The following is a 60948-nucleotide window of genomic DNA, read 5'->3' as shown; positions in this document are numbered from 1 at the left end:
GCTCGCAGTTCCGTATATTCAGACACTCCCGGACCAAAACATCAGTTTCCTCCTGGGAGAAGTTTGGCCGTCTGACGCTGCTGCTCTCTTCTGCCATGGCGAATTGAGTAAACTCTCATTACGCCTTCGCGCGGCACATTTAAGGGCGAGGAGAGGGGCTCATTTGATTGGTGTGATGTGAATGGGCTGTGTAAAACCCACTCCACGCCTTCTCTCCTCCCTCTTTCCGACTTGCGCAAGTAGGAGGGACGGAGGTGGGACAGAGTAGCTGCGCCAGCGCGCACGGTGTGCCAAACTTGCAAAATCCGCCTGGTCACACCCAGTTGGCGAAGCGCAGGTGCGCTGCGCCCCCGCCTCGCCTGGTCTGCGAAACTAGAGCCCTAAATGCATGTCGTCGTCAGCTAGTTATCTGTCTGCATAGCTGTGCTCAAGTCGAGCAGTGAGAGCAGAACATGCTTATTAAATGGACAGATTGGTATCTCTGAAGTTTAACTGACTTGGTGTTATACTGTGACCAATAAGTGTTTCCTTAAATTGTTTTGAGCAGTATAGAAAAATAGAACATATTTTACATCCCTGATGCTGTCATTCTGTGTCTATTGCCTATATGGCATAGGGAATAAAGGACTTGTTATGTATGAGTTATCACTGATGTTGATTTCAGGGTTTCCCACACATTAATGTATTTGTGGCCTGCCACGATTAAAACATCTACCTCCATATTTTGATCTTCCATTTTTGGAGCCGGACTGTTCATTAGCTGCGCTTTTGGAATAAATATACCATTCGGTTATAAACCCCCCCAGTCCTTCATCATGTCACACTTCTCTCTCCCGGTGGATGTGAGGCTTCAACAAGTTCAACTTCTGAATAATTTTTTTTAGCCCATAAAGACCTCTTCAAACCAGAATGTAAGAATGGAATAGTGGTTCGGAATTTCAATACACTGAAAATCCCCTTGTTTTCTCCATGGAACTTTATTCTTTGGTCAATTTGCCAGAACACCCCTGAAACACATGAAACAAACTTCCCGTACGATCAGTGAAAGTTTCTGTTTACATTTCTCTAGCATATCAAAGGTTGAGGGATTGCATTGCATAATAAGCCTTGTTTCCAAGGGGATGTCAAACATTGACGAGTCATCATTCAACAACATAAAAGCAGCCAGAGGGAACACATCAATCAGAGTCAAGTTTGATCAACTTGGAAGATGACATCCAGCATTTTGTGGTTTACGTTGCTGTTATGCAGCTTAATTTTGGCCCAGGATACTGGAAAAACAGAAACACCTTGTGAAATGCAGTTATGTTATCCTGTGAGTGATCTCCTCAAAGCGTTTGGTGCCATGAAAGAAAAACTTGATGCTTTGGAAATGAGGCTGAACAACAATGAGAACAGGTTGGAGACTTCACTGAATAATTCATTGTTTGCATTTTGTATATCATGATAGAATACCCATGATTCAATGATTTGAAGCATAACAGGTCCTCCAAACTAAACAACAAAAGATGAAGGTAGCATGATAGAGTGTGTCTCCTGACAGACAAGTCGTAATTCACATGGTTGCCAGAAATCTATCATCAGTATTACAGTATTACAGCTGATGCTCACATTTTTCATTGTTTTCATTGTTGTGATCAGAATGTTTTGTTTTACACTCAAAGAACCAAGGTGATATTCAGTGCAGCAACAGGAGGAGGAGATAAAGCCATTGGGCCCTTCAACAAAGAAACAACTTTAATCTACAGAACAGTGATAACGAACGTTGGAAATGCCTACAATCCATCTACAGGTAAGACTTTAGCGGGATTTATACTTCTGCGGCAAACCCTACGCCTTAGCCTACACTGTTGTGAGCATTTATACATGTGTGGTGGTGTGTCTGTGTCACCTCCAAAACACTAGTCGCCCGTGGAGCTTCTGTGAAGTGCCGTAAAGTTTAATTGGTTCAAAACACATGTTAAACATGGCTTAATGGAGTCAGTTTCAAACACATACAAAATTGGCTTCACTATAACTCGCAGCATTCACAGACAAACACTTGTCTTTATCTGGACACATTTTCCCCACAAATACAACATGCTAATGTTTTTAGCACAAGCCTATGGCATTTTACATTGTGTAGATTAGCCTTAGCGAACTTTTCCTCTGCCCATATGAAGCCAGTATGAATCACACACAAGACTTAAAATACTTTTTTTGTGGAGGCTTTATTGAGTGTGTTTACATGCACAGTTTAATTCCCTTTTCATTCGGAATGAAAGTTCATTCCTATTAAAAGTGATCTTGTAAACACCTAACTCGGAATGAAAAAGGCCAATGCAAATGAAAATCATTCCGATGTAAAGGGGCTGGAATATTTACGTTTCTAATTCCAAATGAAAGAATTTCTCACACTTGTATACACTCACTGCTCTTTAAGTTCATTCCGGTCTTTCTGCGCATGCTCGTTTCCTCGCCCTTCTGGCTCGATGACGTATATAGCACAACACAAAACATCTTCTGTCTCCCTTCTTTGACCTTCTACCTCTCTTCTCCTCCTCAACAACAGACGAAGCATTAGCAGAACAAGGTTGTTGTCGTACTGCTGCTTCAAGAATATAAGCAAAACATGCCTGAAAAAAGGCACTAAGAACGGCGTCGTCAAGCATCTTGTTATCCGGAATGAGGACTACAGTGTTTTCTTCCGGTAAACATAAACACGTAACATCCGCCTCGCCCCCTATCCAATCAGAAACCTTCCCTGCCCCAAAACTTGCACAGACCCGAATAAAGGCGATTAAACTGATCTCCTGTGTAAACCCTCTTTCGGAATGAATATTTCCCATGTAAACTACCTGGAGAGACTTTTATTCTGAATGATTTCATTCAGATTTATTTCATTCCGAATGAGAAGCCATCATGTAACCGCACCCATTGTCTTCACAATTTATTGTTTCTTATCTGTTGAATTAAATAACATAAAGGCTTTGTTTCCACTGAGGGAAATAGTTTCAGCTTACAAAAATAGACAGGAGGTCTGCGTCGCCGCCTGTAGTTACATTTCTGGAGAGGTGCACATCAAGCTACGGCGTTGATTCAATGAAGAAGTATAAATTCTGCCTTACAGTCAACTGCAGGTTTTCTTTTGCATCAGTGTTATTGAGACTTTTTACAGAAAGTGTTAATAAATATAATGAAATCAAGTGATTTAACCTCAGCTAGCTATAAAAAAGAAAAGAAAAGAAAAACTAACCAACATGCTCTTGTTTTGACAGGTGTCTTCGTTGCACCTGTAGCAGGTGTTTATTACTTTTCTATCTTCTTTCATGCCGGGGGAGAATATGAGGGAAAAATATTTTTGTACAAGAACAACGAACTCAAGGTAGGAACCCATGATCACCGGTCAGATGATGACACAGCTGATAATGGAGGAAATGCTGTGTTTCTGGAGCTGGTGCCAGGAGACCAGGTGTTTGTGGCCTTGCATGAAAACTCACATGTTTGGGGATCCGACATCCACACAACCTTCAATGGTTTTCTGGTCACTCAGATATGAGAGTTATCACACTGTATATCTGATGAAAGAGAAGGTTGTTGCTCATAAAATAAAGATTTTAAAAATGAGATTGGTCTTCTTCATTAGTTGCTTTATTTAGTTCTTTGAATTTGTTCAGAAAATAAATAAAAAGGTGAAATTGCTGCCCCCAACACAATGTTTGGTTGTTGGGTTTTGAATTAAATTTAGTTTATTAGATTTAGGCCAGTTTTACATTGCAACCAATGAAGGATTTGGGGTAAATGCCTGACCTTTTCAACCCTAACCCTAACCCCCCGCCCTACAAATTACGACTGGGAGGAACTTCGAAGGGATGTCCACAACTATCATAGACGCATCAAAATCCTAGATCACTTTCACACACAACCAGACCATCATCACCAACCTTTCACCAACCCATCCAGCTGGGAACCAACACTCTCCCAGGTCAAAACACAAACACAGAAATTAATCAATTTGGACAAACAAAGCCTGCGCATATATCATCCCCCGGCAGATACCTCAGATAACCTGTCGGGGGCCGTGCGCAGGGCCCTCAAACAACTCACCCACAACCCAAACGTCATAATAAAACCAGCGGATAAAGGCTCCAAAGTTGTAATACTTGACAGGCACCAGTACCTCCTAGAAGCTAACCAGCAACTCTTAGACAATATGTACTACACACCCATAGAACATACCATCCAACACAATACACAAACACAAATTAGAAATATTGTACACTCCCTCCACATCAAAAAATACATCTCAGCCAAACAAATAGATTATCTAATTGGACCCAATAACCCCCGCCCCAGACATATCTACCTTCTACCGAAAATCCACAAAGATCCCACCACCTGGACTGGTTCCCTTCGAAGTTCCTCCCGGTAGACCTATAGTTTCCTACTGCAATAGCACCACATACAACATATCACAGTACATAGATCATTGTCTCATCCCCCTCTCCACCAAACATCCCAGCTACATCAAGGACACATATCATTTCATTGACATCATCAGACCCATGGCTGTTCCAAAACAGACATACCTCTTCACTATCGACATTGACAGTCTTTACGCTAACATAAATACCGATTTAGGCATTCAAGTGATACAATCGATTTTCAAAAAATATCCAGATCCAAATAGACCGGACCATGAATTAATTCAACTACTCACTCTCTGTTTAAAAAATAATGATTTCACTTTCAATGACAATCACTACCTACAGATACACGGAACAGACCGTGGGTCAACAATTCGCACCCTCTTATGCAAACATATACATGAGCGAGTGGGAGCGAGAAGCCTTGGCCAAGTGCCCCCTAAAACCATCCCTTTTTCTCCGATACCTAGACGATATAATAGGTACCTGGCCCCATGACATGACAGCATTCAAAGATTTCATCCAGATCCTCAACAACCACCATCCATCCATTAAAATCAAATCCACCATAGACCCACACCAGGTCCATTTTCTAGACACAACAGTTTTTTGTTTTTTTTTTTTTCAGTCCACAGATCACACATCCAAACACATGCTAACAAAAGTTTATTTCAAGGCCACAGACACCCACGCGCTCCTCCATCAATCTAGCTATCACCCAAAACACACCTTTAAAGGCATCATAAAGTCTCAGATCATTAGATTCCACCGGATTTCATCCCTACAATCAGATTTTGAACACTCCACCCGCACCCTATTCAACTCCCTCTGCAAAAGAAAATATTCCAAACGGTTTCTGAGACATATCAAAAACAGCACCTTGGCCTCTCTCGCTCCCACCCGCTCATCACCCACACCCACACCCACGACACACCATCCACACACACTGCCACCAGTCAGCTTCCCCCCTCAGCACCCCCACTACCCAAAGATCCCTCGCTCCCCTACCTGAATCAGGGTCTGAATCCCAACCCCACCCACATCCCAGCTGAAGGGGGGAACAACTCACACAACAGCCCCCCACACACAACCACAGCAAAACTCCTCCCCCTAGTTTCCACATTTTCACACCGCATAACCGGACTACACCAAAAAATAAAATGCAACTTCACCAGCACCCAACCTGACCATCCCGTCATTCAAAACCACAAAATCATCTCCGCATTTAGAAAGAACCCCAACCTCCAAAACATCTTGGTAAAATCCAAATTCACCACACACAGCCAGCCCCCCCAAAACTCCTGAGACCCGACACTACAGCAATAGAAAATTCACCACCAACCCATACAGAAACCTATCCTTCCCACCACATGGCTCTTTCTCCCTCCACCATAGCAACATTGTCTACATAATTACATGTACACTCTGCAGTAGACATTACATTGGAGAAACACAACACACACTCCTCACCAGACTGAAACAGCACCTACGCAATATCACGCTCAACTCACTCACTACCCCACTGGTCACCCATTTTCAACACCACTCTCCAGATCTTCTCATTATATCAGGCCTAGAATCCAACAGCCACTGGACCACTGGGCAGAGGAGGAGAGCTGAGAAGATTTGGATCGAGACGCTGGGGACTCTAACACCTGGGGGGCTAAACGACATCCCCTAACCCCTTCTATCCCCTAGTTGGTGATGGAAGACCAGGAGCAGCTCCCAGCTACCCTCCCCCTTCCCTTCCACCTTCCCTTTTTCCTCCAACTTCCACCTAACCCTGTACCAGACCTCTACCCTAACCCTGAAACATAATTTACAAAATTCTACAGTTGAATTTTTGGACACGCGTGTCTTCTTCCGCAACTCCGGTGACCAAAACAAGGTACTAGCAACAAAAGTCTTCTTCAAAGACACTGATCGCCACGGGCTGCTCCATAAAACCAGCCACCATCCAAGGCACGTGTATAGAGGCCTGATAAAATCCCAGCTGATACGCTTCCACAGAATCTGCACCCTTCCGGAGCATGTGGAGGAGGCCACAAGCACCCTTTTCAGTGCACTGAGGCCTAGGGGTTACTCGAAGCGCTTCCTCAGAAGTGTCAAGGCAGAGGTCAGCCGGACCTTTAAAGAGAAATACAATCAAATCACCCCTCAGCGGGCCGGCCCTACCCTCGTCTCTCTCGTGGTGACTTTTACAGAGACCATTAAAGGCTTTCTGTCAACTTTCAAAACCCACTTTGAGGGGGCGAGGGAGGGCTGTGATTCGCCGGGGGAGTGTCGGCTGATCTCTGCCTACCAACGGAATAAAAACTTAAAAGACCTACTGGTACACTCCAATCTAAACGAACAATCACACACTGAGGAGGCGCTTCGAGGCTCGGCGGTTAGTTTTATTTCTCTCCCCCACATTTTTAACCCCTACGCAAGGACTGGAGTGAATCCGTGGCAGGCCTTGAAATCCACCACCAAAAATGCAGTATACGCCATCAGGTGCAAGGCCTGCCACAAACTGTATGTGGGGGAGACCAGGAATAGTATTAATGCGAGAATCAAACAACATTTTTACAAAATGAACAATGGGAGTGGCACCAGTGTCCTATACGCACATTTTAAACTCCATGGCCAACACAATGTGCAGAGCATGGGCCTGGAGAGCAATAGGGATCGGACCATGGGCCAGAGACGAGCAGCAGAGAGGAAATAGATTCATCTATTAAAGACAATAAACCCTACTGGTCTCAATGAAAAATATGTTTGATGAATCCATTTCCACTTGTTAATAGAGGATTTTTTTAGCATTTATTAGAAATGCTTACCTCCTGACTTTCCAGGGTCTCTTTTCCACAGGTTTTTAACAGGGCTCTGGCTGCGGAACACCAACTGATAAATGAATTTTATGTATTTGCTTTCTAAATTTTTATTTTTATTTTTTATCTTTTTTTAAATTTTACTGGGTTGATTTATTTATATTACTGAAATGCAGCTTCTCCCAATTGGTTTAACAATTTATTACTTTTGTGTGTGTGTGTGTATATATTGTATATATTTATTTTATGCATGCTCTTATTATATTTTACAATATATATTTTTATGTTTCACCTTTCTATGAATTTTAGTGTGTATTTTAAATTATTATGATCATTTTTTTATATAGCACTTATTGATTCATGTTGGAGGAAGCTGCATTTTTATTTACAATTTATTTTCTTAATTATTCTATTTATTTATTTTATTATTAACTCATTCATTTTATCTGTTGCATTATACCAGCTTTTTGCCCACAGCCGGAGTCCCCACTAACCTTTATTGTTTTAATAAACTTTCTTGAAAAATCTGGGGTGAGCTATTTTTATTTATAAACCAGAGCAAGTTTTAGATTGGGCGTTGGAATTTTACATGTTTTAAAATCACTTATTTATATTTTATGATTTTTATGAACTTTTGTTATTTCCCTTTCCTGATTTTTTAATTGGTTTTATTGTTCCATGTACTTTTATTGACTTGTCATTCAGCACTTTTGCATGTATTTATTTATTTTAAAAGCACTTATTAACCTTTCTTCTTTTATGTCGGTTTTCTTAATCCCACCCCAGCACTTATTTTCATTTATTTTATATAAATTTTATCTTGCTCCTTTTTATTAACAGCTACCCTAAGATGTAAATTTGGAGACCCTGGGAAGCTGGAGGACTTTGTTTAAAACCTACTTCCCACTGCCAAACTGCCCTGTGGCCCAATCTACTTTGCATTTTATAAAATTTTAACAGGGCTTTAAGGAACCTATTTGGTTTTAAACAAAAAATTATTTTAAGTATCTTATGGATATATATAGCCCCCGAGAGCCCGTGCCCCCTGGAGTGCTCTCTTTAGAGCACTGCGCTTTTACCCTAACCTAACCACCCCCCTTCCAGTGCCTAATCCTAAATTCTCTTTTTTTTCCCCCTTGCTTTTCCGTCCCCTTCTCTCCCCCTTCTTTCTCCCTTTCGTCCATCCCCCTTTTCTTCCCACTCCTAACTCTTAAGTTCTCCTCATTCCTTCTCCTCCCCACAGCTCCCCCGGATGACAGGCAGTTGCCTTTTCCACCATGCTATCCACACAGTACATAATATTCAGTCTTCCATCCTTACTTAGAGTTTGGGCAACCCAGTCGGTAGGCCAGTGCTATACAGGTCCACATTTGACCCCTGAACCTCAGCCCTAACCCAATCCTAACCCTTGTTCCAGTGTCAGCAACAACAAACCTGCAACCTTCATCCATCAGTTAGTAATTTCAGATGTTGTCCCATTGCAAATGAAGTATTTTCCCCTCACAACTGATGCTGCCAATTTTCAAATCTTAACCAATTTTAGAAACATGAGACCACAGACATAAGGACAATTGCAACGGATTTTTAACATTTCAATCGCCTGACACACACACTAGACAATTTGGCCAGACCGCGAGACCGCACACCTGCCATATGTAGTAACGACTTCACAGCAGCTACTTTGCTAGCATTAGCATTTGTTAGCATTCATTCACTCACCTGTTACACCCAATGCCACCGCAATATCTAATTTATCAGTGCTGGCCAAAGTTCTTGAAGCTCTTGTGAGTGAGCAAGTTAAGGTGTTTTTACATTCTAACACCATTTTTTCGAAATATCAATCAGGCTTCAGGAAAAGCATAGTACCATTACAGCTGCAATGAAGGTGGTAAATGACATTTCTGTTGCACTTGACGAGAAACAACATTATTATTATTATTATTTATTGATTTGTCGAAAGCATTTGACACAGTTGACCACGATATTTTAAAACTTAGACTCTTGCAATCAGGACTCTCGGAGCAAGCAGTTACTTGGTTCACCAACTATCTCAGTAATAGGACTCAGTGCATTAAATATGATGGCCTGTGTTCTGATATTGTTACTGTCCACAAGGGGGTGCCACAGGGTTCTGTATTAGGTCCCCTTTTATTCATTATTTATATCAATGATTTGGGTATAAATGTGACAAATGCTAATTTGCATTTCTATGCTGATGACACAATTATTTACTGCTGTGGATCAACTCTTGTTCAGGCCATTGAATCCCTGCAGAAAGCCTTTGTTGTTGTCCAGCACTCATTACTTCAGCTGAAACTTGTTCTCAATGCAGACGAGACTAAGCTTATGCTGTTCTCTAATTCTAGGAAGAGGCCGCAAATTATCCCCTCAGTCACCACTCTCGAGGGAAATGAAATAGAGGTGGTTCACGAGTATAAATACCTGGGTGTTTTGATTGATGCCTCCCTCACTTTCAAGCCGCATATAGAGAAATTAGTGAAGAAACTGAGGATAAAATTGGGTTTTTACTTTCGAAATAAGCTATGTTTTTCTTTTAATAGAAAAAAGCGACTTGTTGCTGCTACCTTTTTACCAGTGTTGGATTATGGAGATCTTTTATATATGAATGCGTCTGCTGAATGTCTTCATATGGTTGACGCTGTCTACCACGCTTCTCTGAGGTTCATTACTAATTATAAACCATTGACACACCACTGTGAGTTATACTCTCGGGTTGGATGGGCTGCTCTGGCCACCCGAAGGCTCAGTCATTGGTATACTTTTATATATAAGGCATTACTTGGTCTACTGCCTTCCTACATTTGTTCCTTAATTGCACAGAGAAGTGCTGGTCCTTACTGCTTTCGTTCTCAAGACTACTTGTTGCTTTCTGTTCCATATGCCCGTACTGAATTGGGTAAAAAGGCTTTTGTCTACTCTGCACCTTTAGCATGGAATATGTTACAAAATGACTGGAAACTAACAGGGTTAATTTCTTTGAGCGCCTTTAAATCCAAACTAAGAATACTTGAGGCCGACTCCACTACATGTACTTGTTTTTCATAATCTGCTTGTAAATTCAATACTATTTGTTTGTGTTTTATCTGTGTAATTTGTAACTGTGCTTCATACTTGCTGCTGCCTATCTTGGCCAGGTCTCCCTTGAAAAGAGGTTGTTAATCTCAATGGGATCTTCCTGGTTAAATAAAGGTTAATAATAATAATAAATTTTGACCCATGCCTTTTCCTTATCTGTCCTGTTGCGGTATGTTTCTCAACACATTATACAGGCACTCATGCTGTTGCCATAACTTGACGAGCACATCTTCTTTCTGGATACTCCATTGACAGAGATTTGTCAGGCTAAAAATTCATTCTATGAACTCTACTCCAGCATAGTGTTACAAAACCGATCAGTTTCTTTGTAGACCAAATTTATATGTTATTAAGGAAAAAAAATAGTAATATTAAACAATTTTGCTGTGTCACTGTTTTGGGAATGGACACAGTGAGGGAACAGTTGGATATAAAATATAATTATTTTATTCCTTGGCAACTATCATGTTTTCCGACATGATGTGCAAATTTTAGGCATTTATTTATCTGAAATGACTTGGAAAAGAGAGCATATAGTGGCTGAAAATGTCAAAGAATCACTGATGACGAATTTCGGTGGGAAATGAGTGGGGATTCTCAAAAACATTAATACTGAAACCTCCAACTTCCCTGTTAGAAGAGGGCATCACGGTTCAGGGGAAGTAAAAGAACTCAGTTAAACAGACCGTATTTAGTGTTCGGGGGGCAGTAAACAGTTATACAATGAACTGAGACAGTATTCTTACAAGAATGTTCTCAGAAAAGGTCCCCTTTTTCAGTTCTTCACATGAAGTGAAACCTTGTGACCTTGCATTAAACTTTAGCCGTAATGGAAAATGGTTTCTGGGTTTTTTTGGTTTATGCTGTACTCTGATATGTTTATGAAAGAAAACCAATGTATCTTCATATATTGGTTTGTGTAGTATCTTACAAAAATGCACATACAATGGTTCGTATGATATTTGTTGAATTAGTGCCCCATGAATGACCTCATGTACTGAACTTCTGGGGGAAAGTCCTATGATTTGAGACCCGGCCACCATCCCAACCTCTTCTTGTAATCTTGGATTACGTTGGTTACACACCAATTCCTGGCTCAAGATTACAAGGGTTTATTTACAAATTGCATTACATTACTTTTTGTAGGTATACATACAATCAGAAGTCCAAACAAACACGCTCAACCCTCAGAAGTATGAATGGGTGCTGAATCCTCAATGAAAAATGTAAAAAAAATGTGTACAAAAGGTACAGGGCAGCGCTCCAATTATAATGTTTATTGCCACACGAACGTTTTGGGTGAAATCCTTCCTCAGCGTGCACAAGCAACAAACGTGGTATACATACAAACAATGCATGAGAACAGCCTACAATACATACAATAGTTTGTATGATATCTAATGAATTAGCAGCCCAGGAATGAGGTTTGAACGTAAAGATTAATATATTCTCACTCCAATCTCATCACATATCACTGCTTGGTCATGGACTTTCCATGTCTACATTTAACGTGCAAGGTGTTGTGTTTGTTGCTGAAATTCTGGGATGCTGTTTCAACTTGAGCCTCTTGCATGTTTGTTTTCACAGGAAATGTAAAGTTTCTGCTTGGTACATGACAGTCATTAATTTCCATAGCCGCTTATCCTCTTGGGGGTCTCCCCGGGGGGCTGGAGCCTATCCCAGCTGACATTGGGTGAGAGGTAGGGTACACCCTAGACAGGTCGCCAGACTATCACAGGGCTGACAAATATTCCATTCACACTCACATTCACACCTACGGACAATTTAGACTCACCAGTTAACCTGCATGTCTTTGGACTGTGGGAGGAAGCTGGAGCACCTGGAGAAAACCCATGCTGACATGAGGAGAACATGCAAACTCCGCACATAAAAACTCCTGGGATCGAACCAGGAACCATCTTACTGTGAGGTGACAGTGCTTACTACTACACCACCGCCCATTACATGCATACATATTTTCAAAAATAAATGTACTAAGTGAGCGCAACACAGCAAATTGACTTTTTTTTTTTTTTTAACACACACAACATAAAAGCAAGCCTCCCAGGTGAAAGTCAGTGATTAGTCGACCCATCCACGTCCCTTTCCCCCCACCGTACTCGTACTTTTCACCCCCTTAATTTCCTTTTGTCCACCTGCGTTTCCCCCTTGATACTGTTGCCCTCCCGATTACGTGGGTCATACATGAATTAGTGACTAATAATTATATGGGGTATTGCCTGGTGGAAATACATACAACATGCTTTTATGTTTTCCTGTATCATTCCTCTGCAGCCAGTAAAGTAAAACAGTAAAGTGAAACAGTCTAGCAGTCCTTCCTTCTTGGAAAATATCAATCAATTATTTGTCAGGACTGCCAGTTTACATCGCCAAATGAGGAACTTATGTGTTTACCTTTAGAGAGTTCTTCCTCTTTTACAAAATGATAAAAGAAATCCAAATTTACTTTTTAAAAAACAAAACAAAAATACATTACAAAACACAAAAAAATATTACACAATGCACAAATACACACTTCAATACCGGCATTCCTTCTTATCATAGGGCATCTGATCAGACCTACAGCAGCAAACACATGGAGGCATGTGCTAAGTGGGATGTTCAAAGTGCAGACGTCATCATTAACCAAACCCTATAAAAAGCAGCCTGATGTGATGAGGAGACTGACCAGTCCTCTGAGCAGTCTTGAATCAACTTGCTATTTCTGGTTGGGTGAAAATACTGCTATTCCAACATGTGTGAGGAAGTGACAGAGCTGCCAGCACTGACAGAAAAACTGGCAGATCTGGAAACCAGGCTGAAGAACAGTGAAAACCAGATTACAGAGCTGAGGAACAAAGGTAGAGTGCACCTTTTTGATTGCTTTGAAGAGTTTATTGAAACATTTGTTAAGTGATGTGTGAATTGTGCTGGAATGTAGAAATACAAAATAATGTGACAGGAATATTTTTGCTTTCCAAAGGGAGAACACAGGTGATATTCAGTGCTGAGGCTGGACCAAGAGGAAATATTGGACCTTATAACACAGAGACAACTTTAATCTACCAAAGGGTGATTACAAATATTGGAAATGCCTACAGTGGAGCCACAGGTAAAGGCATCATAGGAGACCTTTGGTCAGGTTGTTTAATTTGGTTAGTGAGCCGTGTTTTATATTATAATGTCATAACATAAATGAATAAATAAATCATATCAATCCTTGTCTGTAATCCAACACTTAAACACTTAGAAATTGTATAATCAAACCGTTTCTCATTCTAAGGGCATCAAATATCCTGCATCTGAAAGTGACACACAGGGTACCCTTAACTGCAGTGGTTCCCAACTGGTCCAACCACGGGATCCAGAGGGTCCACACAGTTTAATACATTAAGCGTCGTACTTGTGTTTGGCCATATCGTCAAGCTAGTTTTCCTTCTCTGTCAAGTATCTGTCCATAGTCACTCAATCTACAGCAGGAAATGGCAATTCAGAATAAAAGCTCTTTGCAGGAAAATCACTGCACTTAAAAATAAAGTGTTATTTTACAAACTTGACACATTTGCTAGTCACATGCGGTCCATTCAGAATGGACCCGAGACCCACTTTTGGATCACGGGAACCGGCGCTTTAACATATCTATGTGACGCACATTTGAAACACTTTGTAAGATGTGGTTAATGTTGTGAAATGGAAACTACTTGGTTAGGTTTAGATAAAACATCAAGTGTTTTTTTATGTGATGTAACATAAATACGTGACATGAGTAAAATTTCTTTATTAACGGGATAAACCCCTTGAGATGCGACATCTCGTTTGCGAGGGGGTCCCACACAATGTCCCTGACATCAGTGCAGGACGACTATACCCAAATTATGCAATGCTACATTTATACAACACTGACTTGCAGTGTCACACAGTACACAAACTCCTGGGCAAGTCTTGTTTTGTTTGATCCATCGCCATCCTCTTCCTCCCGCTGTACATGGACTTTCTCACTCTTGATATTTAGCCTGTTTTCATGCAGTTTATACGTATACCTACAAAAAGTAATGCACCCAGTGATCATGAGCCAGTGAAACCCATGTCATCAGGAAGGATGCTTTCATATGACCAATGGACTGACGGAACTGAAGGAGGAAGTAGTATAGAGAGCGAAAGTCTACATATGACCAATGCACTGACGGAAGTGAAGAAGAAAGTAGTATAGGGAGCGAAAGTCCACATAAGGAGGCAGGTTGGAGTGGTGGATGTGTCAAACAAACACAGGACTTTCCCCCAGAAGATCAGTGTTTGCGTCTCATATGAAATTAAGTGAACTCTAAGCTATTTTAAGGTTCGTCATTGGCATGTTTCCAGTCCTAAACCTAACCTACAAAACTTTACTTGCCCAAACCTTAACTAGGAGCCCGGTCTCAGTCCAAAGTAGTCAAAATCCAGTGCTTGGGCAGTGACTTGCAGTGACTTGCGGTGACTTGCGGTGTCAGAAACCAATGAAAAAAAAGGCACTCCTTAACGTCGGCATGATACGCAGCCGGTTGCTGTTATAGTTTAATTGCACCCGGCAGCATCAGGGGTAAACGTAGCGTGAAATGTAGTGGGTGGGTCCAACAAACTGATTTTCACCTAGGAGAGCAGTATTTGCATCCCGTTTAATTTCTTTTTTCCTAACCCTAACCACGTGTTTTTGTTGCCTAAACCCAACCATGTGCATTTATTGTTGAAGAAGATGATATGATATTGTTGAAGAAAAAAAAAAACGTAATTTTGCGATGTTGTACCAACGTAGTGCGTTTATTGTGAAAGAGACTGTATGTAAACGTTAAATTTCCTGTGAAAACCGAAGTGTATTTTGAAAAAAGACAATGCATGTAACAGGCAGAACTTGACATGGTGTCCCAGAACGTCAACAACCAACGCACCCAGGGTACCTTGCACGTTGTATCTGGACGTGGAAAGTCCATGACCAAACATTGATATGTGACGGGGTCAGAGTGAGAATGTGTTGGTGTAAGATATCACATGAACCGTTATGAGAATATGTCTTCAGACAGCGTCACTTGCTCTCAGTGTCATGTGTTGCAGCAGAGAAGTTTACACTGGAGAAAGCTGAAAGCCCAGAGAGTGTCATAAAGACGCTAAAGGCCTTTGGTGCTGATATCACACACTGAGGGGCGTGACAAAGCATCTGTATTTGACGACCTGGTAATGAGAACTACAGTAGCAGTTTAACACCTAACAAGTGACCTGCTGGTAGATCATGACACAGTAGGCGGTCATGATGTGTAGCCAATTATTCAAATCCACAGAACCTTATTTTACATCTTAACTGAGACCCTAACGTTTCCAAAGACACTAAACATGTCAGGATGAAATTTGTGAAAATGTGTGTAAACTAATGGGTGGGACATCTAGATCACTTCCAGGTAAAAGAGAAAGAAAAGAAACCCATGAAATGAGTACGACACCCTCTTGTTTCCCCACAGGTATCTTCTCTGCACCAGTTGCAGGTGTTTATTACTTCACCATCTTCCATCACGCTGGAGGAAAGCCTGGGACAGAGCTGTATCTCTACAAGAACAGCCAGTGCATGGTCGTCACACAGGATCACCCAGCAGTCCATGAAACGGCTCATAATGGAGGAAACGCGGTGTTCCTGCAGCTGAATCAAGGGGACCAAGTGTATGTGCGCATGAGTGCAAACACGCATGTTTGGGGATCCAACTACCACACAACTTTCAGTGGTTTTTTGGTCAGTCAAATGTGAGAACAGACAACTACACAATTATTTACCACTCTGTTGGGATAAAGAATCAAAACTTGCATACATATATATGTAAAAAAGTGTGTTACAATTAGACTTTAAAATCAACCAAGGGCAGTTGCGCTGATTGTCATTAATCTTTAATAAATATGATGAAAAACAGGCAGGTAACTAAAATGAAAGAAGATCCAAACACCAATCAGGGTAATATGGTTACACAAGACAACAGGAGGGAAACAGAGTGGGGAACAACACCAAAAACACAGGGATCAACACAGACAAACTGTGACAAGGAACGAAGGGAAGCACACAGGTATATATAAACAGAAAACTAATCACGAGAACAAGACACAGCCTGAGTAGGTAGTCACGGGCAACAGAGGTAAATGGGGACTGGCCAACAACAAGGGTGTGGAAAGGTTTTAGATTTTATTGCATGCATGATGTTTGTTTAGCCTTTTGTTTGTCGTGATTTGGACAAATAGTTGACCTGATACAGTAGACACATAGAAATGGAAAATGGAATTATCAATGAATTTTATCTGAGAAATGTGTTTATGGAAACGAAATGTGTGAACTTTGTCTAAGTATTAAAAAGTAGTAAAAAACACAGCTGCTAGCTTTGGATCAAATCTTTGCACTGTCTATGTCCTGATGTAAGATTATTAACACTCAGATGTTGTGATAGAGGCCTCTTCAGGCCAGAAGGTGAGAATGAAATGGTGTTCTCAAGTATATTTACTGACTCTTCTTTTTACAAACAAACAGCTCAGCACAACACTGATCTGCAAGCCATCGAGGATAAAAATGACAAAACATTTAGATACAACTTCAACACATAGGTGCACCTCGTCACATATTGACATTTTGCTCATGGACTTTCCACGTCCACACACGATGTGCGAGGTACCCTGAGTGCATTGGTTGTGGACGTTCCGGGACACTGTGTCAACTCTTTTTACATGGAACAGGGTCAATTATATAGCAGTAATATGTGCGACAAATGTACATTTGTAATGTTGAGTGTTATAATTCCACAAAATTATTACCTGACACGCTTGGGCCTCCAAGTTTGATACAAGTTCTGTACCCCTGCGTTGACCCTTTGGGGATACCCCACCTATAAAAGGGTGTCTACCACCTTTCATCTTCCCTTTTGCTGTTGTGCTCTGTGGGAGAGGTAAGCAACATGGCTCTCATGGTAATTTCTATGTTTTAGTGTCATTCAGCTGTGTTTATAAGTTCATTTTATGCCAACATAAGCTTTGTGTGGCTTAGTAGTAGGAGCTGGAGTTTGTATAGTTGTGTTTGACGGAGGATTTTGTTTTTGCCGCTTGTTGTCAGGAGAGGAATAAACTGAGATCGCCTCAAAAGATATCCACGATCGGGGCCTCTTTATATTAACACAAGGCAGACATCACAAGAGTCCACCAGTTACATCCATCCATCGATTTTCGTAACTACTTATCCTCTTGAGGGTCGCGGGGGGGCTGGAGCCTATCCCAGCTGACGCTGGGCAAGAGGCAGGGTACACCCTGGACAGGTCACCAGACTATCACAGGGCTGACACATAGAGACAGACAACCATTCACACTCACATTCACACCTACAGACAATTTAGAGTCACCAATTAACCTGCATGTCTTTGGACTGTGGGAGGAAGCTGGAGTACCTGGAGAAAACCCAAGCTGCCACGGGGAGAACATGCAAACTCCGCACAGAGGGGCTCACTCCTGGGATTGAACCCTCTTGCTGTGAGGCGACAGTGCTAACCACTATACCATCGTGCCACCCTTACATACATACGGTCTTATACAAAAAAAAAAAAAAGCACCTTGTCGGTACAACACCACAAATTGACTTTTCTTTTTCCTTCAACAATAAACACACGCAACTGACCTATGGCTAAGTCCCGCCATTTTAGACATAGAGGTGAAACTTGGGGGTTCATTTTCAATCTTTTACTGGGAGAGATTTGCAAGCGGTGCAGGGTTTTATATTGTAACAATTGGGGACGATTACACACCAATATCCTTATATGGTTCCATATCAAATCCCATTCATCCTCATCAATATTTACATCAAGTCCATTTTGCCATGTTTTTGCAGCAGCTTGGGCATTTAACACATAACACACTTGAGTTGGACACTGAAGCAGTCACTGCTCTATCTGTGATATTATGGCAGTAATATGGATTTTTTTTTTTGTCACAAAATTTCTGATTTGTAGGTATCTAAAGTGGCAGCTGGGGAGTTTATATTTCATTTGGATGTGTTCAAGGATGATAACAAGGATGTCCCCTCAAATAAATCACATTTTCTTTATTCCCTGGGATGTCCAAGTGCTATATGTAGTGTCAGTCATGCCTGGTTTAAAGTCCAGGTTACCTTGAATTGGATTTAAAGGGGGATTTAAAGTTCGACCTCAAGTTTTCGTTAAATGGTGGTGTTAAATTTGAATACCTTCAAATTCAAATGTTTTCCTGAAACTAATGTAATTTTATTTCTTGGCTGATTTGCTACAGTGCTGCATGAAACACGTGAGTCTTTGCAAAGTTAGTGTGAGATCAATGAAAAGCTGAGGAACATCTGTGTTTGCACTTCTCCACAATATCAAAGGTTAACTGACTGCCAGTAAATATACGGTGGTTAATACAAATTTCTCATTGCATAATAAGTCTTGTTTCTAAAGAGGGAGTTAAAAATTAATAGATCAACTTTAAACAACATAGAAGCAGCCCAAGGGATCACAGCGGACGGAGTTTAGGTGACTGAGAGACAGTGAGTCAGCTTGGAGGATGAATTTTACTGTCTTATTGTTCGTGTCACTGTTCTGCGGCCTGATTTTGGCCACGGAGGACAGTGCTAATACTGAAACAGAAAAAACAATTGAATCATGCTTTCCTGACATGTGCAATCTCCTGAAAGAGTTCGGTGCCTTGAGAGAAAAACTTGGAGCTGTGGAAACCAGGCTGAAGGACAGTGAAACCCAGATTCAAGAACTTAAGAGCAAAGGTAAACTCTTGCTCTGACTGAATTAAAGATTTCAGTGTTGATTTTCCTTGAGTGATGGGATAAACAAAATGAAATGGTGTATGTGAATACAATCGGAAAATAATGTGATTATGATCATAATGTTTTGCTTTACACAGAGAAGACCGTGGTGGTATTCAGTGCAGCAACAGGAGGAGGAAATACAGCCATCGGACCCTTCAACAAAGACACAACTTTAGTCTTCAGTACAGTGATAACAAACATCGGCAATGGCTACAGTCAGTTTACTGGTATGTATTTACACATTTGAGACCAGTTTTTACAATCATCTGGGCCTCCTGTGATTAAATATGCAACCTTTTGCCTTTAAAAAACAATCATGAAGTATGGACCAAAGCAATTATGACTCCGATTCTGGTTCACACTACACAATATCAGCCTGATTATAGCCCGACGCAGCGTCGTACTTGGATCGTGAACGACAATGAGTTTCATACGTGATAATCCATTGTTTCATCTCGTGTAGTGTGTCACAGTAGATGACAACTGATCCCACGTCTGGGACTCCTCATGACGTTCCAACAGAAAGTCTAGCATGTTTGATTTTCTTTTTGTCATTGACGAATTCTCCCGTCACAGCCATCACTTTGACCAGTAGGAACACAGAGCGATCTGCTGCCGTGGACAACTGTACGGCAACAACTCCCCAGTTCTATTGATATTTCCTCTAGACATTATTTCGACAGAGTAAAAAGGGAAAAATGATGGCGTGAAACAGCAGAGGCACTTTATCAACCCACTGAGTTCTGCCATTAGCATCAAGCTAGCAAACAATGTTATTTCTTCATAATGGAGGAATAAAATAAAAAAATAGTGGCGGGGCTTTACTCCCAACTGGGGGTCATCCCTATATTCCCCGGGTCCTATGTTCCCCGATCAGGGAACATAGGACCCTTTAAAAACAAAAGGGTCCTATGTTTCCCGCTTTCCCCAAAAGGAAATATGTTCCCCACTTTGTATGGGACCGGTGCCGGGGAACATAGGACCCTTTTGGGGTCCCATACAAAGCGGGGAACATAGGACCCGGGGGACATAGAACCCGGGGAACGTACGCTCCCGAAGGGAGTACCAGCTTCATTTGAAACAGACTACATTATTAACCAGCCGTTATTTATTTATTATGTTATATAATATAAATTATATTTTAATTTGAATCCGTTCCTGTTTGCCTTGATAAATTAATGCATCGCACTGTCATTTCAAACTCAACACTTCCTGTAACTGTTTAAAATTAAAAGCTTATTATAATTTTGGTTAAGAGAATCCCTTCATTTTCTTGACAGGTTTTTATTGTGAAACATTTGCAGGAACTTGGAGGATTCAGTGACTTGCATAGTTTGCATGCAGTACTTAAAACATAGCTTCTGCCATCTGGTGGCTCTTTTTACATCACTACAATAACATTTCAGCTGAAAAAATGAGCAGTCATAGTGACTGAACTAGCTAAGTAACTTTTTAACAAACGCGTTTGAACGAATACAAATTTTAAAAAAGCTTCATGATTTTTGTAAATTTAACAAATTTTACTCTTTTATTAAAATGGCATAACATTTGGTGAAGAGCACATTATGACTTTTTTAGGACTTGTAACTCAATGTAGACTTGGAATTGAGTGCAGATATCAGTGGCAGAGGAAAACAATCTAACAGATTTAAGCCATCTTGATATTTAACAATTTTTGCTGTAGCCTTGTGTGTTTTTTAGTGTGATATAATCAAAACAATAAAAGCAAATTCAGTAAATTCCTGTGAATTCTGTTAGACCTTGTAATTTGTTCAAATTACCACAACTTTACTGCAAATTTGACTATTTAAAATAGGTGGAATCTCATGTCATTGTACAGCTTTGCTCGTCGTAGTGATGGCCAAATGAGGCTTCATGAACCACTGTCCTTATTTTCTGAAGCCACCAGATGACGCTGTCTGTTCAACAAAGGTTTGAAAGCACACTTCATTGCAAGTCTTTCAGCCTTTATCTTTAAACCAAGAGCGCCATCTGGTGGGGTCAGAAAATAAAGGTAGTGGTTCATGAGGCTTCATTTGGCCATTACTCATGACAGGGCTAACTGTTAGCATCACATGGCTAACGTTACCCAATGGTTATTAACTGGTTTAACGATGAGTCGAGCCTTTCGGATGTTGGTGTGAGATTAATCGCTCAGTGTTGGATGTTAATTGCTTCTGCGGGGCTTCTCTTCAAGCGGCAAATTATGAAGAGCAGGGATAAGATCTGGTTGTGCTGTGTTAGCTGTAGGAAACACTCATAATAAGAAGCTCCAAATCCAAGACAGCACAACGATTTTTGCAATTTTCACTTTCTCCCAAAATTTTGTTACAAAAACCCTCCCCAAAAAACATCTGAACATGGCAGCATGCACTGCACTTTTTAAGAAAAGCTGAAGTGAAATCAGGCATCTCAGGCTGCCATAATCCCAAAAACAGCCTGTAAATTGTGGAGGGACTGATTTTTAGCCATGCTAACAGCAACAACAGTGAGATGAATTACCGTTAGGATAGCAAACATATCATTATGAGGTTGATATTTCTGGTTCAGAGGAAAAAAATCATATATATCTATCATCTGACACATATTTTATTTTGTTCTTTTATTTGGTTTATGACTGAATAGCTGCAGAACTAATGACATTCATAAACAGCCTCAACTCTACTATGTGATTGATTGATTGATTGATTGATAATAGTTAGCATTAAACCAACATGGTGAATATACTGAAAATTATACCTGCTAAACATTAACATGCTAGCATTATTATTGTGAGCAATTCTTGTTTTGACATGAAATTATCTAAAATTCTTCGTTAGGAATTTTTATTTCTGACGTGTCGTATTAATGGTATGATAGAAAGAGCTTCAGGGCCTTAAGTATATGTATTAAATAACTTTAATTTCCATAGCACGTTGCAATAAATTGAGAGCACTTAAAATGTTACTGACCTCTTCAAAAAGAGTCCAAGGACTTTTACAAAGCTGTTAACTGTTGGAATAAAATGTTTCCACAGGGATCTTCGCTGCACCTGTTAAAGGCGTTTATTACTTCACCTTCTATCATCATGCTGGAGGATCACACATAGTGAGCCTAAACCTCATAAAGAACAACAGCCCTGTCGTGCAGACCTATGACCACCGCTCATCGGGCGATACTGCTGATAACGGAGGCAACGCAGTGTTCCTGCAGCTGCAGCAAGGGGACCAGGTGTACGTGCGTTTAGACGCAAACACGCATGTTTGGGGAAACGATCTCGTCACCACCTTCAGCGGTTTTTTGGTCAATCAGGATTGAGAAACTGTCAATAAAGATATGATTCACTTACCATTATGTGTCAAGTATGTTTATTAAAGAAGGGTTCTGAGATGCAGGACACGAGAATGCAGTGCACATTTTTCTTTAAGAAAAACAAAACAAATACAAAAGATCAATTTTCTATTCTTCGCAGTTGTCTGTTATGAATATTTTCTGTGTTTTCTTTCTATTAAAGGTTCAGTGTGTAGGATTTAGGGGGATATACTAGCACAAATGGAATGAAATATAATACGTATTTTCTCTTAAGTGTATATTCACCTGACAAGAAGAACTGTTGTGTTTGTTACTTTACAATGAACAGTTTATATCTACACAGGCAGCAAGTACTGGTTTATAGAAATGGCCATATCCACCATCAGGTTTCTACAGAAGCCAGAATGGACAAGGCAGACACTGACTCCAGATAGAGCAAGTCACATTTTTGCATCTGTCACCGCAGTCACATGCAGTCTGCATCAAATCAATGCCGTACTTACAATGTGGGCCTTGCGTCAACGTAGAGTCTACGCCGTAGCCTGACATGCACCACTCCAAAAATGTAACTACAAGTTGCGGTGACGCAGACCTCCTGTCTGTGTTTGTAAGCTGAAACCATTTCCCTCAGTGGAAACAAAGCTTTTATTTACTTTAATTTCACAGATAAGAAACAATAAATTGTGAAGACAATAAAGCCTCCACAAAAATAGCATTTTAAGTCGTGTGTGATTTATCCTGACTTCATATGGGTAGAGAAAATCTCAGCTTGTCACTAGGCTAATTTATACAATGTAAAATGCCATAGGCTTGTGCTAATAACGATGGCATGCTATATTTGTTTGGAAAACATGTTTAGTATAAGACAGTTGTTTTGTCAGTGAACCCTGTGAGCTGTAATGGAGCTGAATTTCGTAACATTACCTTTGTTAAATGTGGCTGTTGTCCCTGGCTTCATATGAGTAGAGGAAAAGTCCGCTAGCTGCTAGGCTAATTAATACAATGTAAAATGCCATGAGCTTGTCCTAAAAACATTAGCATGTTGTATTTGTGGGGAAAATGTGTCCAGATAAAGACAAGTGCTTTGTCTGTGAATGCTGCGAGTTATAGTGAAGCTGATTTGTGTACTTGTGTTTGAAATTGTCTCTATTAAGCCATGTTTAATGTGTGTTTAATGTGTATTTTGAATCAGCTAAACTTTACAGCACTTCACAGAAACCTCCGCTGCCGACTAGTGCTTTGGAGGTGTAACTGCAGAGTGACACAGACACACCACCTCACAAGTATAAATGCTCACAATGGGGTAGGCCATGTGAGTAGGCTCGTAGGCACAAGTATTAATGCTGCTTTCGAAGCAAATCTGCGTCCAGCAGCTTTGAAAATCACTGATTTGTTACACAAAACTGCTTTATTCATTTTTTTTCTGGTTTAAATCACCTGGACTTTTTGTTTTGGAGAGGAAGAGACAGGGAAATGAGGAAAATGAACACTGGGGGAATTCTAGCAATCTGCAATCCTCACAGCTAGATGCCACTAGATCCCCCCAAATCTTACACACTGGACCTTTTCAGCTAAAAAATGAGAATGCAAAATGGTGCAGAGGTTTGCTCCCCCTTATTAAACTAATTAAATGTTAAGTAAAATTAATTTGCATTCACATAATATAAAATTTAAAAACTTGTTAGCTGGATAAACAAAGATTTGAGATGTAATGTACAACCATGGTATAGAAATGGAACGAACCCAGGGCGGGGGAGCCCCTCTGTGCAGAGTTTGCATGTTCTCCCCATGTCAGCGTGGGTTTTTTCTGGGTACTCCAGCTTCCTCCCACAGTCCTAAGACATGCAAGTTAACTGGTGACTCTAAATTGTCCGTAGGTGTGAATGTGAGTGTGAATGGTTGTCTGTCTCTATGTGTCAGCCCTGTGATAGTCTGGTGACCCCATTTCTCTTTGGAGTCACTTCCCAGGTGGTAAACAGCACCATCTGCTGTGCCAAGCCAGTAAAGGGAAGCAGTGCAGGAAATCTACTTCACTTCTGTTTTTATGAAGGCAAGTTTATTTTTATTGCACATTTCATACACAAAGGTGATTTAAAGTCCTCTATTATTGATACTCTCTCATCCTTTGGAGTGTCACAAGGTTACTGGAGCTGATCCCAGCTGACATTGAGGGAGAGTGGTGGTATACCTGGACAGGACGCCAGGCTGATAGCACACAACCTTTTTTATGCTTGCTTATCCTGCATGACATGGATCATATCTGTAGCCTGTCTTCTGTTTATGTGCCTGCCAGTAATCTGATGGATTTATTACCACTAGACTTCAAAGTGACTTCAGCAAGAATTATGTTTCTCCTGTTGTAAATTCAAAGAAATGAATGACAATGAGTCCTCGCTGTTAAGTTTACTGCTTTATTTTATAATTGTGATGGTGAAAATTGACTTTAATCTGATATCACTACACTCATCTCATTGTCTGTTGAAATTTAACCAAAGCTTGAGGACATTTAAATAAATTTTAATGTGTAAACAAAGCCCATATAGACATAACGAATTAATACAATGATTGTTAAAATCTCGACAATCCAGACAAAAATGCAATGAAATCTGCATTTGAGTCACTGCACAATAAAACAGCAACCTTTGTAACGCCAAACTTGCTGACCTGATAAGTAGCCACGTGCAGAAATCAAACAAGCAATTATTGATTAGTTAGAATGAGAAGTGTATTAATGTAAATTAAATGTGTGTATTTTGTGCAATTGTTTAATAAATGCAGCTGCTTGCAATGATTATTTGGGTCATCTCTGCACTATTTATGTCCCAATGTAAAATAAGTAGCACATACAGAGGAAATGTTGAGTTAAAAGGCTCCTTTTTGAACCAGTAAGTGAAAATATAGTAGTGCTTTATAATTTGGATTCATTTGAATTCAAACGAGAAAGGGAGGGAAAACACACAGGGGCAGGAAGTGAAGTGATCTGAAATGAGGAGATGTTAGTTTCAAAGTAAAATATGAAACAACATGAATAAATTAAATAAAAACACAACTTAAGACACTCAAGCTGTGACAGTTTCTTGATTCATTTTCTATCATTTCATACCTGCGAATCAAAGTCACGCTTTCCTGGCATTATTCAACTTTATTCAATGGACTGCATTATTCTTTTTAAATCACTTCCACGTTGGCTTCAAAACACACATTAAACACACATTAAACATGACTTAATAGGGACAATTTCAAATACAAGTACACAAATCAGCTTCACTATAACTCACAGCATTCAGAGACAAACACTTGTCTTTATCTGAACACATTTTCCCCACAAATACAACATGCTAATGTTTTTAGCACAAGCCTATGGCATTTTACATTGTATAAATTAGCCTAGCAGCTAGCAGACTTTTCTTCTACTCATATGAAGCCAGGGACAACAGCAACATTTAACAAAGGTAACGTTACAAAATTTGGCTCCATTGCAGCTCACAAGGTTCACTGACAAAACTACTGTCTTATACTAAACATGTTTTCCAAACAAATACAACATGCTAACGTTATTAGGACAAGCCTATGGCATTTTACATTGTATAAATTAGCCTAGTGAACAGCGGAGATTTCCTCTGCTCATATGAAGCCAGGATAAATCACACACAAGACTTAAAATGCTATTTTTGTGGAGGCTTTATTGTCTTCACAATTTATTGTTTCTTATCTGTGAAATTAAATAAATAAAGCTCTGTTTCCACTGAGGGAAATGATTTCAGCTTACAAAAATAGAGAGGAGGTCTGCGTCGCCGCAAAGTGTAGTTACATTTCTGTAAGAGGAGCATGTCGGGCTACAGCTAAGGCTCTATGTTGACGCAGAGCCTATGACGTAGCTACTGCGTCATTCAATGCAGAAGTATAAATCCCGCCTAAGTTAGCTGCCAGCCTTTGTGTTGTAGCTGCTGGCGCTAAACTTGTCTACTCCTCAGAAAGGCTGCTATGAAGAAGGAATTTTGTGTTAGCTTCGAGCAGGCCAGACATAGCGTACACGTGCTAATTTTGGTGGAAAAGGGGTATGTGGAAGAGAATTAAGGCAAAAAAATCTTCTTAACATTAAGAAATTGATGTAGATCATCAACCTATTAGTTACATTTATCTTTGTTGAACCGAGTTTACAAGCTGCATAATTTACATTATCATCTGCATACATCTCAGCTCCACACCCTGCGCAGCACTGAGCTTGACAACAAGATAATAAAGCCACGTGTCAAATGGGAGGTTAAAAATTAACAGGTCATCATAAAACAACATAAAAGCAGCCCAAGGGAAAGCATTACTCAGAGTGTAAGTGAATGAAAGCTGCTGAATCAACTTGGACGATGAATTCCACCATTTTGTGGTTTGTTTTGTTGTTTTGTGGCTTGACATTGGCCCAGGATGATGTTAAAACTACTGAAATAGAAAAACCTGGTAAAGCAGCATCATGTCATCCTGACATGTGTGATCTCTTGATAGAGTTTGGTGCTATGACAGAAAAACTCAGAGCTGTAGAAGCTAGGCTGAGGGACAGCGAAACCAGGCTGAAAGACAGCGAAACCAGGTTGAAGGACAGCGAAAACCAAATTCGGGAACTGAAAAACAAAGGTAAAGTGAAAGATTTTATTTAAAGATTTTATTTAAGAATTCATTCATTCATTCATTCATTCATTCATTCAAACTAAACAACAAAAGATGGAAGTCATGTGATAGAATGTGTGTCTTTACAGAAAAGTCATAATTCACATGGGTGCTGGTCAGAATTACATGAAAACAACTGATGTGTCATTTCTCACTGAGGGACTCTGGAAATACTTGTGTGATCAGGATACTTTGTTTTTACACAGAAAGAACCAAGGTGATATTCAGTGCAGCAACAGGAGGAGGAGACAGAATCATTGGACCCTTCAACACAGACACAACTTTAATCTACAGAACAGTGATAACAAACATTGGTAATGCCTACAGTCCATACACAGGTAATACTCAGTCACCTGCACTCTCCCTGTATACAAATCCAGATGTCGAAGGGTGCTGTCAGACCTAGAGTTGTCTTGCTTTGGTCTGAATCAGGGCCAATTTTTTTTTTTACAAAGCTGCATAATTGCCAAGAGTTGGTTCGTGTTCTCACAGCAGCATTTACAAGCGGACCAGATCAAATGCCTTGTGTGAGAAAGCTGCTCTTGATTGGTCCGAATTTCCGTGTGGGGAAAAATCCAGGAAGTAAACAAAACGTTGAAGAAGAGTACACTTGCAAGATAAATGTGGCACTTTCTAATGTCACAATGGAGGGACAACTACGCAGGTTGGTTTTAGCGCTGCTCATCGTGGACTATATTGCTGTCATTGTTCATTTTAGTCAAACCATACAGTTTGAAAACGAGGTGCGGCTCCAACTAGAAAACAATGTTTTGATGCATTGGATGTGCTGAAATGTGCATATTAAGGCAGTACAGGAGGAGGTGCACATTAATAATCCTCCAGGACTGTAACATGCTCATGTTTAACCCAAACAATGTGTCATGTGACTGCAGTTGGTTCAGATCCAGGTCGGAACATGTTCTCACCTCAAATGAACCACACCAGAGTTTGTTTGTAATGGTAAATGGACCTGTACTTGCATAGTGCCTCTCTAGTCATCCGACCACTCAAAGCGCTTTTTACAGCATGAGTCATATTCACCCATTCATGTACTGGTGGCCGAGGCTACCATACAACCTACTACTCAGTTTTTAACACACTCACACACCAATGCTTTTTAGGGTTCAGTATCTTGCTCAAGGATACTTCAACATGCAGACTGGAGCCGGGGATGGAACTGCTGATCTTTTGATTGGTGGACGACCTGCTCTACCTCTGAGCCACAGCCGTCCTTTTTAACCAGATTGAGACCACCTCTTCAAGAAGGTCTCGGTCTGGTTGTTTTGGTGCGATTGCTGTGTTCACACCTGCCCAAACAAACCGCACTTAGGCAAGGCAAATGAACTTGAGTTCAATTGAGCCAAACCAAACCAGGCATGTGTGAAAGCACCCTAAGGGGCCAGTCACATGCTGCTATGTGAACCACCTGGAAAATGCTCAGGCACTGGGCACTACTTTTGTGCCTTTTTTGTGCCAGCTTTCAAGAGCGCAGTGGCAGGCTGTGTCTGAGGTCGCTAAGCAACCTTAACCAGCACTGTATCATAGCCAATTTACCTGAAATCCTGAGTGCAGAGCTGATCTTCTTCCAGGTGCTGTTTATAAGTGTGTAGGCCTATCGTCCGTGGGACAGATGTAAAGCTCTGGCAGCTCTGCACTAAAATGACCAACTTTTCCATATTGACCACAGACTGATATTTATGGAAGAAGGGAAGAAGTCATTGAATCCATAAATTCAGAACAAGAACAAGTGTTGATTCCACTGTTGTTTCCACAGGTATCTTCACTGCACCTGTTGCAGGTGTTTATTATTTTACCATCTTCTATCATGCTAATGGACACCGTCCGGGAATGCTGTTACTGTACAAGAACAATCAAGTGATGGTCATGACAGACGATCACCAGTGTGGCTACGACACAGCTGATAATGGTGGAAACGCAGCGTTCCTGCAGCTGCAGCCAGGAGACCAGGTGTACGTGCTCATGCGCGCAAATACACATGTTTATGGGTCCGACGTCCATACAACTTTTAGTGGCTCTTTGGTCACTCAGATGTGAGAATTGTTGTATATATCTGTTCGTTCCCATATGGGTTTTAAAATCTGAGATCACAACATAAATACATCTATTATTGTTGTATTTTAAAATCTGATGAAACAGAGGACCGTTGATCATAGAATAAAAGTCTGAGAATTCCATAAGTCTTCTTTATTTGTTGCTTCATTCAGTTCTGTACAATTGCAACTGCAAAATTGCCTGTTTGGAAAGTAAAAAAAAAGACAGTACTACTGCCTCCAACATATTGTTTGGTTGTAGGTGTTCAGACTGCTGGTGTTTAGTCTGCTTATGTCTCTGTTTGTGTGGACTGTGTCAGTTTTATCACCATGTTTTCGTTGTTTTATGTTTTTAATGATATAATTGATTGTTACCATGGAGATAATAAAGTTGAATTACGATCTTGACCTTGATTGGAGTTTGTTGTTAGTAATGGCCAAATGAGGCCTCATGAACCACTGTCTTCATTTTCTGAAGCCACCAGATGGCGCTGTCTGTTCAACAAAGGTTTGAAAGCAAGTCATGTGGACCTATTGACTTATTATTTTGATGCAATTAATATCTGTACTATGCAGTGTTAGGAAGGCCAGCCTTTTTATATTGTTTTACTTATTGATGTAGTTTCAACAGCGGGTGTGCAACCCTTAAAGGCCTAATTTGTATTTATTATTATTATTACAAAATAATAATGATAAATACACACAATAGGAGTTATAATGTTAATGGGCATCCAGTCAGTTAGCTGGTCAGTAGCACCTTGGCTTTAATATTAACACATGCACATGACAACAGCTAGCTTCTCTCATTCCAATTCAAACAGAAGACAGTGGTACTGACCACCTGTAACGTTTCCTAGCTAGAAAAAACGTCAGCTAACTCCTACCTGACAACATAAACAATGACCTACGATTAAATGCAGCAAAAATGAGGACCGGTAATGATAATAATGTGTTGGTACTGAGTGGTAGAAGTTAAGAAATCTGTATTTTTGTTGTTAATATATTACGTTGCAACCAAGTACTGTATGGTTTTGACACTTTTCTAGCTTGTTAAAAAGGGACATACAGCAAAAAAAAATTAAAAATACAAAAAATCTCTCAAATTTTAGGGGTGCTGGGATTCAATGTAGGGGCGCTTCAGCACCCCCAAAAATGGGCTATAAACGCCTATGCAGCTCACAAGGTTCACTGACAAAACAACTGTCTTACACTAAACACATTTTCCAAACAAATATAACATGCTAATGTTATTAGCACAAGCCTTTTATCCCTTCAGCTATTGAGTTACTAAACTTAGATGGTAATTAGTTTATCAGATGTCCTGACAGCATAGAAGGGATTAAGGACTCTTTTTTTTAGGGGTGCTGGGATTCAATTTAGGGGTGCTTAATCAAATTATATTGTTATTATAATTATAATTATAATTGTTAAAATTATATTATATTGTAATTTATGGCTTAATCAAAAAACAAAACAAAACAAAACAAAACAAAAAAAATTTACAGTACACCTGAATCATCTGCTAAATGGCTGCTTAGTTAATGCTAAGCTGCACCCGTCCATAATTTAACAAGGCAAACCAGTTAGTTGAGGGTGAAATGTTAGTGAAACATAATGGCCATAAGTGCTTATTCATGGCACTTTCGGCCACCCTACACATTATTACAGTCCCAGTTTTATATAAAACTCAAACTTATACAATATATATTCAGTAGGGAAGTCCCTGCTCCATCTGTTTTGCAGCTAAGAGGTCTTTGGTGTCAAATATGTTGAAGACATCTGGTGTAATACAACAGGCCTACTTATTTCAGAGGAACACCATCCACACTGGATATATCACAAAGAAAGGGTTGATAAGGACGGAAGGTCTTTATTCTTATACTTTTATGGTTGAATAATAAAGATAAACATAATTTCAACACTGATAGCTGCACTTTTCAAAAGAAAAAGCTGATGTGAGCAATATCTACAGTAAATTGATGTATTACTGGTGTCAGCTATCATGATATTAACTTATTACTGATAGTAAATGCAGTTCCAGGGTATTATGAACGAACAATAACAATAAACAAGCCATAAAATGAGGCAAAGGTTCACTGATTTTTACTCCTGTTTCCTTGTTGGAGAATGTCAAAACAAGTCTGTTGACATTGGCACATCAGGAAAACAGACACAGACTAACAGAGTCGGATCTTGTTTTATTTTGTGAAAATATTCAGAACCGATCATTGCTTTGTGTTATCAAGACAGCTCAAATATCTTGCTTAAGAAAGTGGCCAGGGGATCGATTTGAATGATTAGAGTGATACTTAATTTTTAACTCTTTTCATGTGTGCTTCTTTACATTCTTCTATATTTCCTTTATATCGAGTCCCTCTTTCTTTTCTGTCTTAATAAAGCACTTTGAATAGCCAGGTTGTTTAAAGGTGTTGTAGAGTCACACAGTGTTAACAGAAGGTAATTTAAATACCATGCAAAATTCATTTCCATACACTGTATAAAACATAGGTAATGTGTGAAAATGTACAAAGACAAATGTGCATGTATATTGTATGTTGATAATGATTCTCCCTTTAATTCACTGATTGACATGCAGTATAATTGAGCGTGTGACTCAGTGTAATTTAAACTTTTTCCTAAACATTTAAACTGGATTATGTCTCCTTTCATTCACATCAGACTGATGTTACTGTGCGTACAGCTCATTAGTGGCTTCATTTGATAGAGGGAATGCCACAAATAAGTGTTCAATCACTGATCCCCACCCTCACTGTTCATGAAATTAGTTTGTTAATCAGTGTTATTATCTCATTGCTTGTCCACTGATCTTAAAAGTAACATGATAAAGCCATGTATCAAATGGGAGGTTAAAAATTAACAGGTCATCTTTGAAGACCATAAAAGCAGCCAGAGGGATCACATCAGTCAGAGTTTAGCTGACTGAACGATCTTGAATCAACTTGGAAGATGAATTGTGCCGTTTTATTGTTTGTTTTACTGTCCAGCAGCTTGATTTTGGCCCAGGATGATGGTAACGCCATCACAGAAAAACCTGATGAAACACGAACATGTCAACCTGACATGTGTGATCTCCTGATGGCATTCGGTGCCATGAAAGAAAAGATTGCAGTTATGGAAACCAGGCTGGAGGACAGCGAAACCAGGCTGAGAAACAGCGAAACCAGGCTGAAGGACAGCGAAACCAGGCTGAAGGACAGTGAAAGCAGGCTGAATAGCAGTGAAACCAGGCTGAAGGACAGCGAAACCAGGCTGAAGAACAGTGAAACCAGGCTGAAGAACAGTGAAACCAGGCTGAAGGACAGCGAAACCAGGCTGAAGAACAGTGAAACCAGGCTGAAGAACAGTGAAACCAGGCTGAAGGACAGTGAAAGCAGGCTGAATAGCAGTGGAACCAGGCTGAAGGACAGTGAAAGCAGGCTGAGGAACAGTGAAAACCAGCTTCTAGAAGTGAGGAACAAAGGTAAAGTGAAACTGTGTTTAATGATGGATGGCACACAATAACTTGAGTAGGAACAAAATAAGTCCTACCAACTAAACAGCAAAAGATGGAAGTAGCAGGAGAGAACATGTCTCCTCACAGACAAGTTTCATTCACATGGTCGCTAAAAGTCTCTTCATGAGATTCTGGAAATACTTTACAAAATAATGTGATCAGCATGTTTTGTTTTACACAGAAAGAACCAAGGTGATATTCAGTGCAGCAACAGGAGAAGGAGGTCAAGACATTGGACCGTTCAACACAGACAAAACTTTAATCTACAGAAGAGTGATAACAAACATCGGTTATGCCTACAGTCCACACACAGGTAATACTCAGTCACCTGCATCAAGTACCACCTGCTATGCTGAAACATCAAGAAAAATAGACATACTGCCTTCCTGTCATGTGATCTAGATGTTTAAGAACACACTGAAACAATCAATTTGAGGAGGACAAAAATTACAGACTCATCTTTGGGTTATATTGTTGAAAGGCAATAAAATAAAGTGCTGACGACTACTGATGATTCATGATGTGACTTCTCATTTGTAAAATTTTAAAAAGTGTGACCACCACCCTGTTGTCTCCACAGGTATCTTTGTTGCCCCTGTTGCAGGTGTCTATTACTTTACCATCTTTTACCATGCTGGAGGACATGAACAGGCAAAGTTGAGGCTCTACAAGAACAGCCAACTCATGATTATGACCCATGATCACCAAACAGAAGCTGACAGAGCTGATAATGGAGGAAACGCAGCATTCCTGCAGCTGCAGCCAGGAGACCAGGTGTATGTGGTCTTGGCTGCAAACTCACATGTTTGGGGAACCAACTACCACACAACCTTCAGTGGATTCTTGGTCACTCAAATGTGAAAACTGATGTATATCTCTGTATCTATGTATATCTCTGTATCGCTGTTCATTCCTGCTTGAAGATCGATGTAAAGATCTGAGATCACTAAAAAAATACATCCGAGATCTGATGACACAGGAGGCTGTTGCTCAATCATAAAATAAAGAGTCTAAAAGTGTTTTGGGTTTTTTTTTGCCTCATTTAGTTCTTTATGCTGAATTTATTCTAAATAATGAATTTATTTGGAAAAATGAATTAAAAGAAGATATAGCTGGTCCCTGTATATTGTCTGGTTGTATGTTTCTACAGAGAAAAAGAGACACAAAGATTAATGCAAACACTCAGGTTGATGAGGACAGGAGCACTTTAATTGCTATGCTTTTATGGCTGAATAATAAAGATGAGCTTTTTACTTTCAGCACTGGTCAGGAAAATGATTTGTATGAATTTGGTGATACTTTATTTTACTCTTTTCATATGTTTCTTTACATCGCCTTGTGTTTCTGTCATATCTTGTCCTTCCTTTTTTTTGTCTTTAATAAAGAACTTTGAATTGCCAGATTGTTTAAAGGTGTTATACTGTACGAATAAAAAAGTTCAATCTTTGAACCCACCCTAACCACTGATAAAATTGTTTTGTTTTTTTTAGAAAATATATTATTATTTTTTCCTCATCGCTCATGACAGCATTGCTCTGCCATTTGAGCACACCTGTCAAGCATGTACATTGAAAACAATGAATTTGAGGGCGCAAAAACGCGGCAAGTGTACAGCTCTTAAGAAGTCATTGAATCCATAAATTCAAAGAACAAGTGTTGATTCCACTGTTGTTTCCACAGGTATCTTCACTGCACCTGTTGCAGGTGTTTATTATTTTACCATCTTCTATCATGCTAATGGACACCGTCCGGGAATGCTGTTACTGTACAAGAACAATCAAGTGATGGTCATGACAGACGATCACCAGTGTGGCTACGACACAGCTGATAATGGTGGAAACGCAGCGTTCCTGCAGCTGCAGCCAGGAGACCAGGTGTACGTGCTCATGCGCGCAAATACACATGTTTATGGGTCCGACGTCCATACAACTTTTAGTGGCTCTTTGGTCACTCAGATGTGAGAAATGTTGTATATATCTGTTCATTCCTGTTTGAATATGGATTTTAAAATCTGAGATCACAACATAAATACATCTATTATTGTTGTATTTTAAAATCTGATGAAACAGAGGGCCGTTGATCATAGAATAAAAGTCTGAGAATTCCATAAGTATTCTTTATTTGTTGCTTTATTCAGTTCTGTACAATTGCAACTGCAAAATTGCCTGTTTGGAAAGTAAAAAAAAAAAAAAAAAAAGACAATACTACTGCCTCCAACATATTGTTTGGTTGTAGGTGTTTACAGACTGCTGGTGTTTAGTCTGCTTATGTCTCTGTTTGTGTGGACTGTGTCAGTTTTATCACCATGTTTTCGTTGTTTTATGTTTTTATGATATAATTGATTGTTACCATGGAGATAATAAAGTTGAATTACGATCTTGACCTTGATTGGAGTTTGTTTTGGTGATGGCCAAATGAGGCCTTATGAACCATTGTTTTTATTTTCTGAAGCCACCAGATGGCGCTGTCTGTTCAACAAAGGTTTAAAAGCACACTTCATTGCCAGTCCTTCAGCCTTTATCTTTAAACCAAGACCTTTATCTGGTGGGGTCAGAAAATAAAGACAGTGGCTCATGAGGCTTCATGTGGCCATCACTATTTCTTGTTTTCTGCCTGACACTGAAAATAAATATTGTAACTTCATGGGTCATGACAACTAATGGTGTTAGGAATGCCAGGCTTATGTCATGTTATGTGGACCTACTGACTTATTATTTTGATGCAATTAATATCTGTACTATGCAGTGTTAGGAAGGCCAGCCTTTTTATATTGTTTTACATATTGATGTAGTTTCATTCTGAGGCAGTTATAGCCTACTGCAGTGCTGTCTTGATTCTCCTAAAACTTGCTTTGTGCTGACATGTTGGCATTTGAAGTGTAAGATTTAATGTTATATTACTGTTAACTTGCAGTATATTGATGATGCATCTCTCTGCAGTCAGTGTTGGGGAATCCTGCAAAAGTAACAAGTAGTGTAACAAATTACTTTCTACCATAGTAATTAAGTAAAATAACTTTTTGTAAAAGTGACGAGTAAAGCAGGATTTATACTTCTGCACTGAATTGGGCTGCCGTGCCTGACGTGCACCTCCCCAGAAATGTAACTATGCATCATAGTGACGCAGACCTCGTGTCTATCTTTGGGAGCTAAACCATTTCCCTCAGTGGAAACAAAGCTTTTATTTACTTTAATTTATCCTGGATTCATATGAGTACAGGAAATGTCCATGAGCCGCTAGGCTAATTCAAAGAATAGAATAGAAACAACTTTATTGATCCCACAAGGGGCAATTCATTTGTTGCTTCCCCATCCCACAATGTACAAACAACAACAACAACAACAACAACAACAACAACAACAACAACAACAACAACAACAACAACAACATCACCACACTAATCCATGCCAAGCACAGTCCAGTGAAACAGACAACCAAGTCGTTGATTGGGCATACAAGTTAAATGTCAGTAAAAAGACACAAGTATGAATATAAATATAAATATAAATATAAGAAAGAAAGTCCTTAATCCCTTCTATGCTGTCAGGACATTTGATAAACTAATTACCATCTAAGTTTAGTAACCCAATAGCTGAAGGGATAAAAGGCTTGAGCTTATAACGTTAGCATGTTATATTTGTTTGGAAAATGTGTTTAGTATAAGACAGTTGTTTTGTCAGTGAACCTTGTGAGTTGTAATGGAGCCGAATTTTGTAACGTTACCTTTGTTAAATGTTGCTGTTGTCTCTCGCTTCATATGAGTAGAGGAAAAGTCCACTAGCTGCTAGGCTAATTTATATAATGTAAAATGCCGAAGGCTTGTGCTAAAAACATTAGCATGTTGTATTTGTGGGGAAAATGTGTTCAGATAAAGACAAGTACTTTGTTTGTGAATGCTGCGAGTTATAGTTAAGCAAGTTTTTGTTTGATATTGTCTCTATTAAGTCATGTGTGTTTAATGTGTGTTTTGGGTGCTTTCTGAAACAGCTGAACTTTACAGCACAGACTATTGTTTTGGAGGTGTAACTGCAGAGTGACACAAACACACCATCGAACTGTGAAGTGTGAAGTGTGAATGCTCACAATGGTTTAGGCCATGTGCGTAGGCCATGGCGTACTGCATAGAGCTGACAAACAAGTATAAATCTTGCTTAATGTGTAATACCTAGGTCTTCAACAGCGGGTGTGGAACCCTTAAAGGGTTGTCAAAGTTACTGCAGGGGGACTGCCTAATTTCTTATTTATTTTTTTTGTAATTTATGGCTTAATCAAAAAAACAAACAAAACAAAAAAACATTTAATTTACAGTACACCTGAATCATCTGCTAAATGGCTGCTTAGTTAATGCTAAGCTGCATTCGTCCCTAATTTAACAAGGCAAACCAGTTAGTTGAGGGTGAAATGCTTGTGAAACATCATGGCCATAAGTGCTTATTCATGGCACTTTCGGCCACCCTACACATTATTACAGTCCCAGTTTTATATAAAACTCGAATTAATGCAATATATATTCAGTAGGGAAGTCCCTGCTCCATCTGTTTTGCAGCTAAGAGGTCTTTGGCGTCAAATATGTTGAAGACATCTGGTGTAATACAACAGGCCTACTTATTTCGGAGGAACACCATCCACACTGGATATATCACAAAGAAAGGGTTGATAAGGACGGAAGGTCTTTATTCTTATGCTTTTATGGTTGAATAACAAAGATAAACATAATTTCAACACTGATAGCTGCACTTTTCAAAAGAATTGATATTGATGTGAGCAATATCTACAGTAAATTGATGTATTACTGGTGTCAGCTATCATGATATTAACTTATTACTGATAGTAAATGCAGTTGCAGGGTATTATGAACGAACAATAACAAAAAACAAGCCATAAAATGAGGCAAAGGTTCACTGATTTTTACTCCTGTTTCCTTGTTGGAGAATGTCAAAACAAGTCTGTTGACATTGGCACGTCAGGAAAACAGACACAGACAAACAGATTCGGATCTTGTTTTATTTTGTGAAAATATTCAGAATTGATCGTTTCTTTGTGTTATCAAGACAGCTCAAATATCTTGCTTAAGAAAGTGGCCAGGGGATGGATTTGAATGATTAGAGTGATACTTAATTTTACTCTTTTCATGTGTGCTTCTTTACATTCTTCTATATTTCCTTTATATCGAGTCCCTCTTTCTTTTCTGTCTTAATAAAGCACTTTGAATAGTCAGGTTGTTTAAAGGTGTTGTAGAGTCACACAGTGTTAACAGAAGGTAATTTAAATACCATGCAACATTCATTTCCATACACTGTACAAAACATAGGTAATGTGTGAAAATGTACAAAGACAAATGTGCATGTATATTGTATGTTGATAATGATTCTCCCTTTAATTCATTGATTGACATGCAGTATAGTTGAGCGTGTGACTCAGTGTAATTTAAACTTTTTCGTAAACATTTAAACTGGATTATGTCTCCTTTCATTCACATCAGACTGATGTTACTGTGTGCACAGCTCATTAGTGGCTTCATTTGATAGAGGGAATGCCACAAATAAGTGTTTAATCACTGATCCCCACCCTCACTGTTGATGAAATTAGTTTATTAATTAATCTTATTTCCTCATTGCTCGTCCACTGATCTTAAAAACAACATGATAAAGCCATGTATCAAATGGGAGGTTAAAAATTAACAGGTCATCTTTGAACACCATAAAAGCAGCCAGAGGGATCACATCAGTCAGAGTTTAGCTGACTGAACGATCTTGAATCAACTTGGAAGATGGATTTCGCCATTTCATTGTTTGTTTTGCTGTCCAGCAGCTTGATTTTGGCCCAGGATGATGGTAACGCCATCACAGAAAAACCTGATGAAACACGAACATGTCAGCCTGACATGTGTGATCTCCTGATGGCATTCGGTGCCATGAAAGAAAAGATTGCAGCTGTGGAAACCAGGCTGGAGGACAGCGAAACCAGGCTGAGAAACAGTGAAACCAGGCTGAAGGACAGTGAAACCAGGCTGAAGGACAGTGAAACCAGGCTGAAGGACAGTGAAACCAGGCTGAAGGACAGTGAAAGCAGGCTGAAGAACAGTGAAAACCAGCTTCTAGAACTGAGAAACAAAGGTAAAGTGAAACTGTGTTTAATGATGGATGACACACAATAACTTGAGTAGGAAGAAAGCAAGTCCTACCAACTAAACAACAAAAGATGGAAGTAGCAGGAGAGAACGTGTTTCCTCACAGACAAGTTTCATTCACACGGTCGCTAAAAGTCTCTTCATGAGACTCTGGAAATACTTTACAAAATAACGTGATCAGCATGTTTTGTTTTACACAGAAAGAACCAAGGTGATATTCAGTGCAGCAACAGGAGGAGGTCAAGCAATTGGACCGTTCAACACAGACAAAACTTTAATCTACAGAACAGTGATAACAAACATCGGTGATGCCTACAGTCCACACACAGGTAATACTCAGTCACCTGCATCAAGTACCACCTGCTATGCTGAAACATCACAAAAAATAGACATACTGCCTTCCTGTCATGTGATCTACATGTTTAAGAACACACTGAAACAATCAATTTGAGGAGGACAAAAATTACAGACTCAATTTTGGGTTATTTGGTTGGAAGGCAATAAAATAAAGTGCTGATGACTACTAATGATTCATGATGTGACCACCACCCTGTTGTCTCCACAGGTATCTTTGTTGCCCCTGTTGCAGGTGTTTATTACTTCACCATCTTTTTTCATGCTGGAGGACATGAACGGGCAGGGTTGCTGCTCTACAAGAACAATCAACTCATGATTATGACCAGTGATCACCAAACAGAAGCTGACACAGCTGATAATGGAGGAAACGCAGCGTTCCTGCAGCTGCAGCCAGGAGACCATGTGTATGTGGTCTTGGCTGCAAACTCACATGTTTGGGGAACCAGCCACACAACCTTCAGTGGATTATTGGTCACTCAAATGTGAGAATCAATGTATATCTCTGTATCTATGTATATCTCTGTATATGTGTATATCTCAGTTTGGTTGAAAAACATGAAAGAAAAGACGATACTACTGCCCCCAAATTATTGTTTGGTCGGAGGTGTTTACAGACTGCTGGTGTTTAGTCTGCTTATGTCTCTGTTGGTGTGGACTGTGTCAGTTTGATCACCATGTTTTTGTTGTTTTATGTTTTTATGACATAGCTGATTGCTACCATGGAGATAATAAAGTTGAATTCTGATCTTGACCTTGGGTGAAGTCTGTTGTTTTCTGCCAGACACTGAAAATAAATATTGTGCCGGAGGAAGATGAACTTCAGTAGAAGCATATCTAGACTGAATAGTGGTTGGCCCAGATTTGAGCAAAACGCTGTGAACTGACACTGAGATAGAAACTTCACTAACACTTTATTTGAAGGTATCCACATAAGGGTGACATGACACTGTCATGAACATTATGTACATGTCATAAATGTTTATGACTGCTGTCATTAAGTGTCATTCGGTTTTTGTAATGACAAGTTGACATTGTTTGGGTTGTCTTGATTATGACAACTTGACATTAATCAAAGTGACATTACCAGAAGTTGTCTTTGTCATGACAAGTTGACATTAAATTTGTTTGGGATGTCCTTATTATGAGAGGTGCATTTCTTGTTAATGTCAAGTTGTAATGACAAAGACATCTTCTGGTAATGTCATCCTGGGGCCTATTGCACAAAACTAGGATAAGGGATTAAGTCGGGATATCTTGGTTATCCTGGCTCAACTTATCCGTGATCCGGTTGCACAAAAGCGGGATAGTGGACAGCGGGATATGTTATGACATAAGTTACCATGGAGATTTATTCTGTGGAGCTAGCCTGCTCCAGACCAGGCTAAGTTCCAGGATCTATTTAATCTCATCCCTTATCTCAGTCAGCAGTCACCACAAACGGAAACCAATAGTTATTCCACTGCCCACTGCACATTGTTATCACATTCAACCAGACCCACTGTCATTATTTAAACATTTATGATCATTAATTGCAATCATTTTAGATAAATGATGATTTTAGATGATTTTGCAATCATTAGATTATTTACAGTTTTCCACAGACTATATAAAATACACATCCCATATAAATATAAATACACATCAAAGAGTAACATGATGTTCCTTTATTGAATAAGGATAAATCAAAGCAAGTAAACCATGAGCTCCTTTCAAAACTGAAGTCACACAGTGACTCTACAAGATCGAAAGCACGGAATCAAAGCATATTATACACACTGAAATAAATGCAGGACAAAACCATACACAACAAATGAACAGACAAATGAATGGATGCAGTAGCCTCCCTGCAAGCTTGTATACACACAGTATACAGCACAAACATCATAAGAGGCCAAATCAATTTAAATTGAATAAAAAAAAAACTCCTCTGCCAGTGCAGGACATATTTAACTGAAATTTAAAGCATGCATGTTAACTAAAATAATTTAACACATATTGGTCCCTGACCAGCCGACCACTGTCGTCATCAGGGAAGATGGCAGGATTGTCCCAGTCCATGTGTGATGGCACTCTGGGGGCCCTCTCCTTCCTCAGGCAGGCCACATTGTGGAGGACAGCACAGGCCACAGTGATGTCACATGCCCTCAAAGGGCTGACCCTTAAGTGGTGAAGACAGTGAAAGCGTGCCTTCAGGAGGCCAAAGGTCATTTCGATCCTGGCCCTTGTCCTGGCATGGGCATGATTATAGGCCTGCTGTGCTTCCTGAGGGTCTATGTATGGTGTGAGGAGAAAAGGCCCCCAGCAACACACCAGAGAATTCACCTGTCAGTACAAAATCTCATCATCACAACCTCATAAATAGAGTGACATTCTTGACACAGCCATGATGTAAAAAGTGGTTATTAACAGAGGTTGTGTGGCTCACCTTGTGATAGGCGCTGATAGATTCCAGAGGTCCGAAAGACCCGGGAGTCATGGACCGAGCCGGGCCACTTTGCCACAACATTGCTGATCACATAGTCAGCATCGCAGACCATCTGAAATTATAAGATAAAGACTATTAAACCAATCAGTGCACATCACAAGCAATGCACAGTGTTCATTAATCTACAATAGCAAAAAGTCATGTTCACCTGAACATTGAAACAGCAGAGGAGCATGAGGAGCAAAGATAAGGTAAGATAAGATAAGAGGAACTTTATTTATCCCAAAGGGAAATTCAATTAAGTCAGTGAGCTCATCTATTTATCAAAGAGTTACACAGTTTGATGGAGTTACATTTACACAATTTCACTCACATCTGCAGTCAATTTCACTTACATTTTCAACTGATTCATAATCAGAGTACAACTACGTTTTCGGAGATGTTACTTAGCTATTTGGATTGTAATTGTGATGGTTTCAGCGGAGCAGTGAGCGTGTATTTGTGCACTACTTACGCATTCAGGCGGTCTGCAATACTTTGCCACGCTTTCTCTCCTTGTTTTATAACTGTGGCGGTGTTGCCTTTCTTTTTGATTTGATCTTTTACCTCTCTGTAAGCCTCCGTGAGGATTTCTGCCTCCGACGGGGAAAAGTACGCCACTGTTGCTGTGGTGAATCGGTGAATCTGTGATCGATGGCGGGGTCTATTTGAGGAAGCTGCGTGCGCCCACTGATCCAGGATTGGTTTCACCTGGCTTGATGAATCCGTGTCTGCTCATCCTGGCTTGGTCTTTGTGCAACCAATTAAGCCTGGACGTTCTTGTTTTGGATTCGTTGAACCCAGCTCAGTCATTTATCCTTAAGTTGTCATTGTCAAACAAATTTAATGTCAACTTGTCATGACAAAGACAACTTCTGGTAATGTCACTTTGATTAATGTCAACTTGTCATAATCAAGACAGCAGTCATAAACGTTTATGACATGTACATAGTGTTCATGACCGTGTCATGTCATAGTTATGACAGTGTCATGTCACCCTTATGTACATACCTTAAAGTAAAGTGTTATCAAAACTTCTCTGTGATCAAAACTAATTAAGAGCTGTGTCTGAAAGGCCTACACACGTCCCCCAACTATCAAGAAGAGCATTGTGATCAGTAGTGTTGAGGTGTGCGTTTTGCTCATTTTGATAAATGGATGGTGGACTTTGAGAACACCAGGGACAACAATGAAAATAAGTCCAGGACTTTATTGTTCTATCACCAACAAAGTCTGATATGTTGTATCATAAATAAATCACACAGAAAGGGTTGATAAGGAGTGGAGCACTCAAATTTTTAGGCTTTTATGGCCAAATAATGAAGATCATTTTAATTTCAACAATGATACCTGCTCCAGAAAAAAGCTGATGTGAGCAATATCTACAGTAAATTGATGTATTACTGGTGTCAGCTATCATGATATTAACTTATTACTGATAGTAAATGCAGTTCCAGGGTATTATGAATGAACAATAACAAAAACAAGCCATAAAATGAAGCAAAGGTTCAGTGATGTTTACTCCTGTTTCCTTGTTGGAGAATGTCACAACAAGTCTGTTGACATTCAGAACTGGAGCTTCAAAGTTACCTTTTACAATTCATTGTATTCATGTTTAGTTCTGCTGTTGTGCTTTGTAGGTTTCCAGCCTCCAATGTACCTCCAACCACTCAGATGGTTATGTCAGGGAAACAGACACAGACTAACAGATTCGGATATTGTTTTATTTTGTGACTATATTCAGAACCAATTGCTGCTTTGTGTTATCAAGACAGCTCAAATATCTTGCTTAAGAACGTGGCCAGGGGAACGATTTGAATGATTAGAGTGATACTTAATTTTACTCTTTTCACGTGTGCTTCTTTACATTCTTCTGTATTTCCTTTATATCGAGTCCCTCTTTCTTTTATGTCTCAATAAAGCACTTTGAATAGCCAGGTTGTTTAAGAAAACACAATACAGTGAATTGTAGAATGTGGCAGTGACAGAAAGGATAACGTTGAGGGCACAGTTCTGGATAACAGTGTCAATGGCCTTCTCTCAACATTCTCCAACAAGGAAACGGGGGTAAAAATCAGTGAACCCTTGCCTCATTTTATGGCTTGTTTTTGACACTGTTAATCCATCTAACCCAGGAACTGTGTTTATCAGTAACGTAGTAGCTGACACTGGTGATTTATTCATTCATTGCTGGTATTGCTGATTTCAGCTTTTTCTTTAGAGAAGTTCAGGTATCACTGTTAAAAGTAAAGAGCTCATCTTTATTACTCAGCCATTAAATCATGAAAAATAAAGTGCTCCCATCTTTATCAACCCTTTCTTTGTGATTTATTCATATATTACAACATATCAGACAGTGTCAATGATAGAATGATAAAGTGCTAGACTTATTTTCAAGGACCATTGTCCTTTGGCACAATATTTATTTTCAGTGTCTTGCAGAAAACAACAAACTCCAATCAAGATCGTAATTTAACTTTATTAACTCCATGGGATAAAAAGAAAGTGATAAAACTGCCACAGTCCAAAACAAAAAAGGAGATATAAGCAGTGTAAACACAAGCAATTCAGCACAAGATTTAATTCCATTGTTTTGCTGACGACGTCCAGATTTACCTGCCACTAGGGTCTTCAAGCAAGGATGCAATGCAACCTCTACTGGATTGTTTGAGTGATGTCAAATCTTGGTTGAGCTCTAATTTCTTCAGTCTTAATGAGTCCAAGACAGAGGTTATCCTGTTTGGAGGCCACTTGTCCCCACGCAGCTCCGTAGATTTCCTGGTCCCCCTGAACCCCAACATTTGTTCCTCTGTAAAGAATCTCAGGGTGGTTTTTGACAGCCAATTCAACTTTTACAAACAGATCAGTGCTGTTGTCAAAACTAGCTTTTTCCAGCTACGTCTTTTAGCCAAAACCAAGCCCTATTTCTCAGCTGCAGACTTTGAAAGGGTGATCCATGCCTTCATAACCACCAGATTAGACTATTGTACCTCCCTTTATGTTGGCCTGGATCAGTCCTCCCTCAACCGTCTACAGCTCGTCCAGAACGCTGCTGCTTGCATCCTCACAGGCAAGAAAAAGCACGACCACATCACGCCGGTTTTAGCCTCCCTCCACTGGCTCCTGGTCCATTTTTGTATTGATTTTAAACTTCTTTTAATTGTTTTTAAAGCCCTCAATGGTCTAGCCCCTCTGTACCTCTCTGAGCTCCTTTTGCGCCACACCCCAACCAGAACCTTAAGGTCTTCGGACCAACTACTGTTGGGTGACAGAGCCTTCGCAGCGGCTGCCCCCAGGCTCTGGAACAGCCTCCCCTTTCACTTTTGATCTTCCCAGTCCCTAGAGACTTTTAAATCCTCCCTAAAAACCTCTCTTCCACCTGCCGTATCATTCAGCCTGAGCACGATGATCTCAAGTTTTCTTGCTATTTTAATGTTTGCACTGTTTACTCTGTTTTCTTATCGTTGTTTTCTACATTTATTCTATTTTTATTATTGCTGTTTTAACTCTGTACCCACCTATGTGCAGCACTTTGGTTGACTGCTGTCATTTTAAATGTGTTCTAGAAATAAATCTTGACTTGACTGTTCTAATTCCGAAGCTGTCAAATACTTTGTCAGTGATTTCGGCGTCAGGCACCAATGCCAAAAGCCACCTTTCCAGGTGGTACGATACGCTGTCAGTTGGCTGGACAGTACTTGTCATGGCAGTATGACACGCTGGTTGGAAATGCTGCCAGTAACGACCTAATATAACTAGCTGGAAAGTCCGTAAAGGGCAGGTGGAGGGTTTGGTGGATGGGTCCAACAAACCCTAGACTTTTACCCAGGAACCTGGCGTTGACTTCTCATATGAACATAGAGCCAAACCATGGTGGTTTTTCTAAACCTAACCATGTGCTCTTGTTAATGTCCTGGCATTTGTTGCAGTGTCCTGTAACATCAACAGCAGACGCAGGAGGATACCTAGCACGTCATACGTAGATGTGAAATTCCATTGACAATATGCAGCAATTTGTGATGACATGGGATGAGAACATGATCAATCTGTAAAAACTCACAACTAACATTGTGCTGGGGGCAGCTGTATCTGCTTTTTGTTAACTTTCCGACCAAACTGCCAATTTTGCAGCGTACAGAACCAAAAGAAGCAACGATTAAAGAAGACTAATGTAACTACCCAACCCGGTCTCACTCCAAAGTCGTTGAAATCTGGTGCTTGGCCAGTGACTTCCAGTGTCAGATACTAACGAAAAAAGCTGTCCTTTCACATCAGCATGATACACAGCTGATTGCCATTATAATTTGACAGGGCCCAGCGGTGCCAGGGGGAGACCTGGCAGGATGACAATGGAGGTCGGGGTTGGCTTCCTGTAAGACTGTAAAGCCAAACCCTGTTCTTTTATCATACACTGAACCACATGCATGTGTTAGCTAAACATAACCATGTGTGTTTGTTGTTGAAGAACAATAAACGTGAATTGGCTGTAATGTACCGATGTAGTGAGTTTATTTTTAGAGAGACTATGCAAGCTGTGCATTTCCTGTGAAAACAGGAAGTGTATTTTGAAAACAGACAATGCATGCAACAGTCAGAACTTGACACAGCGTCAACAACCAACACGCCCAGGGTACCTTTCATGTTGTATCTGGACGTGGAAAGCCCATGACCATATGCTGATATGTGACGAGGTCAGAGTGAGAATGTGTTGAATTTTTAGACTCTTAATTTTATGATTCACAGCCTTCTGTTTCATGAGATTTTTAAATATAATGTTAATATCTGTTTTTATGTTGTGATCTCAGATTTTTAAATTCATCTTCAAGCACATATGAATAAACAGAGTGTATCAGGTCTCACATTTGAGTAACCAGAAAGCCACTAAAGGTTGTATGGTAGTCGGTTCCCCAAACATGTGAGCCTTTATCCATGAGCACATACACCTGGTCTCCTAGCTGCAGCTGCATGAACACTGCGTTTCCTCCATTATCAGCTCCGTCAGCGTTTGTCTGGTGATCGTTTGTTGTGAGCATGTGTTGCTTGTTCTTAAAGAGCCACAGCCTTGAGTGGAGGAGTCCTTGAGCGTGGTAGAAGATGGTAAAGTAATAAACACCTGCCACAGGTGCAACGAAAACACCTGTGGACAACAACGTCACATCACAAATCATCAGTCTTCAGCACTTGATTTTATTCTACTGCTTTTCATCCAAATAAAATAAAAATGAGTCTGTTTTTCAAAGTGATTTGCAGGGTGTTTTTTCCGACGTCTAAGTTAGCAGACAGGAAGGTATCAAATAAACCTGCAGGTGACTGTGAGTGTAAAAGTTATGCTAACTATTCTAGGAAGTAACATTAATATGAATCACAAAACATTTTGAAACTTACCATTCAGTGACCACCTGAAAGGAATCATTTTCAGCTTCTGCTTCGTCCTCTGAATCATCAGAGGGCTCAAACATGTACGGCTGGATTAAATTTGTGGCAGCCATTGCTGAGCCAGGGAGATGTCAATCAAAACGAGGGAGCTGTCAATCAGAGTGTTATCTGCCAGGCCCCCACTCTGTCCTGGCAAGTGGTCTAAACAGCAAAATGAGCTGTTTTTAAACCAGGTTATTTTCACTCAGACTTTTGTGGATGATTAATGAGACACTCGACTTTGATATAATATATGCATTTTTACTATTTCAAGCTGTGTTTCCAAAGGCTTTAAGACATAAAAGAAAGAGGGACTTGATATAAAGGAAATACAGAAGAATGTAAAGAAGCACACATGAAAAGAGTAAAATTAAGTATCACTCCAATCATTCAAATCCATCCCCTGGCCACTTTCTTAAGCAAGATATTTGAGCTGTCTTGATAACACAAAGAAACGATCAATTCTGAATATATTCACAAAATAAAACAAGATCCAAATCTGTTAGTCTGTGTCTGTTTTCCTGACATGTCAATGTCAACAGACTTGTTGTGACATTCTCCAACAAGGAAACAGGAGTAAACATCAATGAACCTTTGCCTCATTTTATGGCTTGTTTTTGTTATTGTTCATTCATAATACCCTGGAACTGCATTTACTATCAGTAATAAGTTAATATCATGATAGCTGACACCAGTAATACATCAATTTACTGTAGATATTGCTCACATCAGCTTTTTTCTGGAGCAGGTATCATTGTTGAAATTAAAATGATCTTCATTATTTGGCCATAAAAGCCTAAAAATTTGAGTGCTCCACTCCTTATCAACCCTTTCTGTGTGATTTATTTATGATACAACATATCAGACTTTGTTGGTGATAGAACAATAAAGTCCTGGACTTATTTTCATTGTTGTCCCTGGTGTTCTCAAAGTCCACCATCCATTTATCAAAATGAGCAAAACGCACACCTCAACACTACTGATCACAATGCTCTTCTTGATAGTTGGGGGACGTGTGTAGGCCTTTCAGACACAGCTCTTAATTAGTTTTGATCACAGAGAAGTTTTGATAACACTTTACTTTAAGGTATGTACATAAGGGTGACATGACACTGTCATAACTATGACATGACACGGTCATGAACACTATGTACATGTCATAAACGTTTATGACTGCTGTCTTGATTATGACAAGTTGACATTAATCAAAGTGACATTACCAGAAGTTGTCTTTGTCATGACAAGTTGACATTAAATTTGTTTGACAATGACAACTTAAGGATAAATGACTGAGCTGGGTTCAACGAATCCAAAACAAGAACGTCCAGGCTTAATTGGTTGCACAAAGACCAAGCCAGGATGAGCAGACACGGATTCATCAAGCCAGGTGAAACCAATCCTGGATCAGTGGGCGCACGCAGCTTCCTCAAATAGACCCCGCCATCGATCACAGATTCACCGATTCACCACAGCAACAGTGGCGTACTTTTCCCCGTCGGAGGCAGAAATCCTCACGGAGGCTTACGAAGAGGTAAAAGATCAAATCAAAAAGAAAGGCAACACCGCCACAGTTATAAAACAAGGAGAGAAAGCGTGGCAAAGTATTGCAGACCGCCTGAATGCGTAAGTAGTGCACAAATACACGCTCACTGCTCCGCTGAAACCATCACAATTACAATCCAAATAGTTAAGTAACATCTCCGAAAACGTAGTTGTACTCTGATTATGAATCAGTTGAAAATGTAAGTGAAATTGACTGCAGATGTGAGTGAAATTGTGTAAATGTAACTCCATCAAACTGTGTAACTCTTTGATAAATAGATGAGCTCACTGACTTAATTGAATTTCCCTTTGGGATAAATAAAGTACCTCTTATCTTATCTTACCTTATCTTTGCTCCTCATGCTCCTCTGCTGTTTCAATGTTCAGGTGAACATGACTTTTTGCTATTGTAGATTAATGAACACTGTGCATTGCTTGTGATGTGCACTGATTGGTTTAATAGTCTTTATCTTATAATTTCAGATGGTCTGCGATGCTGACTATGTGATCAGCAATGTTGTGGCAAAGTGGCCCGGCTCGGTCCATGACTCCCGGGTCTTTCGGACCTCTGGAATCTATCAGCGCCTATCACAAGGTGAGCCACACAACCTCTGTTAATAACCACTTTTTACATCATGGCTGTGTCAAGAATGTCACTCTATTTATGAGGTTGTGATGATGAGATTTTGTACTGACAGGTGAATTCTCTGGTGTGTTGCTGGGGGCCTTTTCTCCTCACACCATACATAGACCCTCAGGAAGCACAGCAGGCCTATAATCATGCCCATGCCAGGACAAGGGCCAGGATCGAAATGACCTTTGGCCTCCTGAAGGCACGCTTTCACTGTCTTCACCACTTAAGGGTCAGCCCTTTGAGGGCATGTTACATCACTGTGGCCTGTGCTGTCCTCCACAATGTGGCCTGCCTGAGGAAGGAGAGGGCCCCCAGAGTGCCATCACACATGGACTGGGACAATCCTGCCATCTTCCCTGATGACGACAGTGGTCGGCTGGTCAGGGACCAATATGTGTTAAATTATTTTAGTTAACATGCATGCTTTAAATTTCAGTTAAATATGTCCTGCACTGGCAGAGGAGTTTTTTTTTTATTCAATTTAAATTGATTTGGCCTCTTATGATGTTTGTGCTGTATACTGTGTGTATACAAGCTTGCAGGGAGGCTACTGCATCCATTCATTTGTCTGTTCATTTGTTGTGTATGGTTTTGTCCTGCATTTATTTCAGTGTGTATAATATGCTTTGATTCCGTGCTTTCGATCTTGTAGAGTCACTGTGTGACTTCAGTTTTGAAAGGAGCTCATGGTTTACTTGCTTTGATTTATCCTTATTCAATAAAGGAACATCATGTTACTCTTTGATGTGTATTTATATTTATATGGGATGTGTATTTTATATAGTCTGTGGAAAACTGTAAATAATCTAATGATTGCAAAATCATCTAAAATCATCATTTATCTAAAATGATTGCAATTAATGATCATAAATGTTTAAATAATGACAGTGGGTCTGGTTGAATGTGATAACAATGTGCAGTGGGCAGTGGAATAACTATTGGTTTCCGTTTGTGGTGACTGCTGACTGAGATAAGGGATGAGATTAAATAGATCCTGGAACTTAGCCTGGTCTGGAGCAGGCTAGCTCCACAGAATAAATCTCCATGGTAACTTATGTCATAACATATCCCGCTGTCCACTATCCCGCTTTTGTGCAACCGGATCACGGATAAGTTGAGCCAGGATAACCAAGATATCCCGACTTAATCCCTTATCCTAGTTTTGTGCAATAGGCCCCAGGATGACATTACCAGAAGATGTCTTTGTCATTACAACTTGACATTAACAAGAAATGCACCTCTCATAATAAGGACATCCCAAACAAATTTAATGTCAACTTGTCATGACAAAGACAACTTCTGGTAATGTCACTTTGATTAATGTCAAGTTGTCATAATCAAGACAACCCAAACAATGTCAACTTGTCATTACAAAAACCGAATGACACTTAATGACAGCAGTCATAAACATTTATGACATGTACATAATGTTCATGACAGTGTCATGTCACCCTTATGTGGATACCTTCAAATAAAGTGTTAGTGAAGTTTCTATCTCAGTGTCAGTTCACAGCGTTTTGCTCAAATCTGGGCCAACCACTATTCAGTCTAGATATGCTTCTACTGAAGTTCATCTTCCTCCGGCACAATATTTATTTTCAGTGTCTGGCAGAAAACAACAGACTTCACCCAAGGTCAAGATCAGAATTCAACTTTATTATCTCCATGGTAGCAATCAGCTATGTCATAAAAACATAAAACAACAAAAACATGGTGATCAAACTGACACAGTCCACACCAACAGAGACATAAGCAGACTAAACACCAGCAGTCTGTAAACACCTCCGACCAAACAATAATTTGGGGGCAGTAGTATCGTCTTTTCTTTCATGTTTTTCAACCAAACTGAGATATACACATATACAGAGATATACATAGATACAGAGATATACATTGATTCTCACATTTGAGTGACCAATAATCCACTGAAGGTTGTGTGGCTGGTTCCCCAAACATGTGAGTTTGCAGCCAAGACCACATACACATGGTCTCCTGGCTGCAGCTGCAGGAACGCTGCGTTTCCTCCATTATCAGCTGTGTCAGCTTCTGTTTGGTGATCACCGGTCATAATCATGAGTTGATTGTTCTTGTAGAGCAGCAACCCTGCCCATTCATGTCCTCCAGCATGAAAAAAGATGGTGAAGTAATAAACACCTGCAACAGGGGCAACAAAGATACCTGTGGAGACAACAGGGTGGTGGTCACATCATGAATCATTAGTAGTCATCAGCACTTTATTTTATTGCCTTCCAACCAAATAACCCAAAATTGAGTCTGTAATTTTTGTCCTCCTCAAATTGATTGTTTCAGTGTGTTCTTAAACATGTAGATCACATGACAGGAAGGCAGTATGTCTATTTTTCGTGATGTTTCAGCATAGCAGGTGGTACTTGATGCAGGTGACTGAGTATTACCTGTGTGTGGACTGTAGGCATCACCGATGTTTGTTATCACTGTTCTGTAGATTAAAGTTTTGTCTGTGTTGAACGGTCCAATTGCTTGACCTCCTCCTGTTGCTGCACTGAATATCACCTTGGTTCTTTCTGTGTAAAACAAAACATGCTGATCACGTTATTTTGTAAAGTATTTCCAGAGTCTCATGAAGAGACTTTTAGCGACCGTGTGAATGAAACTTGTCTGTGAGGAAACACGTTCTCTCCTGCTACTTCCATCTTTTGTTGTTTAGTTGGTAGGACTTGCTTTCTTCCTACTCAAGTTATTGTGTGTCATCCATCATTAAACACAGTTTCACTTTACCTTTGTTTCTCAGTTCTAGAAGCTGGTTTTCACTGTTCTTCAGCCTGCTTTCACTGTCCTTCAGCCTGGTTTCACTGTCCTTCAGCCTGGTTTCACTGTCCTTCAGCCTGGTTTCACTGTTTCTCAGCCTGGTTTCGCTGTCCTCCAGCCTGGTTTCCACAGCTGCAATCTTTTCTTTCATGGCACCGAATGCCATCAGGAGATCACACATGTCAGGCTGACATGTTCGTGTTTCATCAGGTTTTTCTGTGATGGCGTTACCATCATCCTGGGCCAAAATCAAGCTGCTGGACAGCAAAACAAACAATGAAATGGCGAAATCCATCTTCCAAGTTGATTCAAGATCGTTCAGTCAGCTAAACTCTGACTGATGTGATCCCTCTGGCTGCTTTTATGGTGTTCAAAGATGACCTGTTAATTTTTAACCTCCCATTTGATACATGGCTTTATCATGTTGTTTTTAAGATCAGTGGACGAGCAATGAGGAAATAAGATTAATTAATAAACTAATTTCATCAACAGTGAGGGTGGGGATCAGTGATTAAACACTTATTTGTGGCATTCCCTCTATCAAATGAAGCCACTAATGAGCTGTGCACACAGTAACATCAGTCTGATGTGAATGAAAGGAGACATAATCCAGTTTAAATGTTTACGAAAAAGTTTAAATTACACTGAGTCACACGCTCAACTATACTGCATGTCAATCAATGAATTAAAGGGAGAATCATTATCAACATACAATATACATGCACATTTGTCTTTGTACATTTTCACACATTACCTATGTTTTGTACAGTGTATGGAAATGAATGTTGCATGGTATTTAAATTACCTTCTGTTAACACTGTGTGACTCTACAACACCTTTAAACAACCTGACTATTCAAAGTGCTTTATTAAGACAGAAAAGAAAGAGGGACTCGATATAAAGGAAATATAGAAGAATGTAAAGAAGCACACATGAAAAGAGTAAAATTAAGTATCACTCTAATCATTCAAATCCATCCCCTGGCCACTTTCTTAAGCAAGATATTTGAGCTGTCTTGATAACACAAAGAAACGATCAATTCTGAATATTTTCACAAAATAAAACAAGATCCGAATCTGTTTGTCTGTGTCTGTTTTCCTGACGTGCCAATGTCAACAGACTTGTTTTGACATTCTCCAACAAGGAAACAGGAGTAAAAATCAGTGAACCTTTGCCTCATTTTATGGCTTGTTTTTTGTTATTGTTCGTTCATAATACTATCAGTAATAAGTTAATATCATGATAGCTGACACCAGTAATACATCAATTTACTGTAGATATTGCTCACATCAATATCAATTCTTTTGAAAAGTGCAGCTATCAGTGTTGAAATTATGTTTATCTTTGTTATTCAACCATAAAAGCATAAGAATAAAGACCTTCCGTCCTTATCAAACCTTTCTTTGTGATATATCCAGTGTGGATGGTGTTCCTCCGAAATAAGTAGGCCTGTTATATTACACCAGATGTCTTCAACATATTTGACGCCAAAGACCTCTTAGCTGCAAAACAGATGGAGCAGGGACTTCCCTACTGAATATATATTGCATTAATTCGAGTTTTATATAAAACTGGGACTGTAATAATGTGTAGGGTGGCCGAAAGTGCCATGAATAAGCACTTATGGCCATGATGTTTCACAAGCATTTCACCCTCAACTAACTGGTTTGCCTTGTTAAATTAGGGACGAATGCAGCTTAGCATTAACTAAGCAGCCATTTAGCAGATGATTCAGGTGTACTGTAAATTAAATGTTTTTTTGTTTTGTTTGTTTTTTTGATTAAGCCATAAATTACAAAAAAAATAAATAAGAAATTAGGCAGTCCCCCTGCAGTAACTTTGACAACCCTTTAAGGGTTCCACACCCGCTGTTGAAGACCTAGGTATTACACATTAAGCAAGATTTATACTTGTTTGTCAGCTCTATGCAGTACGCCATGGCCTACGCACATGGCCTAAACCATTGTGAGCATTCACACTTCACACTTCACAGTTCGATGGTGTGTTTGTGTCACTCTGCAGTTACACCTCCAAAACAATAGTCTGTGCTGTAAAGTTCAGCTGTTTCAGAAAGCACCCAAAACACACATTAAACACACATGACTTAATAGAGACAATATCAAACAAAAACTTGCTTAACTATAACTCGCAGCATTCACAAACAAAGTACTTGTCTTTATCTGAACACATTTTCCCCACAAATACAACATGCTAATGTTTTTAGCACAAGCCTTCGGCATTTTACATTATATAAATTAGCCTAGCAGCTAGTGGACTTTTCCTCTACTCATATGAAGCGAGAGACAACAGCAACATTTAACAAAGGTAACGTTACAAAATTCGGCTCCATTACAACTCACAAGGTTCACTGACAAAACAACTGTCTTATACTAAACACATTTTCCAAACAAATATAACATGCTAACGTTATAAGCTCAAGCCTTTTATCCCTTCAGCTATTGGGTTACTAAACTTAGATGGTAATTAGTTTATCAAATGTCCTGACAGCATAGAAGGGATTAAGGACTTTCTTTCTTATATTTATATTTATATTTATATTTATATTCATACTTGTGTCTTTTTACTGACATTTAACTTGTATGCCCAATCAACGACTTGGTTGTCTGTTTCACTGGACTGTGCTTGGCATGGATTAGTGTGGTGATGTTGTTGTTGTTGTTGTTGTTGTTGTTGTTGTTGTTGTTGTTGTTGTTGTTGTTGTTTGTACATTGTGGGATGGGGACGCAACAAATGAATTGCCCCTTGTGGGATCAATAAAGTTGTTTCTATTCTATTCTTTGAATTAGCCTAGCGGCTCATGGACATTTCCTGTACTCATATGAATCCAGGATAAATTAAAGTAAATAAAAGCTTTGTTTCCACTGAGGGAAATGGTTTAGCTCCCAAAGATAGACACGAGGTCTGCGTCACTATGATGCATAGTTACATTTCTGGGGAGGTGCACGTCAGGCACGGCAGCCCAATTCAGTGCAGAAGTATAAATCCTGCTTTACTCGTCACTTTTACAAAAAGTTATTTTACTTAATTACTATGGTAGAAAGTAATTTGTTACACTACTTGTTACTTTTGCAGGATTCCCCAACACTGACTGCAGAGAGATGCATCATCAATATACTGCAAGTTAACAGTAATATAACATTAAATCTTACACTTCAAATGCCAACATGTCAGCACAAAGCAAGTTTTAGGAGAATCAAGACAGCACTGCAGTAGGCTATAACTGCCTCAGAATGAAACTACATCAATATGTAAAACAATATAAAAAGGCTGGCCTTCCTAACACTGCATAGTACAGATATTAATTGCATCAAAATAATAAGTCAGTAGGTCCACATAACATGACATAAGCCTGGCATTCCTAACACCATTAGTTGTCATGACCCATGAAGTTACAATATTTATTTTCAGTGTCAGGCAGAAAACAAGAAATAGTGATGGCCACATGAAGCCTCATGAGCCACTGTCTTTATTTTCTGACCCCACCAGATAAAGGTCTTGGTTTAAAGATAAAGGCTGAAGGACTGGCAATGAAGTGTGCTTTTAAACCTTTGTTGAACAGACAGCGCCATCTGGTGGCTTCAGAAAATAAAGACAATGGTTCATAAGGCCTCATTTGGCCATCACCAAAACAAACTCCAATCAAGGTCAAGATCGTAATTCAACTTTATTATCTCCATGGTAACAATCAATTATATCATAAAAACATAAAACAACGAAAACATGGTGATAAAACTGACACAGTCCACACAAACAGAGACATAAGCAGACTAAACACCAGCAGTCTGTAAACACCTACAACCAAACAATATGTTGGAGGCAGTAGTATTGTCTTTTTTTTTTTTTTTTTTTACTTTCCAAACAGGCAATTTTGCAGTTGCAATTGTACAGAACTGAATAAAGCAACAAATAAAGAATACTTATGGAATTCTCAGACTTTTATTCTATGATCAACGGCCCTCTGTTTCATCAGATTTTAAAATACAACAATAATAGATGTATTTATGTTGTGATCTCAGATTTTAAAATCCATATTCAAACAGGAATGAACAGATATATACAACATTTCTCACATCTGAGTGACCAAAGAGCCACTAAAAGTTGTATGGACGTCGGACCCATAAACATGTGTATTTGCGCGCATGAGCACGTACACCTGGTCTCCTGGCTGCAGCTGCAGGAACGCTGCGTTTCCACCATTATCAGCTGTGTCGTAGCCACACTGGTGATCGTCTGTCATGACCATCACTTGATTGTTCTTGTACAGTAACAGCATTCCCGGACGGTGTCCATTAGCATGATAGAAGATGGTAAAATAATAAACACCTGCAACAGGTGCAGTGAAGATACCTGTGGAAACAACAGTGGAATCAACACTTGTTCTTTGAATTTATGGATTCAATGACTTCTTAAGAGCTGTACACTTGCCGCGTTTTTGCGCCCTCAAATTCATTGTTTTCAATGTACATGCTTGACAGGTGTGCTCAAATGGCAGAGCAATGCTGTCATGAGCGATGAGGAAAAAATAATAATATATTTTCTAAAAAAAACAAAACAATTTTATCAGTGGTTAGGGTGGGTTCAAAGATTGAACTTTTTTATTCGTACAGTATAACACCTTTAAACAATCTGGCAATTCAAAGTTCTTTATTAAAGACAAAAAAAAGGAAGGACAAGATATGACAGAAACACAAGGCGATGTAAAGAAACATATGAAAAGAGTAAAATAAAGTATCACCAAATTCATACAAATCATTTTCCTGACCAGTGCTGAAAGTAAAAAGCTCATCTTTATTATTCAGCCATAAAAGCATAGCAATTAAAGTGCTCCTGTCCTCATCAACCTGAGTGTTTGCATTAATCTTTGTGTCTCTTTTTCTCTGTAGAAACATACAACCAGACAATATACAGGGACCAGCTATATCTTCTTTTAATTCATTTTTCCAAATAAATTCATTATTTAGAATAAATTCAGCATAAAGAACTAAATGAGGCAAAAAAAACCCCAAAACACTTTTAGACTCTTTATTTTATGATTGAGCAACAGCCTCCTGTGTCATCAGATCTCGGATGTATTTTTTTAGTGATCTCAGATCTTTACATCGATCTTCAAGCAGGAATGAACAGCGATACAGAGATATACATAGATACAGAGATATACATCAGTTTTCACATTTGAGTGACCAAGAATCCACTGAAGGTTGTGTGGTAGTTGGTTCCCCAAACATGTGAGTTTGCAGCCAAGACCACATACACCTGGTCTCCTGGCTGCAGCTGCAGGAATGCTGCGTTTCCTCCATTATCAGCTCTGTCAGCTTCTGTTTGGTGATCATGGGTCATAATCATGAGTTGGCTGTTCTTGTAGAGCCTCAACTTTGCCTGTTCATGTCCTCCAGCATGGTAAAAGATGGTAAAGTAATAGACACCTGCAACAGGGGCAACAAAGATACCTGTGGAGACAACAGGGTGGTGGTCACACTTTTTAAAATTTTACAAATGAGAAGTCACATCATGAATCATCAGTAGTCGTCAGCACTTTATTTTATTGCCTTTCAACAATATAACCCAAAGATGAGTCTGTAATTTTTGTCCTCCTCAAATTGATTGTTTCAGTGTGTTCTTAAACATCTAGATCACATGACAGGAAGGCAGTATGTCTATTTTTCTTGATGTTTCAGCATAGCAGGTGGTACTTGATGCAGGTGACTGAGTATTACCTGTGTGTGGACTGTAGGCATAACCGATGTTTGTTATCACTCTTCTGTAGATTAAAGTTTTGTCTGTGTTGAACGGTCCAATGTCTTGACCTCCTTCTCCTGTTGCTGCACTGAATATCACCTTGGTTCTTTCTGTGTAAAACAAAACATGCTGATCACATTATTTTGTAAAGTATTTCCAGAATCTCATGAAGAGACTTTTAGCGACCATGTGAATGAAACTTGTCTGTGAGGAGACATGTTCTCTCCTGCTACTTCCATCTTTTGCTGTTTAGTTGGTAGGACTTATTTTGTTCCTACTCAAGTTATTGTGTGCCATCCATCATTAAACACAGTTTCACTTTACCTTTGTTCCTCACTTCTAGAAGCTGGTTTTCACTGTTCCTCAGCCTGCTTTCACTGTCCTTCAGCCTGGTTCCACTGCTATTCAGCCTGCTTTCACTGTCCTTCAGCCTGGTTTCACTGTTCTTCAGCCTGGTTTCACTGTTCTTCAGCCTGGTTTCGCTGTCCTTCAGCCTGGTTTCACTGTTCTTCAGCCTGGTTTCACTGTTCTTCAGCCTGGTTTCGCTGTCCTTCAGCCTGGTTTCACTGCTATTCAGCCTGCTTTCACTGTCCTTCAGCCTGGTTTCGCTGTCCTTCAGCCTGGTTTCGCTGTTTCTCAGCCTGGTTTCGCTGTCCTCCAGCCTGGTTTCCATAACTGCAATCTTTTCTTTCATGGCACCGAATGCCATCAGGAGATCACACATGTCAGGTTGACATGTTCGTGTTTCATCAGGTTTTTCTGTGATGGCGTTACCATCATCCTGGGCCAAAATCAAGCTGCTGGACAGTAAAACAAACAATAAAACGGCACAATTCATCTTCCAAGTTGATTCAAGATCGTTCAGTCAGCTAAACTCTGACTGATGTGATCCCTCTGGCTGCTTTTATGGTCTTCAAAGATGACCTGTTAATTTTTAACCTCCCATTTGATACATGGCTTTATCATGTTACTTTTAAGATCAGTGGACAAGCAATGAGATAATAACACTGATTAACAAACTAATTTCATGAACAGTGAGGGTGGGGATCAGTGATTGAACACTTATTTGTGGCATTCCCTCTATCAAATGAAGCCACTAATGAGCTGTACGCACAGTAACATCAGTCTGATGTGAATGAAAGGAGACATAATCCAGTTTAAATGTCTAGGAAAAAGTTTAAATTACACTGAGTCACACGCTCAACTATACTGCATGTCAATCAATGAATTAAAGAAAGAATCATTATCAACATACAATATACATGCACATTTGTCTTTGTACATTTTCACACATTACCTATGTTTTGTACAGTGTATGGAAATGAATGTTGCATGGTATTTAAATTACCTTCTGTTAACACTGTGTGACTCTACAACACCTTTAAACAACCTGACTATTCAAAGTGCTTTATTAAAGCCTCTGGAAACCCAAATCCACAATAGCCTTCTAACTATGTAATTTAGGGTCTTATGTACATAATATTAAACATGTAAAACAATTAGAAATCTGTTTCCATCCAAATTTGAAATATCTGTCTTTTAAGTTTTTGTACATTCTTGAAATTGGGTTTGATTTGGCCATGGTTATCTCTGAGATTTATTACGCAATAAATTCCAAACCAATCATAAATCATCAGTCAGTTGTCTCATTCCGCCCCCCAGTGGCAGCGCAACAAAACCTTTCTGCTCCAGCTAAATCTGCCTCTTTGAGTCTGAGTCAACTCCTCTTTCTAGTCTGATGTTTAGAAAATACAGATCGTAAACTGGCTGAACTGCTCGGCTGCGACCCAGCGGAGGCTCTGCCTCCGACGGGCTTCCAGCAGCACTCGAATCAGGTTGACCGGCTCCAGAGCCCGGACAATCCGAGCCTTTGCAGCTCGTGGAGCTGCAGGAAGAGGCGGCTTGTGAGCGGCCGGGCTTGCCCCCTGGGCCCGGTGCCCGTGTCGGCTCGCGGGGAGGGGACGTAATGTGCACCCTTCCTCACCTCTAAACCCAACCCCAAGCAGTTAGCTTTGCTACGCATAAACATATCCCCAATCGCGGAGGTGATGCTGCGGGAAACAACACAATTTCAGCCGGAGGGGAACATTATTCGAGGTGGGCAAATACTTCTACACAACGCCAGAGAGACGGCCGGCCGGCACCGGTCTCTCCAGCTTTGAGGATCGGTGTGTGTGTGTCAGAGTAAAGACATATTTAATCTATTAAGACTGGATGTGTTTGAATGAAAAAGGCTATTATCAGAACAACGGAGCAGATTTATGTTTTCAATGAAAACCTATCTCAATGAAGAAAGGCAAAGTGCTAGCCTCCCGTTGTCATTCATCTCAGCTAACGGCCGGGCTCAACCGGGCACGTCTGCAGCGCGAGTCCCGTAGCAGCTCGCCCCCCTGTCAATCAATTACAGCGGCTCCATCGGCAACAAGAGCGGCGCGACAACTCTATTTTACGCGGTTCGTCTATTGTTTATCCGTGACGCTGTGTCCGTGGCGGACATTTGAAAGCGAGTAGATGACAAACAGTACAGTAAACTTGTAGATAACTCAAATATATGTAATAACTTAGGTGGAAAATGCAGGCATCACCGATGTTTGTTATCACTGTTCTGTAGATTAAAGTTGTGTTTTTGTTGAACGGTCCAATGTCTTTATATCCTCCTCCTGTTGCTGCACTGAATATCACCTTGGTTCTTTCTGTGTAAAACAAAACATACTGATGTTTCTCATGAAGAGACTTTTAGTGACCATGTGAATAAAACTTGTCTGCCAGGAGACACGTTCTCTCCTGCTACTTCCATCTTTTGTTGTTTAGTTGGTAGGACTTGTTTTGTTTCAGCTCATGTAATCGTGTGTATTCCATCATTAAACACAAAATGCTTTATTAATTATTTAATATAATCTTTCAATTGCACTTTACCTTTGTTCCTCAGGTCCCAAATCTGGTTTTCGCTGTCCTCCAGCCTGGTTTCCATAACTGCAATCTTTTCTTTCATGGCACCGAATGCCATCAGGAGATCACACATGTCAGGTTGACATGTTCGTGTCTCATCAGGTTTTTCTGTGATGGCGTTACCATCATCCTGGGCCAAAATCAAGCTGCTGGACAGCAAAACAAACAATAAAACGGCAAAATTCATCTTCCAAGTTGATTCAAGATCGTTCAGTCAGCTAAACTCTGACTGATGTGATCCCTCTGGCTGCTTTTATGG

At 39.8% G+C, this 60948-nt stretch overlaps 7 protein-coding genes across 11 annotated transcripts; 5 read left to right on the top strand and 2 right to left on the bottom strand.

The window, feature by feature from the left end:
* The first annotated feature begins 12990 nt into the window (after positions 1-12990).
* On the top strand, positions 12991-16691 carry LOC117246285 (complement C1q-like protein 2). Its single transcript, XM_033610140.2, has 3 exons — positions 12991-13176; positions 13299-13427; positions 15802-16691. The coding sequence occupies exons 1-3, from the start codon at positions 13071-13073 to the stop codon at positions 16080-16082; spliced, it is 516 nt and encodes a 171-aa protein (XP_033466031.1). The 5' UTR covers positions 12991-13070; the 3' UTR covers positions 16083-16691.
* A 2113-nt stretch (positions 16692-18804) lies between these two features.
* On the top strand, positions 18805-22464 carry LOC117272923 (cerebellin-1-like). Its single transcript, XM_033652076.1, has 3 exons — positions 18805-19094; positions 19232-19363; positions 22153-22464. The coding sequence occupies exons 1-3, from the start codon at positions 18878-18880 to the stop codon at positions 22431-22433; spliced, it is 630 nt and encodes a 209-aa protein (XP_033507967.1). The 5' UTR covers positions 18805-18877; the 3' UTR covers positions 22434-22464.
* Positions 22465-26732: 4268 nt separating this feature from the next.
* LOC117272685 (complement C1q-like protein 3) lies at positions 26733-29548 on the top strand. 2 transcript variants are annotated; one of them, XM_033651708.2, is made up of 4 exons: positions 26751-26811; positions 26928-27056; positions 27296-27427; positions 28864-29548. In XM_033651708.2, exons 2-4 carry the CDS (start codon positions 26939-26941, stop codon positions 29142-29144), a joined length of 531 nt encoding a protein of 176 aa, XP_033507599.1. In that variant the 5' UTR covers positions 26751-26811; positions 26928-26938; the 3' UTR covers positions 29145-29548. The 2 variants fall into 2 exon arrangements, with proteins under 2 accessions (XP_033507598.1, XP_033507599.1); XM_033651707.2 differs by having other exon boundaries at positions 26733-27056.
* A 2507-nt stretch (positions 29549-32055) lies between these two features.
* On the top strand, positions 32056-35036 carry LOC117272683 (uncharacterized). Of its 2 annotated transcripts, XM_078164412.1 has the most exons (4): positions 32056-32283; positions 32410-32621; positions 32836-32967; positions 33235-35036. In XM_078164412.1, the coding sequence occupies exons 1-4, from the start codon at positions 32108-32110 to the stop codon at positions 33513-33515; spliced, it is 801 nt and encodes a 266-aa protein (XP_078020538.1). In that variant the 5' UTR covers positions 32056-32107; the 3' UTR covers positions 33516-35036. The 2 variants fall into 2 exon arrangements, with proteins under 2 accessions (XP_078020538.1, XP_033507596.1); XM_033651705.2 differs by having other exon boundaries at positions 32056-32621.
* A 3333-nt stretch (positions 35037-38369) lies between these two features.
* On the top strand, positions 38370-39892 carry LOC144459809 (complement C1q subcomponent subunit B-like). Its single transcript, XM_078164492.1, has 3 exons — positions 38370-38770; positions 38985-39113; positions 39350-39892. Exons 1-3 carry the CDS (start codon positions 38425-38427, stop codon positions 39625-39627), a joined length of 753 nt encoding a protein of 250 aa, XP_078020618.1. The 5' UTR covers positions 38370-38424; the 3' UTR covers positions 39628-39892.
* A 6395-nt stretch (positions 39893-46287) lies between these two features.
* Positions 46288-52338, bottom strand: LOC117272684 (complement C1q subcomponent subunit B-like). 2 transcript variants are annotated; one of them, XM_078164474.1, is made up of 3 exons: positions 51954-52338; positions 51611-51739; positions 46288-46742 (listed from the first exon to the last, which is right to left on the bottom strand). In XM_078164474.1, the coding sequence occupies exons 1-3, from the start codon at positions 52276-52278 to the stop codon at positions 46462-46464; spliced, it is 735 nt and encodes a 244-aa protein (XP_078020600.1). In that variant the 5' UTR covers positions 52279-52338; the 3' UTR covers positions 46288-46461. The 2 variants fall into 2 exon arrangements, with proteins under 2 accessions (XP_078020600.1, XP_033507597.2); XM_033651706.2 differs by lacking the exon at positions 46288-46742 and adding an exon at positions 50832-51374 and having other exon boundaries at positions 51954-52336.
* A 3311-nt stretch (positions 52339-55649) lies between these two features.
* On the bottom strand, positions 55650-58632 carry LOC117250697 (collagen alpha-1(X) chain-like). 2 transcript variants are annotated; one of them, XM_078164448.1, is made up of 4 exons: positions 58403-58632; positions 58065-58255; positions 57719-57850; positions 55650-57451 (listed from the first exon to the last, which is right to left on the bottom strand). In XM_078164448.1, exons 1-4 carry the CDS (start codon positions 58576-58578, stop codon positions 57171-57173), a joined length of 780 nt encoding a protein of 259 aa, XP_078020574.1. In that variant the 5' UTR covers positions 58579-58632; the 3' UTR covers positions 55650-57170. The 2 variants fall into 2 exon arrangements, with proteins under 2 accessions (XP_078020574.1, XP_033472586.2); XM_033616695.2 differs by having other exon boundaries at positions 58065-58632.
* Between the last annotated feature and the right edge of the window lie 2316 nt (positions 58633-60948).

The sequence above is a fragment of the Epinephelus lanceolatus genome, chromosome 22 (genome assembly GCF_041903045.1).
Source record: "Epinephelus lanceolatus isolate andai-2023 chromosome 22, ASM4190304v1, whole genome shotgun sequence".
Taxonomy (NCBI): domain Eukaryota; kingdom Metazoa; phylum Chordata; class Actinopteri; order Perciformes; family Serranidae; genus Epinephelus; species Epinephelus lanceolatus.
This window is presented reverse-complemented; position numbering and strand designations above follow the sequence as displayed.

Coding starts and splice junctions, on each gene's coding strand:
- LOC144459809 (XM_078164492.1), top strand. CDS start 38,425: ATGGATTTCGCCATTTCATTGTTTGTTTTGCTGTCCAGCAGCTTGATT. Junction 38,771..38,984: donor TCTAGAACTGAGAAACAAAG/GTAAAGTGAAAC, acceptor TGTTTTACACAG/AAAGAACCAAGGTGATATTC. Junction 39,114..39,349: donor TGCCTACAGTCCACACACAG/GTAATACTCAGT, acceptor TTGTCTCCACAG/GTATCTTTGTTGCCCCTGTT.
- LOC117272685 (XM_033651707.2), top strand. CDS start 26,765: ATGAAAGCTGCTGAATCAACTTGGACGATGAATTCCACCATTTTGTGG. Junction 27,057..27,295: donor TCGGGAACTGAAAAACAAAG/GTAAAGTGAAAG, acceptor GTTTTTACACAG/AAAGAACCAAGGTGATATTC. Junction 27,428..28,863: donor TGCCTACAGTCCATACACAG/GTAATACTCAGT, acceptor TTGTTTCCACAG/GTATCTTCACTGCACCTGTT.
- LOC117272684 (XM_078164474.1), bottom strand. CDS start 52,278: ATGGATTTCGCCATTTCATTGTTTGTTTTGCTGTCCAGCAGCTTGATT. Junction 51,740..51,953: donor TCTAGAACTGAGAAACAAAG/GTAAAGTGAAAC, acceptor TGTTTTACACAG/AAAGAACCAAGGTGATATTC. Junction 46,743..51,610: donor TGCCTACAGTCCACACACAG/GTAATACTCAGT, acceptor TGTTGTCCACAG/GTGTTTTCGTTGCACCTGTG.
- LOC117246285 (XM_033610140.2), top strand. CDS start 13,071: ATGTGTGAGGAAGTGACAGAGCTGCCAGCACTGACAGAAAAACTGGCA. Junction 13,177..13,298: donor TACAGAGCTGAGGAACAAAG/GTAGAGTGCACC, acceptor TGCTTTCCAAAG/GGAGAACACAGGTGATATTC. Junction 13,428..15,801: donor TGCCTACAGTGGAGCCACAG/GTAAAGGCATCA, acceptor GTTTCCCCACAG/GTATCTTCTCTGCACCAGTT.
- LOC117272923 (XM_033652076.1), top strand. CDS start 18,878: ATGAATTTTACTGTCTTATTGTTCGTGTCACTGTTCTGCGGCCTGATT. Junction 19,095..19,231: donor TCAAGAACTTAAGAGCAAAG/GTAAACTCTTGC, acceptor TGCTTTACACAG/AGAAGACCGTGGTGGTATTC. Junction 19,364..22,152: donor TGGCTACAGTCAGTTTACTG/GTATGTATTTAC, acceptor ATGTTTCCACAG/GGATCTTCGCTGCACCTGTT.
- LOC117250697 (XM_033616695.2), bottom strand. CDS start 58,578: ATGAATTGTGCCGTTTTATTGTTTGTTTTACTGTCCAGCAGCTTGATT. Junction 57,851..58,064: donor TCTAGAAGTGAGGAACAAAG/GTAAAGTGAAAC, acceptor TGTTTTACACAG/AAAGAACCAAGGTGATATTC. Junction 57,452..57,718: donor TGCCTACAGTCCACACACAG/GTAATACTCAGT, acceptor TTGTCTCCACAG/GTATCTTTGTTGCCCCTGTT.
- LOC117272683 (XM_033651705.2), top strand. CDS start 32,108: ATGAATTGTGCCGTTTTATTGTTTGTTTTACTGTCCAGCAGCTTGATT. Junction 32,622..32,835: donor TCTAGAAGTGAGGAACAAAG/GTAAAGTGAAAC, acceptor TGTTTTACACAG/AAAGAACCAAGGTGATATTC. Junction 32,968..33,234: donor TGCCTACAGTCCACACACAG/GTAATACTCAGT, acceptor TTGTCTCCACAG/GTATCTTTGTTGCCCCTGTT.